This window comes from Caloenas nicobarica, chromosome 12, assembly GCF_036013445.1.
Source record: "Caloenas nicobarica isolate bCalNic1 chromosome 12, bCalNic1.hap1, whole genome shotgun sequence".
Lineage (NCBI taxonomy): Eukaryota > Metazoa > Chordata > Aves > Columbiformes > Columbidae > Caloenas > Caloenas nicobarica.
Window position 1 is genome coordinate 3,692,481 of NC_088256.1, and position 71,915 is coordinate 3,764,395.

At 46.7% G+C, this 71,915-nt stretch overlaps 1 protein-coding gene across 1 annotated transcript; it reads right to left on the reverse strand.

Annotated features, from left to right (window-relative positions):
• Positions 1-13,453: 13,453 nt before the first annotated feature.
• Positions 13,454-23,336, reverse strand: NEXMIF (neurite extension and migration factor). Its single transcript, XM_065643566.1, has 4 exons — positions 23,261-23,336; positions 14,354-18,647; positions 13,551-13,657; positions 13,454-13,518 (listed from the first exon to the last, which is right to left on the reverse strand). Exons 1-4 carry the CDS (start codon positions 23,334-23,336, stop codon positions 13,454-13,456), a joined length of 4,542 nt encoding a protein of 1,513 aa, XP_065499638.1.
• Positions 23,337-71,915: the final 48,579 nt, after the last annotated feature.

Here is a 71,915-nt window from a genome sequence, read left to right on the forward strand (position 1 = left end):
AGAACCATCTTCTCCTCTGCCCATAAGCAGCAGCTATGGGTAACATACATCATCTTTGCCTGTTCGTTGCCTGCTACCAGCAAAAAGACATCGCTGTTGTTCTGTGAGGATTCCATATGGCACAAAAAAACCCTCCATGTCCTTAAACACAGAGATGGATACAGAGCAGATTAGAGGCATTTAGGAGAGCAGCGTTACAGCTGCTTGTCCTCTCATAGAGCACCCGGTGGGACGCCTCTAGGGTAGGAGTGAAACGAGATAAAGCAGAAAAGACATTTTAAGGGACGCTGCAGAATACACGTCTTTCATGTGGCTTGGATTTGTCACCCCAAACAGGCAGGAGCCAAAGAGAAGATGCAAGAGGAGGCTGGAGGTGCGCGGGGACTGGGCAAGAGGAGGAGCCGAGGTGGCAGCCGACGTGGGGACGGTCGAGAAGCCGCAAGTGTGTGGATGGTGGGCAGGGATGGATGGGACCAAAGTCCCGGTCCTCCCACAGCTGGGAGCAGCGCTGTGGAAAACAAAAATTCACTAAGAAGGGCAAGTGGAAAAGGCGAGCTCGTATGGCAAGGGATGAGGCAAAGGTGGGAAGTGATGGCAACCTTGAGGTAGCGATAGGCAGGTGGGATGAAGATCAAAAGGGAGGAGGGCAAATGGCTGGCTCCAGTACTTTTCGGACATAACAACTATTACTGTTTTAGGAGATGTGGTAAATACCACCAAACACTGAAAAACAACCTTTCTCACATTGCTAGGAGTTAGGATCCTTCCTTTTTCTTAATTTCCTTCAACCCTTCTGAGTCTCAGCTCCTTCTCTCACATTTGCATGTGTTTATCTCTTCCAAACACTTGTAGACAGCTACCACGTCTTCCCTCGCATTGCCGACAACTAACTAGGGACAGTAAAATGACCAAAAAACTGCGCAAACAAAAAGGCAAAGAAACAACAAGGGTGTTTTGCTGCCTTTGGCGGTAAAGCACAGTGACCCCTGTACTTCTGAGCTGTGTCACTCTTGTGTGTTTAAATCAGACACACTTTCCAGGCATGCAGTAGAATAAACATCCTAACAAATAATTCAGATAAGGTTGCAGACCTGGATGTCTTCTGAGCTTCAGAGCATCGTAAGACATCAGGGGTGCAGGAAACACAGGAGCAAAGTGTCAGTCCCAGGGCAAAGTGGGCACCATCCACCTTCAAATGTCCTACCTCTGTCCCAGTACTGGGATGGAGAAAGCTCTGGAGAAACAGAAAACCAGTCACTTGTTTGCATTAAACTTGTTGGAGCTTGGTATCTTCCATTTTTTTTTTTTTTTTCCCAATTAGATTAAATTTATCAGGGAGTTCAAAAGTTATGGAAATGGCCCAAAAGACAGGCTGGCAATGCAATTGCAGAAGCTTGCTTTCCTTAGGAAATCAGCTTAGAACCCTAATGACTGGAGAAATGGCCTCACAGCCCATTATTTGGTGGCCATTTACATTTCAAGGTCCCTGTCTCCAATGAGAGAGAGGATGTCTGAATCTTTCCTTTCTCATAATTAAAGCTTATGAGCTGGAGACTCATTTTTAAGCTGTCCCTTTCTCTTGATCTTTAATGTCACTTTAGAGGTTATAACTAGTAATATTAGATTTTAATCAACTCAGATTTGGTTGTGGATGCTACTTTCAGCTAGAGGAATTGAGTTAACTGCTTCTTGCTTTTTCCCTACTAATATTTAAACTGCATTGTACAAGAATAATGTAGCATCTTCATTCAGCTATAGAATTACTCATTTACTTTATGCAGAAATCTTCGGCATGTAGTAATCTCACCCATATTCAGCCGAACAGGTAAGCATATACTGAAGTCTACAATTAAAATCCTTAATTATATCCTTAAATTAAGCACATACTTAAATGCTTTGCTAAAGAGGGATGTAATCTCTGACATGCTTAAGATAAAGTGTGTGTTTAAGTGCTTTATTGAACCAGTGCTTTCACTGCAACACAAACTGTAACACATTTGCGAAGCAAAAGCTGCTATAGGTGTAATCCCACAAAAAAACCCCAGCAATTTGATGTGGTAAGCCTGTGTGCATTGATCAACTTAAACCACGTGTCACCCATTCTGGCAGTTCATACCTGAAATTTTATGGTGCATAAAAAGCCGCTTGGCTGTGACGTTGCCGGGCAGGTGGAAGGCGATGGGCTGTGCCGGGATGGGGGCAGCGCCAGCAGCAGCGCTCACGGCTCAGCTACGGGTTGGGGAAGGGATGGTCCCAGTTTGGGCGACTGTCTGGGTTTCACGCGGCTCGGTGGGCTGGGGAGGCGGCACTGACATCTGAGCTGTGCTGCCATCCAGCGAGATCCGGACAGGCTGGAGAGTTGGGCGGGGAAAAATTTAATGAAATATAACAAGGGAAATGTAGAGTCTTGCATCTGGGCAGGAACAACCCCAGGTTCCAGTACAGGTTGGGGAATGACCTATTAGAGAGCAGTGTAGGGGAAAGGGACCTGGGGGTCCTGGGGACAGCAGGGTGACCGTGAGCCAGCACTGGGCCCTTGTGGCCAGGAAGGGCAATGGGACCTGGGGTGGATTAGAAGGGGGGTGGTCAGTAGGTCAGAGAGGTTCTCCTGCCCCTCTACTCTGCCCTGGTGAGACCTCATCTGGAATATTGTGTCCAGTTCTGGGCCCCTCAGTTCCAGCAGGACAGGGAACTGCTGGAGAGAGTCCAGTGCAGCCACGAAGATGCTGAAGGGAGTGGAGCATCTCCCATGTGAGGAAAGGCTGAGGAGCTGGGGCTCTTTAGCTTGGAGAAGAGGAGACTGAGGGGTGACCTCATCAATGTTTATAAATATATAAAGGGTGGGTGTCACGAGGATGGAGCCAGGCTCTTCTCGGTGACAACCAACAGTAAGACAAGGGGTAATGGGTTCAAGCTGGAACACAAGAGGTTCCACTTAAATTTGAGAAGAAACTTCTTCTCAGTGAGGGTGACGGAACACTGGAACAGGCTGCCCAGGGAGGTTGTGGATTCTCCTTCTGTAGAGACATTCAAAACCCGCCTGGACGCCTTCCTGTGTAACCTCACCTGGGTGTTCCTGCCCTGGCAGGGGGATTGCACTGGGTGAGCTTTCGAGGTCCCTTCCAATCCCTCGCATTCTGGGATTCGGTGATTCTGAGATTTGGGGCAGGTTTGGTCTCTGCATTGACTTTGGGCGAGGGCGGGAAACAGAAGGCAAACCTGCTCTACCGCACCCATCGTAGAACGATTGAATCATTTCGGTTGGAAGAGACCCTCAGGATCATCGAGTCCAACCAGAGCGCCACGTCAAGCACCAGCACACTGGTGCAAAAGGGGATTTACGGGGCCAGAGAAGAAATAAGCTTTGGAGACGGCTTCAGGGCTAGAGCTGGGTCTGAGAGGGAAGGCTGGGCCTTTCTGCCAGGGTTTCTGAATGAGATGAGCTGAAGAGTTTAACTGCTTTATCTGCTCACAGGGTGAAGGCGATGACTGATTTTGGTATGAAATGGCTCTTGTTTTCGGGCCAGGATCTGTCAGCTGGCTGCTATTAAAGCTAAGTGAAGTTGGGTTTAAAGCTGAGCTTTAATAAGCTCAGGATTGAGTGTCTTTGGTTCACAACTGGGGCCAGAGCGAGCCCTGATGCACCTGGATCTCCTCCACCCCACCTGAAAATCTGCCAATAGCCCCAGTGCCAGCTTGGATCTGCCCCAGGAGATGTGACATTTGGGGACTGTCAGAGCTATGGCAGGACATTAGCTGGGGAGACTGGGCTCTTCTGGCAGCAGCTGACAGCAGAAAGGGAAAGCAAAACGAGGAAAAGCAGGTTTTGTTTTTCAGAGAATAAGGAAAAAGGGGCTGGATCACCCAAATCTCCTCCCCCTGTCTTTTGTCCATAGGCGAGTCTGGCACTTACTCAGCTTCAGGTTGGCAGCAGCCGGGTAGGAGCAGCCTGGGCAAGCTCGGTCCTGGGCCAAAAAGGAGACAGACACGTCCTTAGGCCACAGTCAAGTCCTTTCCCTGCAGGCTGGGCTTCGCTAGACTTGGCCCGGGGTCAAACTCAGCAGCAAGACTCTGCGAATCTCTCTCGTTCCTGCCAGAAACGGTATTAAAAGAATATTACGAATTGCAATTACCGTGGCACGCACTATTCCTGCTTCAGATCCCAGCATTGCTTAGCGCCCAAAATGGATGCTGCCCAGCTGATGAGCAGCTATTTGGTATTTGGTTTAACCTCATGGCCAGTATGGGACTTTGGGCTTTATTTACTGCCTGCTGTCCAAACTGAGCTCCAAAGACGAGCCATACTTTCCTACCAGAGTTCATCACGCCAGTACCCAGGAGCGACACACGGATTAATGAATTTAGCATTGTGGAAGGGTGGGGGAAGGATTATTTCCATGTTCTAGATTTGAAGCTTAACTGCGCTCATTTGAAACAACCTCTCGTTTTGGATACATGATTTGCAAAGCCCAAGACTTGGGTTTTATTTCATTTGCAGTAAACCTGCGATACTATAGAATTGTAAATCATCATGAAATCAGAAAAGCCTGACTCTATAGCATATGAGTGTTAGCACTCCAAATCCTTCTGAGAAACAATTGCTCTAATGGGCAGAGCTTGGAAGTGTAACACATTTAACACAGAATGAATCTGTAATATTTATTAATCATACCCCCAGTTCCTGCTCCGGATGGGGTAATGCTGCCTGCGTATGGCACAAGGATTGCCTGCGGTTTGGCTCTGACTTTGCTGAGCTGAGATGGGAGGCTGGTGCTGCCTCCATTTGAGCATCGGTGCAGGGACAGCCGCATTTACACCACGTGCAGCTGGGCAGAGAGCACTGCAAAGCCCGCAGATGCTCTCACAGCACTGCAGCAGCCTAGAAACACTGTCATTTCTAGTTTGAAGTACATTTAAGAGATGCACTTACCGATAGCCAACACAAAGCAGTTCCCAGGGTTTTTTTTGTATCGACTTTGTTTGCATGGAGAAAAATACATCCGCAATTTAAACTCATTACCTGACACCCTCTAGAGGCCTCCAGCCTGCAAACGCTTCAGCACGAGCTGATTTTATGAGAATATTCCCACCTGTTCTAACTCGTTTTGGCTAATGAACCCAGGAGGGCCAGCGGCATGCAGGCCCCGGGCTGGTGGCACAGGTTTCATTAGCGATACAGACACCAGTCCCTAGGCATGGGATTGGAAAAAGAGTTCTGAGTCCTCGAGATGTGATGTTACCAACTCGGGGAAAGGCTCAGCAGAGAGAAAAAACGGTGCTGCAGCCCATCCAGCCTTTTTTCTGTTGGAAACGTGGGTAAGGAATCCAGCGAAGGTGGCAGCACAGCATGTGAACTGAAATGCTCAGAGCTCGGGCTGCACGCTCTCTCTGATGTCTGTGTGTCTGTCCCTCTGCACAAGACCCTTCAGACTGGATCTACACGGTCCCTAAACGCTATGGAAAGCGAGCCCTTGGGATGCAGCCCTGCGCCCGGCTGGCTGGCACTTCTGAGCCTTTTTGAGTGGTTTTTACTAAGCTCACTGGGCAGTTAAACAAAGTTTAGGTCGGGTTATTTTTCCCATCGCTGCTTCTCTCACACTCCAGCTTCTTAGGTTTTCAGCATATTGCAAATCTTCCTCCAGCATGCTCTGCAGCAAGAGATGGATTATATCAAAGGAAAAAACCAAGGAAGAAAACGTGGACTGAGAGCTCAGCTTCCACATGCAATTCAATCCATGCCACTCCCCAGTGCGTGAAAATCCACGCACGGCGATCCTGTGTGTTGCCTGTCGTGTGGGAGCCGACGTGGGCACCCCCAATGCACCCCTGGGATGGGCCTTTCCATCAAACTACTCCTGGCATCGCTGGCTCTGGTTGCCAAAGTGAAGCAGGGAAATGGCCTGGCACAATTTTGGGGAGGCAGAGATTGTCTGAAACCAGCCCATGACCATAGGCAGCGTGTAGAGGGGCCAGCTCTGCTTTTGGGGGTTCGTTTCCCACCGCCTCCCCAAGGGATCCGGGAGCCACTGCGGCTGCTGAACACGACACCGCTTTAATTCCCCTCCCGTTGCTCCTATAAACGTTAAGCGCTAATGAAAGGAATGGTAATTAAAAAAAAAAAAAAATCTCTATTTTTGAAGGCATTTTCCTCAAGAAAGTGAAGACAGCAGCACTCAGAAATACAGAGCATTTCACTGCACCCACCTGCTCTTTCCCAGGAAAAGGCTGCACTGGGGGCTGCCAGGCACTGCTGGGCACCGAGGGCTTGGGGACCCCGCCGTCCCCTCGGCCAGCCCGGCTGTGCCGCCTGCCCCATCCCTCCCCAGCAAGGCAAACCAGTAACTCCATCAATTTGACAAAATTTCCATTTTACAATTAAAAATAACCACGTACTTTTAAAGCAGAAGCAATCCGAGCACTTTCTCCCACTTCTTCCCATCCACAGCGGCACCTCCGCCTCTAATTGGCTTAAGGGTAACAAGCATCAGCCCAATTAAACCGTGATTGGGAGCATGTGTGGAGGGGGCAGCCAGATCCTCATCTATAGTAGTGATTTGTTTAAAGAAACAATTCCTAATATTCAGTAAATGGCAGTTTTAATTTCTTCATATATGATCTTAAAATGAGATTTTAAATTTTTTTATTTATTCCATAAACAATATAACAAAACTCAGCAAGTTAACAATATGACGTTTCACCATACAGAGTCAGTCACAAATATTTAAAACCTTTGCAACAAGAACAACAAAACCCAAAATATTACAAGAATAATTTACAAGAGGATCTATAAAACAGCAAAGCGCTCACAAATTTTCCAGTTTCCTTTACACAATATCACTACACTCTTTCACAACATTTCTTTTTATTACAAAATTCCCAACAAAAGTTTAATTTTTTTCTTTGTATTTTGGTTTTTAAAACCAGAAACTTTTAAGTATACATCCTTTTATTAACACCCGAAGGTGCAAAAAAAGGGAAACCTCACACATACAAACACTTCACAGCACTTTTCTAAGAAAAATATACACTTACAAAATATTTTACAAATTGGCACACTTAAAAATATACAAGATTTTGTAGGCGTCTTAGAGTGATCCTTAAGAATTATACTTCAATTGACTCTACAGAATATTTATAAAGCTTATTCTAAAAGAAAAAAGGCAAATCATTTCCAAACATGTTAAAATTGCAGTGTAAAATGTGGAACAGAAATGGATATGTTACATTCATAAAAAGGGCCATTTAATAGTTCTTAAATGCTTGAGGTGGGGGAGGGGGGAATAAAAGTTTTCTTTAGCACCATAAAACAGGAGCAACTTCCTAACGAGGTGCCTCTAGTTCTATGGAAGGGAACTCAAGGAGCGGTACATTCACATCTCTGGAGGCAGCAGTCGAAACGCCCCGACCGGGGCGGCAGAACAGAGCAGCTCCTTGGATTTCTACCCTGCTTCCCACTGGGAGTAAAGAGACAAAAGGAGTTTCACTGGTACCTTTCTTGTGTGGGTGTGTGGTTTAGGTTCTGTGTTAAGTCTTCCCTTTGTGCTTTTGAAATGGACGTTTGTCTATCTAGCGAAGGGTAGTGGCGAATACCAATTTTATTTCTCGTTTCCTTTTGCACCAAGTGTTCAAAGGCTCAGTAAACGTGTCTGGCAACCCAAGCGTCCTGCGAGATGGAGGGCATCCTCCTGCTTTAGATCCCAATTCCCTTAGATGGCTGTTACTCCACTGTCATTAGTGTCACTTGTTTACCTGAGAAACAGATTTGAAAAGCCTTGCTTCTACCACAGACATTGTACTTCGTTTATTTTATATATTTTTCTTTTTTTTTTCCTTTTTTCTCTTTTTTTTTCTTTTTTTTTTTTGCATTATTTCACACGCTGAAGAGATAAAGAGGCACATTCTCACACAGATGTCAGCGGCTTGAACCATGCAACTTCCACTGGACCCCCCGGGAGCTGCACAGGCAAAGTCCAACACACCAAGCTGAGAAAGTTAAGACCGAGGGCCTGATCCTGCACCAACTGAAGTCCACGCACCTGATCCCCTTCTCACCTACACTGACTTCAAAGGAGTTTTTCTTGTGACTTAACGCCAATGGCCGGCTGCCATCCGGGTGAGCAGGAGCCCTGGGACAAGCTCCCACGCAAGTGCTTTGCTAGATCGGGACCTTAGGGAAAGAGGAATACGGTCCAGCAGGTAAAGGATGAAAATGCTTAAAACATCTTTCTTTTGGTTAGTGGCTCATTCGAGCTTTAATGCTGAAAACAAAATAACAGCGATCCTGACTGTTTAAAAAAGCAAGCCTTGGCTTTTTGTCTCTGCGCAGACCTGGCCTTGGCAGGACAGTGCAGTGCCAGCGAGGGACAGCCCTGCGTCCTCCTCCTCCCACAACGCCTGCCTAAATCTGGTCCGTAAGTCATTGTTCTTGAGCCGTTTTTTTAAAAAAAAAAAAAACCCTCTTAGGCTTATAAAAAGAAAAGCAAGATGTAAACCTGGTAAGTTTTTGTTTTTTAAAAAAAACGATTACTTGAATCCCCATCATGGATATTTTTCTATTTACAAAACCTCTATATGCAAGTACCTCCAGCAAAACTATGGCCGTTGGGGCGGGCTGTAGGTGGCTGCAGGGTTTTTTTTCTGCAAGGCGTCCCCTGCACGATGCAGTCACCGCTGGGAAACGGCTGCTTTCCCCGGACCATGGCAGACGTGCGCCGCCGCTTCCCTGCCCGCAGGGATCTCCTGCCTCCAGCCCAGAGCGGGGTGAGAGCCAGGGCTTCACGCTGCACTGCTCCGCGTTGTTCTCCTCTCGGGTGGATTTTGTGACCCTCCTTTGCAAGTAGCTGCTTTCTGCTTTCTAATTTTGCTACCGGTTATAAATTGCCCAAACCGCAGTGTGTCAGCACAGAGCAGCTTAGGAGAGCGGCGTCACTGACACCGGTCCTCTCACAGGGCACCCGGTGGGACGCCTCTAGGGTAGGACTGCAACCAGATAAAGCAGAAAAGACATTTTAAGGGATGCTGTAGAACAAACGTCTTTCGCGTGGCTTGGATTAGTCACCCCAAACAGCCAGGAGCCCGAAGAGAAGATGCAAGAGGAGGCTGGAAGTGCGTGGGGACTGGGCAAGGGGATGAGCTGAGTGGCAGCCAACGTGGGGATGGGAAGGGAGCCCCAGGGCACGCGGATGGTGGGCAGGGATGGATGGGGCCAACGTCCTGGTCCTCCCACAGCTGGGAGCAGCGCTGTGAAAAACAAGAGTTCACCAATACTGACAAGAAGGGTAAGTGGAAAAGGCGAGCTCGTATGGCAAGGGATGAGGCAAAGGTGGGAAGTGATGACAACCTTGAGGTAGCGATAGGCAGGTGGGATGAATTTTAGGAAAGCCAAATTCCAGCTCTTCATGGAATCAGTCAACAGGACCGCTGGGAAACTGCCCTCAGGGACAAGGAGCAGAACAGAGCTGGCAGATCTTTAAGGATGCTTTCCATCGAGCACAAGGGCTCTCGATCCCCAGGTGTAAGAAATAGGGTGAGGAGGGCAAGAGGCTGGCATGGCTGAGTCAAGACCTGCTGGTCAAACTAAAGGCCAAGAAGAAAATGCAAAGAATAACAAGAAGGGTTCTGCAGGTATGTCAACCAGAAAAGGAAGGTCAAAGAAAGCATGTCCTTCCTGATGAGCAAGACTGGCAAACAGGTAACAACAGACGAGGAGAAGGCCGAGGTACTCATTGCCTCCATCTTCATGGGCAAGCTCTCTTCCCACACATCTTGAGTGGAAAATGAACTGCACAACAGGGACTGGGGGAACAAAGTCCCTCCCACTGTGAGGATCTGGTCCATGACCACCTACAGAACCTGAACACACACAAGTCCATGGGACCTGATGAGATGCATCCCAAAGTCCTGAGGGAACTCGCTGATGTAGTTGCCAAGCCACTCTCCATGATATCTGAGAAGTCATGTCAGTCCGGTGAAGTCCCTGGTGACTGGAAAAAGGGCAACATTGCACCTGTTTTTAAAAAGGAGAACCCTGGGAACTATCGAGCCATCAGTCTCACCTTGTGCCTGGGAAGATCATGGAACAGATCCTCCTAGAAGCTCTGCTAAGGCATATGGAGGACAGAGAAGTGATTCGGGACAGCCAGCACAGCTTCAGCAAGGGCAAGTCCTGCCTGACCAACCTAGTGGCCTCCTATGATGGAGAAACTACATCAGTGGACAAAGAAAGGGCTACGGATGTTGTTTATCCGGACTTCTGTAAAGCCTTTGACATGGTCCCCCACAACATCCTTCTCTCTAAACTGGTGAGATACGGATATGATGGATGGACTGTTCAGTGGATAAGGAATTGGTTGGATGGTCACATCCAGAGAGCAGCAATCAATGGCACAATGTCTGGATGGACACGGGTGACAAGTGGTGTCCCTCAGGGGTCCGTATTGGGACCAGTACTGTTTAATATCTTCATCAATTACATAGACAGTGGGATTGAGTGCACCCTCAGCAAGTTTGTGGATGACACCAAGCTGAGTGGTGCAGCTGACACATCTGAGGCATGGGATGCCATCCAGAGGGACCTGGACGAGCTCGAGAAGTGGGTCCATGAGAACATCATGAGGTTCAACAAGGCCAAGTGTAAGGTCCTACACCTGGGTGAGGGCAACCTCCACTATCAATACAGGCTGGCAGATGAAGAAATGGAGAGCAGCCCTGCAGAGAAGGACTTATGGAAGAAATTTTTTACACTGAGGGTGGTGAGAGCCTGGCACAGGTTGGCCAGAGAGGTGGTGGATGAACCATCCCTGGAGACATCCCAGGCCAGGCTGGACGGGGCTCTGAGCAACCTGAGCTGGTGCAGATGTCCCTGCTCATGGCAGGGGGGGAGCTGGGGGAGCTTTGAAGGTCCCTTCCAACCCAAACCATCGTGTGATTCTCCGAAGATCAAAAGGGAGGAGGGCAAATAGTTGGCTCAAGGCAATTTCCAAATTTTGGGGTCAGTCAGCAGAGCGATCGCTTTTTCAGACACAGAGATGGGCCAGTGCCAGACCGTGAGGGATCCGGGCTCTCTAACATCTCCCCAGTCAGAGATTTTTGGGGAGGATGTGGGATGACCACAGAAGATGGCAACAAAATCGGAGCGACAGAAGGACTGAAAGAGAGAGCAACAAGGCAGCTGGTATTTGTGATTAACACTGTCCTGAAACACCTAGCTGGGTATTCATGGATTTCCAACATGTAATAAAATAGTCAACAGGTTTTATGCCTTATCTTTACGCCCTATTGCACATTTCTCAAATGCAATAAATATTGCTATGGTTCCATACAAGGTATTTTGAGTCCTATATTCATAATATTAAGCATAACCAAGCACATCTGAAAGAAGGGAGCCAGCAGCCCCTCGTCCTGCAGCGCAGGGGGGGAATGCTGAAAAAACAGGCTACACCAACATCACGGCAGTGGCCGGAGCTTGTGGTATCTGATAACCCTATGAACAGAGAAGACAGCTCCTGGGGAAACAGGGGAGAGCACAGTGGCTGCAGGCAAGCCAGACGCCCAGGGATGGAGCCCTAGCGCAGCTCTCCTCTCCAAAATAAACCCTGAGCATCTTCTGGATCCCCCTCCCGCAGCCAGAGCCAGGGTGGGATGCTGCACCCCAATCCTGCCTGCTGCAACACGTTGGGCAACTCACTCCAGACAATGCCAGCATTCCATTTTTTCATGGAATAAACGAACTTATAGGATGGTTTTCCGAATTACTATTTTTCCAGAGTTCCTTCTTTCATCTGTTAAATAAAATGCAATGCAATTACCGTGCTGTTCTCTCCGGGACTGCAGAGCTGAGCCTAAGCTATACCTGAAGATCTGCAAATGCTGAGAACGTTTTGATCCTAAATCACCACTCTGCAACTCCAGTTCAAGTGTTCAGTCTGCTTTTTTACTAAATTAACTTAAAACAACTCTGCTGTTTTGCCTGACGTGTAAGTAAAAAGAAACCCGCTTGTAAGGAAACGCGAGTCTAGTCCTGTCTTCCGCAAAACGCCACCTCTGTGCTCACCACCGCGTCGAGAACGAGATCCGTCCCGCTGCTATTAAGGCTCCTCTTCCTCACTGTTTGCTATTGCATAACCGTGTCCAAGCCTCGTACCCCTCCGCTCCCAACAGCTCCCAGTCAGCAGGGCTCTTGCATATCAAGGTTTCATGAGAAATCAGCAGCAAAAAGCACAGGCTCTCAGTTGCACAAGGAAAATAGATATTTGTTGGGTTTGTTATTCTCTTGGAGGGCGAGGGTGTGGTGAGTAGGGTTACAAATAAGGCCTTTAGAAAATACATTTAGCATTCAATACTTAGCGCTGTCTTAATAAAGTCCAGGCATGTATGATCCGGCCCTGATCAGTGAGATCACAAATAGCTCCATTTATTTATTTTTTTCTTATCTTACAAACTGAATCAAAGAAAAGGTTCAGAGTTGTATTTAAAACTAAGGACTTCGCTTTTGAAAGTTCAAACTATATTGGCATCGCAAGGTTAGACATTTAGGAAACACCAAAGCTATGACAGGAGAGCAATTTGACAGGCTCAGCATTGAAAATGTTTAAGAAACTACTCAAAGGAAAAGTAAATAGCAATAAATGTATGAAATGTATTAGTCCTGTTTTTATAACTATTTTAGACTTTATCCCAGGTTCTTATAAAATATATAAAACTGAGATACAAAGAATTAGCAATGTAACTTTGCATTTCAAATGATCTTCAGCTACAGGTTTTGCTTTAAGAAAACAGACACTTGAAAAGCAGCTGTTCTGTAGTCTCTAGATGCAGACACTTGAGTTCCTGGCAAACTTACCGTCAGTGGTTTTCTGAACTCCTCCACCATTTCAGCTCTCTCCTATAATGAAACTCAACATTTCACCATTAAGTTTTTCTGCTCGTGGTTTCAAAGAGAGGACATTAGCATTTCCCAGCATCAGTTTCAAAGTTCCTTTTTTTAAAATCCTTTTAAATTTTTTTCCTTTTTTTTCTTTTTTTTTTTTTTTTTCTTTTTCCCTTTATGAGCTTTAAACCACAGGGTGAATCCATGAAATGAGGTAAGTAAATTTGGCACACTTTTAGTCATGTCCATAAAACTTTTGGTAAGTTGTATAAGTGAACAATATCATTTTCATCGTGAGTTACAGGTGCTTTCAAGGGGGGCGGTTAGTACTTAACAACTGGAATGTTTCTAGTAAAACCAAAAGGCATAGCTGAAGGAAACACTCACAACCCAATGTTGATAGAGAAGTAAAAATATATACAATACAGTCACTTGTTCATAGTTTGGCACAATTTTTTGTTGTTGTGGGTAATAGTGCATAAACTACTGTACAACAGTATGACTTTTAAAACAGTCTTTCACAGAGAATACCAGATTAGGTTTGCTTTCAAATAATAAAATTCCCACAATTTCAAACTCTTCATTTCAGCACTTACATTTCAACATACCACAAGGCAGATTTCGAAAAGGAACCGATGGGAAAAAAAAACCCCAATCAAAAAAGAAAAAGGAAAAAAAAAAAAAAAGAAACAAACATCAACCGTCTTTCTAGAAAAGGGAGTCTCTTCTTCAAATACAGGAAAACCCAAAAATGTTGTTTCTGCTTTAAGAAGAATGAAGTCTGATTCCCTGCAGGAAAAAAATCAAACATTTGATGCCATCTTAGTTAGCTCGTCTGGAGTCACCACGACGGAGCGACGCGCTAAAGGCAGGCGGGTACAGAAGATGCAGCTTTAGATGATGCAGGTTAGGAGATAAAACAGCAGAGGGGGCCAGAAAGCACTCAAAATTGCCACGTGAAGCTCAATTAGGAACGAGTTCTCATTTGCAAAGTAAGGAGCCTTTAAGTTTCGAGATCTTGGCTTTTGGATGCATAATCTCTCTTTTTTTTTTTTTTTTCTTTTGTGGTTTATTTTTTACAAAACGTTCCAAAAAAAAAAGTCTTTCCTTGTCAAAATCATTAAAAAGAGTGTGTAATCATGTTTTTTTTTTTTTTTTCCCCCAATAAATAATTAAAAACTGAAGAAGCCAAACAGCAGAAAAGAGTAGCCTTGTTAGTTTTTTAACCCCAGCCAAGCCAGAAAATCGGTCATTCTTTTAGGTAGCTTGCAAGTTATAAGTATTTTCATGCATTTAAAAAAAAAAAGAAAAAAAGAAAAACCCAAACCAAAAAAAAACCAACCCCCAAACCAACCAAAACTGTAAAAGGGGAATGTCTTTTACTCATGCAACTTTTGCTTTCAGGAAGGAAAAACTGAGGAACAGCGGGCTTAGCAGGTGGGAGGGAGGTTAAGGGGCATTCCAGCCAGTTTGGTGCAGCATTACCTCAGTTTCTCAAAAGCAGCTGTCACGGGGGGGTCCTTGTGGGGCTGTTCGCGGTCCGTTCGCTTTATTTTACAGTTCTCATCCCTCAGCGATTTTGAACTGGATTTGTGACGGTAGAGTTTTTTATGGGTAGGTCCGTTATTGCCTAAAGTGCTCAGGTTACTATAGTTTTTATCAAAAAAGGGAGCGTGAATGTCCGTGGCGTACCCGGTCGAGCAGTTGGGGCGACCAGGGTCGCAGGTTGCGGCTTTGCTGTTTTTGCTCGAGCCCTTGTTGTTCGACTTGTGGTTCTTCGCCGTCCCCGGCGAGCCGCCGTTCACCTTCTTCTTCGCCTCTTGGGACGTCCCTGCCAAAATTTTAAGAGTTTTCAGTTTCAGGCTGTTGGATTCTGGTGACCGGAATATGTCAGGGACGCTGTTGTGGCCAACGGGGCCCCACAAGGGCTCGATGGAGGCCATCATAAACCTCTGGACGTCCGCCATTCCCGACGCGATGTTGGACAGGATGTTGGAAGGTTCCTCGAACTCCCTCTGATCGTCGTCCAGGAGGCTGGTGGCATTGCCCAGGCTGGCTTCCGACCAGCCTGTGCCCCCCTCTTTGCCCAGCGCCCACTCTCCGGAGAGCCCGTTGTGCTTGCCCAGCTTCACCCCGGCCGCGCTGCAGTGCTGGGTGCTCTCCACGAGGCCCTTGGTGGCGGCGACCGCGTTGCTCAACTGGTTGACCACCCTGCCGCCAGCCACCGGAGCCTTCTCGCCGTTGACTCCCACCACGTTTTTCCCTTTCCTGGCAGATTTGGGCGCCTGCCTGGAGTTTTTCCCTTGCGGCTTATCGGTTCCTTTGTTGGTTTTGGGCGATTTTTTCCGTGTGGGTTTCTGGGAAGAGCTTTGGTTCGTACCCACATTCTTGCTGGATGAACTTTTCCTCTTTGATTTTGACACTTTGCTATTGGTGCTAATTTGACCAGATGGCTCATTAAATGTTGACAAGCATGGACTCTTTTCGAGAAGGCTGACAGAATCTTCATCGTTGAACATATGGAACTGGAACTGGTGATTATTTAAAGCAAACCCATTATCTGCCTGATCCTCGGTCTGCAGGACCCCGCAGTTCCACTTGACCTTCTCGGAGCTGTTGAGGGTGGCCTGAGGGTTCTCCTGAAAGCCCTTCAGGGTGCCCAGGGGCTTGGTGTCAGAGCCAGCTATCTGCGGGGACAGGTTGGGAGTGTCCGGAGGGGACATCTCCGAAAGCGATGACTGGCGGAACTTATCAGGCGTGAAGTTGGAAATGTCTAAAAGGTCCGTGGACTCCTTCAAAGGGGTGATTTCATCTATGCTCTGCTGGATCACTAGCTTGGGACTGCAGTGGGCCAAGAAGTCATCATTAATATCATCCTCGCCGTCCTTTTCACAAGACTTTAAACTTAAAGAACTGTAATTGCTAGAACTAACTGACAATGAACCCACTGAATCAAAACTAATGAGCCTGCCATCATCTGTACTTAGTGTACCTCGCTGGAAATGAAAGCGCCCCTCTCCATTATTAAAATGACATGACTGATAAGAATCATCAGACTGCACTTGTTGGCTATCTGGCATGTAATTTTTTTGGTATAGCAATTTGCTGCTATTCAGATTGACTTGAGTGTATCCAGAGGCGGGGAGACTGTCTGCACCCGTGGCACCGCCAAACTCGCTCGGCAGCCCAGCCGCCTCCCGCATGTCACCGGGGAAGTCCTGGCGGCTGCCACCGGCAGCCTTGCTGGCCGGCCACATGCTACCGAAGCTGCTCTGCTCCATCTCCAGGTGGCCAGGCGACTGCTGCAGCTCCGACTCAGAGGGCGGGGAGAGGACGCAGCTCTGCGCCGGCTGCAGAGCCGGGAAGGGCTTTTCCGCCGGGACAAGGCTGGGGAGCGGGTGCTGCTGCTGCTCGGAGGGATGCTGGGCGAAGTATGAGATACCGGTGTTGCTCGACAAATCAGAAGCATCTAACAACGTCTGCAGATACCCTCCAGGGATCAGGGGTACACTGGTGGTGATATTAGCAGATGGCAGAGGCTTGTCTGAAGAGGAGGTGGATGGTAGGAAAGGAGAATTTTTAGCAACCTTATCCTCGTGGCACTCCGGGAGATGGGAGCTGTCTGAAGCACAAGGAACGTTTTCGTCCTTCAGACGCGCTGCAGAGTCCTGGTTTTCCAGCACCGGGGAGCCCTCCGCCGTACTGGTAGCAGCTTTGATCTTCTTGCACTTCAACCTGGCTTCACTTTTGAATTTGATTCTGCGGAGCACTTTCCTCTCCGTCCCCTTGTGCTCCCGTTCCTGCGATTTGCATTTCACGGTGGCGATGCCTGTGATGTCATTTACGTGTAATCCGTTGGCACAGCTGGGAGTGGCGATGGCTAGCGCCGGCAGCCCTTTCAGGCCCGCGTCCTCTTTACTGCTGCAAGGCTGCTTGTGATCAGACGAGCAAGAGCCCAGCTTGTTCACTGATTGCTCGATGGCTTTAATTCTTTGAATCCGGTGCCTGTTTGCTAGCTTGCATTTTCGCTTCCGTGGGTGAGGGAGGAATGAAGCATCTGAGCCGTTAAGATAAAAATTCTGCTTGTGGTAGAGAGACGATCTGAGCAAATCCAGCCGGCTCTGCTGCCTCTCTTGCCAGAAGCCCTTCAGTGGGGCCAGCTTCTCGTATTTGCTGAGCAGCTCCTCGTTTAGGGTAACAGTTGTCTCGTTGGCATCCACTTTGCTCAGCTTCACCAGCATATGCTTCTCCCCTTTAAACCTGTTAATGATGATGTACTTGATGATAACGGGGGGCTCCTTGCGAGAGACTTTTCGCCGTTTCTTCGGGCACCACTCGTCGTCATCCTCTTCCTTGGGCCCGTCCGGGAGCCACTCCTTCTTGTCCAGGATCTTCTCGTTCTCGATGGAGTCCACATCATATAGGTAGTCGTCGCTGTATCGCACTTTCCTCTTTGCCCGCAACCCGTAGTTCTGCTGAATGAAGGAGCCAGAGTGGTCCCGGGACAGGTACCGGCTGCAGTCCTTGATATCCCGCAGCACGTCGTAGGAGGACTCTGTGCAAGTGCTGTCGTCGCTGAACTCCCCGGAGTCCTCCGTGGAATTTACCGAGTCCAAGAAGTGGCTCCTCTTGGAGCCCACGTACTGCACCATCTCCGTGCTGTTGCAAGATTTATTTAAGGCAGCTTTCTCCTCCTCCTCGCCGTCCTCTTCCTCGCCATCCTCCTCCTCCTCCCCCCAGATGATGCCTTCCTCAGATTTGAATTGAGAAGGGTCAGCAGCACCGCTGGGCCCCCTTTTCAGGGTGCTCCTGCTGTCTCTTTTGGTGCAGTTGCCGAACACGCTGGGGAAGAAGTTGAACTGGGCGTCCTCTTGTAGTGTGGTGGTCTTCTCCCGCACGTTGTCCTGGAAAGATTCGTATCTAATCTTCAGGGAGCAGACATCACTTCCCAAGGTGGAATCGTCATCATCGAACATGTAATTATCCACGTCTTCCTCAGAAAACAGATTTACAGAAAGCTCATTTTTGGAGCAGAGGTCAAGCAGCTCAATTTTACTTTCACTAATGAAAGATTCAAAATAGCCCCATTCCTGGTTGGGATTTGTTAGTAAAGGTTCCTCACCATTGCATTTGTCTAATAGTAATCCCTCATAATAATTTTTCTGAGTGGGGTCCTCTGAATCACTGTCAGATTTTTCTGCATCTCTTTTGTCCGCTGCCCTCGATTTATGCATAGGGAAGCTTAAAAGCTGGTCTGAAAGCAGTTGATCCCCATATCTCATGGTTTCTCCTGTGCTCATGCAGTGAATCCCTATATCAGAGACTGAACAGGTGTCATAATCCCTATTTATATCCCCCACTTTCAAGCTTATTCCCGGCTCTGCATCAATGCCGTCCTTTGATTCAATAAAGCAGCCCAGACAGGTCCGGCTCGGCTGCATCAAGCAGTCGCCCGTCAGCGCCGACATGCCCCCGGGCTCCATCATGGTGAAGGGAGCCTTCTCGCAGTCACCCGGCAGCGACCAGGAGCTCATGCCCTTTGTCACGCAGGACGTGAGGGAGATGGCGTGGGCGGAGGAGTCATCCGAGGCGTGCTCGGGTACATCCGTGAGCCTCAGCGGCGACGGGGGGCTCAGCAAGCAGGGCTTCTTTGAAGTCAGGGGAGGCAGCGCCCGGTGGCACCCGTGGTTTTCCTTCGGAGCTGTCGTCAAGGCTGAGAACGTGACCGCGGCCTCGGCGGCGGTGCAAGGCCTCTCATCGCCGTCCAGGGAGTGTGACTCTGGTGGGGATTAAGGAAAAGGGAGGGAGAAGAGAAAGAAAAACAGAGAGGGTTTACAACCCTTGCGGTTCTGCTCAGGCTCGCTACCCCGCTCCTCTTCTTCCCAGGGTTTGGTGGGGACTTTTCCCAACCGCTCCTTTGGGAAGTGGCAGACGCCCTTCCTGTGAGAGCGGGATCGCAGAATCATAGAAGCGTTTTAGTTGGAAAAGACCCTCAAGATCATTGAGTCCAACCACTAACCTCACACCGGCACTAACCCATGTCCCTAAGAACATCATCTCTGCGTCTGTTCCACCCCTCCAGGGATGGCGACTCCATCACGTCTCTGGGCAGCCTGTTCCAATGCCCGACAGCCCTTTCCGAGAAGAAATTGTTCCCCAAGATCCAACCTCAACCTCCCCTGGCGCAACTTGAGGCCGTTTCCTCTGGTCCTGGCGCTTGTTCCTGGGGAGCAGAGCCCGACCCCCCCTGGCTCCAAGCTCCTTTCAGGCAGGTCAGAGATCAGAAGGTCTCCCCTCAGCTCCTGTTCTCCAGCTGAACCCCCAGCTCCCTCAGCCGCTCCCATCACACTTGTGCTCCAGCCCCTCACCAGCTCCGTTCCCTTCTCTCAACTCGCTCCAGCACCTCAAGGGCTTTCTTGTCACAAGGGGCCCAAAACTGACCCCAGGATTCGAGGTTTGGCCTCCCCAGTGCCCAGCACAGGGGGAATCTGGATCTAATTAACATGGGGATGTGCAAGGAAGGGAGATGGAAACACTCTCCCCCATGCAGCCAGCTGAAAGAGGTACGAGAGTGCGTTTAAAAAAATAAAACCATCCGTTCTCTCCTCCTCATATTCATAGCGTTACCTGGATACTGCCTTTCAAATCTGACAAGGTTATTAAAAAACAAAACAAGCCTAATAAAAATGTTCCCATTAACACAGAAAAAATTAACGGAAAAATATGATTCTTAAAGAAACAAAGCATCCCCCACCCTGTGGTGTCTGCAGCTTAAACATACCTGAACTGCATTACTGCTCAAGAGTCAGAAAGTTACGGCTATTTTTAAAAACCCAGTAGTTTTTTTGGTCACTGTCCATGTCAAGGGAAAGTAGAAGGTAGCATAGAGTTTAAAGCAATTATTCTTAGAATTATTGTGAGGTTTGCTCTTTTTCTCTAATACCTAAAAATGCCTTTTTAACAATGTAAAGATTTTTTTCTTTTTTCAACCTAAGGATTTTTTATTTTTACCTCATCAGACTTTTATGGCAGAATAACATTACGAATATACTTTCATCTGACTTCTGGCTCAACGGACGATATGACCCTTGAAATTTAAATACGATGTCTTTTCATCCACGAATACTCTCTGATATCTCTGTATTAAAATAAAAATATAGCAATGTGTGCATTCACACCAGCCAGAGATGCTAGAGCTGAGCCCAGTGCTTTTGTGGTGCCTCACATCTTACCTTTCTGGTGGCCCCACTGAAGGCTGGGGAGATGAGAGCAGAAGCTGCGCAGGCTTTTCGAGGAGGGACAAGTCCTTTAAAACGCAGCTGGAGCCCCAAGCTGTTGCAAGAAATGGGGCATCTGAAGGGATTTGGCACCTGCATGGTTGTTGCGACCCTCCGTGACAAGTGTTTTTATTCAAAACCAGCGGCACCATGAAACACCCGCCGTGCCATCGCACTGCCACTGCTGAGCAGGTAGGAAAAGGAGTGCGGTGGGGTGGGATAGGATGGATTGGGGTGGGATAGGATGGGCTGGGATGGGAGAGGATGGGCTGGGATGGGAGAGGATGGGTTGGGATGGGAGAGGATGGGTTGGGATGGGGTGGGGTGGGACAGGATAGGATGGGTTGGGATGGGATAGGGTGGGTTGGAGTGGGATAGGGTGGGTTGGAGTAGGATAGGGTGGGTTGGAGTAGGATAGGATGGATTGGGATGGGATAGGATGGGTTGGGATGGGATAGGATGGGTTGGGATGGGATAGGATGGGTTGGGATAGGGTGGGTTGGGATGGGATAGGATGGGTTGGGATGGTTTGGGGTGGGATAGGACGGGTTGGGGTGGGATAGGACGGGTTGGGATGGGATAGGAGGAATTGGGATGGGGTGGGTTGGGATAGGTTGGGGTGGGATAGGATGGTTTGGGATGGCGTGGGGTGGGATAGGATGGTTTGGGATGGCGTGGGGTGGGATAGGATTGGTTGGGATGGGATAGGATGAGTTGGCATGGGTTGAGGTGGGATGGCATGGGATGGGGTGGGACGGGGTTGCCTGCCCGTGCCAAGTGTAAAACAAAGAAGAGGTTGAAATCCCCCGAATCTCATCCCAAAAGCTCCCAGTGCTTTTGTGCTACTGGGGGCCTTCGGTGGCAGAACCCTTGGTGAAGCCATGCAGTGCTCTAAGGACTTTAAACAACGTTTTGAACACTATATAAATCAAACCAGCAGTGCAATGCAATGCCTGTAAACCTCTTCAACATGTGTGGCTTGGAAAAGACCAGACTGACTTGCTTGAAATCTCAAAACGGGTTAAAAATAAATAGATAAATAAATAAGTTGATTTTTGAGTCCCTCCCACCAGTTTTTAGATCAGAAATGCAGAGGTGGTCTCTTTTTCCTTAAGCACCAAAACAAATTAACCAGTGCAGTTCCATTTCAGAAGGAAAATGAAATAAAAATCAGCTTGGAGCTGACAGGAAGCATGGAAAATTTGAGGATAAAAGAAGCATGTCTGTGAATACTGTAAAACTCAAAAAAAGGGGGAAGTAGAAAGCTGAAATTCAATCTCAAATGCTGCATTCAATACAAAGAGATGCTATTATATAAAATAAACTGTCTCTAGGAGTTTTTTGAGGTTTATACTTGTATAAGTGCACTTTAATCCTGTGAAATACAAATGCCCAAACTTGATTTTCTAAGGGTGTTTATCATCCTAAAATCAGGCGCACCTTCAATTGATGTTCTAAAGTAAACAATACTACAAAAGACTCCAGCTGAAAAAGAAAATGCTGGAGAAGCAAAACCCTCTTTCCCGGTTTAACTCAAGAGGCATCCAGAAGCACATGGGGAAAAATACTGACCCATCCTGCTGTTCATCAGCTCTGAAGGGAGATCAGTCCCCAACTGGGCACCACAGGAGCCCAAAGACCAGCACCCATGTAGAGTCGGGGTGAAAAGATGCAAAAAGCATCAGCCCGACCTCCAGTGCCATCAACGGGGAGGTGGTGGCATCAGAGCTACTTGCCGGCTCACCGCTTTGGATTCGGCAGCAACTCCTACACAACAACGTTTAATTAAAGCACTTTTTAAGCCCTGTTTAATTTCGCAGAAGTAGTATCAGGTTCTAGAAATTGCCCATCTCTCCTGAGCTGGTAAGCGCTGATCTTACCACCTATTACGTTAGACGAGGGGACCATGGCTAGATAACATCTTTGCAGCTCCAGCAGCTGGCATCAGCTGTGGCTTTACCACGTGTAGTCACGAAGGAGATGGGCTGACAAAGACAGATACCTCCAAAATTACACCGTAGGGGCGAGCGCAAGCGTAAGCTTCACCTACCACCACCACATATTGCGGGGTCCTCATGGGCCTGGAGTTGCTCCAGGTTTTTGGTCATGAAGAAGAACAACATTTGCCTCTACGGACTTTTGCTGGAGTAAACCTTGTTTTGAGGAGATGGAAGGATTTGAACGCACAAGACTTCAGAGGACCAAGTCCTTGACATCTAGCAGGGTCAAATTCATATCAATATATACATATATCAAGATTTATAGGCCCATACAAAATGTAAAAAGCCATGAAGTTAAACATAAAACCGTGGTGAAGAATGAAAACGTCAAGCCCTGGCTCAAGGCCGGACTGCCGCTGCATTTACTGTGGCTCACAACTGAAGTCCAACCGACTTGAGAAAATGCTGAGAGGAATATTTATTTCAATCAGGTTTTCAGGCAGAAGAGCGCTGTCACTCCTAATTAGTTATTGCTTTTGAAAACAAGTAGGGAACCGATTAAACAGATAGAGCCCAAGTTAGGTATTTTGGCTGATCCTTCCCTGCTAATGTCGCTGGATGAGCTGGTGGCTCCCAGGAGCAGGACTGTGGCCAGCAGTGTGTGCACACGAGCGGCGCCACAGGTCAGGGGATCCCCGTGCTGGCAGAAAAGGCAATAACGAGCTAAAACATCCGACCTTCCCATGTGTGCTAATCTGGGTTTCTTTCTTCCACCTAATCCCTAATTTTTTCCCCAGTTTGTAGGGACTAAGTATCCTTCAGTCGAATTTTGCTGAGATTGGATGAGCAATTGAAAAGAGAGGGAAAGATGGAGGGGCTACACAGTCTTCTATGACTTTTTTCCCTAAGAAAGCAAACTAAAATCTGTAATTCAAACTGCCTGTGCACATAAACATCTCCAACCATGCATGGGGAAAAGCAGTACTTGTTAAGACCTAAAAAGGTGTAGATTCATAGCTGGAGTGTCACCTGTGCAGAAAATATACATTTAGCCTACTGCTCCACATTGCAGATACCTGCAAACTGCTAAAATTCAATACACGAAAGGAATTAGGAAAATAAGTTGGCTTGCAAGTTGTCACTGCTCCCTCATGTACTGTAATTAAGTTCCTTACCATTTTCCTTCACCCCATTAATCAGGATAGTTTCTTGGTCTTCTGAGGCACAATCCTGATCTTGTTGGTCATCCATCAATTTAACCTCTTTCTGTTCACTCCATGCCCCACTGCATCTGGCCAACCTGCACATTTCCAGAAACACAACCACAGTCAGTACCATTCCCAGAATCAGCTCAAGAAACTGTGAATAAAAAAATCACAATAATAAAAAAACCCTGCACAGCCTCACATGCTGCCCTTACCCTGCTTAAGAGAACAAATACGATTTATTTAGGCTATCATATTTTCACTTTTCCACTCCGACAGCCAAGTCCAAGGTATTTCAGCAAGGTTAAAATACTATATATCACCATCTCCTTCCCCAAAGTCCTTCTTTAGAAAGTGGAGCAGTGCTCTGCACCTCTGCAGCACCCTTTGCATCGCCCAAAACTGCTTTGCAAAAGCAGCTCGGCCTTATTTTCTCCAGATGGGTGAGCGGAGACACAAGAGAGGACTTGTCCCAGGTCACACAACAGCAATCTTGTGTTGGAGTTGGAAGAGAAACGCAGATTTCCTGAGTGAGAACGCCTTGCCCAAGCTACCAGCTACTGCTCTCATCTTCCGTGTGCTGGCAGGTACGAAAAGCTCCCCAAAAAAGCAGGTTTTGGGGAAAAATATCTTTAGTCTCATTCTTTACCCAAAACACTTCTTCATCATGAGAGCTCCTCTCTTGGAAGCCTCGTGCCTCAGCCACCACCGCCACCCTCACAGTCCCCGTTCATTTGGGTCGTATGACCCCCAGTCAAGGCTGACTGGACTTGATGGTGCTTCTCCAGAGCAACCAAACCGAGATCAGAATCAGGCCCAGATTTTCTCCTTTCTTCCGTTAAAGAGGCCCCCACGTTAAAATGATCACCTACCTAAAAAGAAGGAGACCGTGCCACGGAGAGAAGCGGCTGAGTCCCCAGCCATGGTGGCACAGGACAACCCTCATCGGTGCTCCCAAAGGACAGAATTTCACCTCTTTGACTATAAACTCAAGTCAGAATCTAATTTTTTCCCTCTGGCAACTTCAACTCAACTTTTTCTCTCTCATAGAACAGGTACTAGATCGGAGCATTGTTTTAGGTGGGTTTTTTTGGTTGTTGTTGGTGGTTGGTTGGTTGGTTATTTTTTTTTTAAATCAACGTTTGCCAATGTCTGATCTTCCCAGAGTATTCACTGCCCTGGGTTCAGCAGCCAAACTTCATTCATATTCAGATTTTCAGTGGAGTCCTCTTAATTAACGTGAAATCTTTAATACCGTCTTAGTAAGCGAAACCTTCACTGAACTTAAAGATGTTGTGACACCGAGAGTCAGATAACAAGCATCAGTGACTCTATCCCTTTGCATATTTAGAGGAATACTTGACTAACCCTGAGCGTTTTACTTTGATGCAAATCCATATTTCAAAGCTCTCGGGCCGCGAGTCGCTTTGCTGCAGTAAGACCCCTCTCTCCCATCAGCGCCCGCACCCTCCCCACCACCACGGGCTCCACGAGAAAAGCTCCGGCCAAAGCATCGCTGGCGGGTTGTAAAACAACTCAAAACGCCAAAGCACAGATCAGGCATCGTTGGGAGTTATTTCCATGCAACTTGAAGAAGATTAACTTCCAAGTGTGAAAGCTGCTCTGCGTTTTCCAGTAACGGTCTACAGCTTCATGCCTCCTTGATAACATCTCCTGCCTATTAAATGTATCTTAATTAATAGAAATATTAATAAATTAAGTTTAAAAATCTATTAATGAAAATATTAATAAAATATCTTAAGCCTCAGGAAAACCAGAGGCTTCTCAGGAGACCAGAAAAGCACCTCTGGCCCCACACATGGGCCAGCGTGACTTGTGGGGAAGGGGCTGTTTGCTGCCTGAGGAAGCTCTGGGAGAAGGAAAAGCTGAGTTGAGTACGGAGCTTCAATAGACTGTGACCTGGTTTGTGCTTTGCACACCCTCCTGGTTTGCCAAACAGGAGAGAAATGTGCAAAGATCTTCCATTTTAATCAGCCGCGGGCAGGTAGGTCTGGAGGACGGCGCATTGGGCTGCACACGTTCACAGATCCGAACCTGCTGCTCACTTCACTGCACTCAGTGTGGATGTTGGGACCCTCATCTTCAACGTACAGACGCTTCTCATCAACGCTCCCGCATACTCTGATCTCCACCATCTTTCTGAAGTGCAGAGGTGATGCTCTGATAGAGGCCGATTCATGCAGGATTGGGCAGGGGCATCTCCTCCTTTCCTCAGAGGAGCGGGACGTAAATCCCAGCAGAAATCAGCTCTGCACCACAGCCCAGGCCCTCCCGGCCTCCTGCAAGTTAGCCAAATCAAGGTACTAACGAAGTTGCCCTCGCTGTTCACTGCTTAACCTACAGGAACCAGCTTGAGGAGTAAGAGCCGATCCATTGTTGCTGTAGAAAGCTTCATCCTGCACGTCAAGTCTTTGCTTTATCAGAACAATAAGCTGAGACCCACAGCTGTAAGCTCAGAAGCACAAGCATCATCTCTGCACAGCTTTGCTGACCTGATTTTTGCCTGGGTCTACTGGTTTATAGCAATTTGGTGTTAAATGCCACAGGTGGCCTGTTTTCGACCGGTAACATAATCACGGCCATATTAAAGTAATGGCTTACAATGAATAAAACATAGGACAAAAGCAGAAACAATAATTCTCCAGTAATGTAAATTTGTCACTTCCAGCGCACAGAACATCTCCAGAGAGAAAATAACGGCGCGGACATAAAACACTAGTGAGCTCACCAAAAAAGATCTCAAGCATTTTAAAGAAGGCATCATCCTATTACCGCTGGGATTTCCACCGGAGGAGGAGGGAGCACGGTGTTGGGTGAGGGCTGCACGCCTCTGCCTGCTGCTTCGTGCTCTGTCAGCTTGCAGAATCGGTGCTTTGATGCGGTTTGCAAGCAGGTACGTGAGGGAGGCTTCTGCCTTTCTGTACTTCTGACCGATGCTCAACAGCCGACCTTCAAGGAGAGAGCAGGGCTCGTTTGGGCAACAGGCTGAGACAGCAAACAGCAGCAAGCAGGTGGCCAAGCAAAAGGAAGCAGAAAAAGAGAGGTTTGGGTGGGATTTTTAATCTTATTTTGTTATTTTTTGGGATGTGTGTGCCTGAGGAGAAGTGCAGAAGGGACGCTGCCGGTGGATGGGAGCCAAGGGCTGGAGAAGACAATGAAGGTGACGAAATGCAAGAATGAAGCGGATGTACCTGCGGACGACCATTTGCCTTGACCGCAGTAACTCGCAGAGCAAAGCTGAGCTCTAGCAGCGAGACGGAAAGAGCTGAGAAGAGTTCAGATGGGGGATCTCCGCATATGGTGAGAGAGAGAGAAGTGTGAATGAGACAGACAACCTGAAGTTTGCACAGACCTGCTGAACAAGAGGACCTTTTGGGAGCGGAGTGGCCATGAAATGTCAGATCCCAAGAGGGGACAGGGGGAAACACTGGCGGCTGTGAAAGAAGAGCTGACAAAGGGGCTTGACGTGATGCAGAACAAGAAAAAAAACCAAAGACTGGGAATAACAAAGAGGAAGAGAACAGCTGGGTCCCTGGGAAGAAAAGCTAACCTGAGAGAGGTCTGGGATATAAAGGTGATGGGCAGAGAATACACCGGGTAGCACAGAACACAGAGCCATCTGTGGACAGAAGAATAAAAGGGAGAGAATATGGATTTCAGACGGCGTCAGGCCATTGAACAGATACGCGGCTGGGGTCACACTATTATGAAGAACCGACAGGAGGAAAATCAAGTCACCAGCTTGAAGTTTATGAACCTGACTGGAGCTGGAGTGGATGGAGGAAGAGGACGGCGGGCGGAAGACAACGGTCAAAGGCGCGGAGTCGGATGAACTCCAGGTCTCCGGGGGAGGAGGGCAGGAGCACGGCTTGGCAGGCTCTGCTTCAAGGACGGTCACAGGTGGTTCAGTTCTAGGGAAGAATTCCAAAGGATTTTTCTTGATTGCACCACACACTTTAGGGCATTGGTCTGCTAAGATCACAGCTGGCATGACAGAGAAAGATAAAGGCTAGGGAAATCAAAGGGAAGAAGTCGTAGAAAGCAAGCAGCGGAGCTAAAAAATAATCCAACTACTTTTAAGCACAAGATGGACAAATTAATGGACAGAAGGACAGGACGCAGCTGCCTATGACAGCAGTAAACAGCACTCGGTGACCTGGAGAAATCCCTTTCAGCCCTACGACTCATGTCATGTGAAAGGCTGCAAGTGCCTCAAGAAAGCCCTCAGCATCCCAGCTGAGAAAATGCTCCGTTGTTCATGGTTCCTGTCAGTTTTCCCACTGCTTGTGCTAATGGGCTTGTCCAAAAGCTGTTAGTGACTAGACTGCATGCAGGAGTCTGGAAGAATCCAAACGCAGCACCCAAACTGGATCCTCTGATGCAAACCTCCCTGTGATATTTAGAGGCAATATCCTGGTAGAACATCCCTTTGTGGGTTCTTTGGATTAAAACCAGATTATTTCTTTTCCTATAAATTCAACAGGGTATGCAAAGCAACAGCAACACGATCAATGCTCCCTATAGGAAATGAAAACCAGGGGTGCCAGTTTTTTAACTAGAACAGAAGAGGAAATGCCCAAATTACAAAGCTAAAACATCTGGACACGTTCTCACATCCATCTCCAGTCACGAAAATGATGGGCCTTATGTTCACTTAAAATTGGCACTGTTTTGTGCAGCTTGGATTTACTCATGTTCCTATGAACATTAATTGGCTCGCAGAATTTTCCAGCGCAAGTGGTGATGGTCGCAGCGGTGCCCTGGAGGCACTCACAGGGGGTAAAGCCAGCCAGTTAGCCAGGACTGCTGCGCAATCTAGTGCTTGGCTGCAAATATCTGTATATCTATATATCTATATATCTATATATAGATATCTATCTCCACAGCTAGTCGAACATCTGTCTCCTTGTTTATATTTCCTGAGCACCAGCATGATACTGTTGAAGTTTAATACACCCCTCCCAAGCAGAAGAGAAAAAGAAAAAATCTACCAGGTAAAAATAAGCAGCCTACAAGACTGATTGAAAGTCCACCGACACATACGGGAATTCTATTAGATGGACTAGATTATGGGTTAGCAATAGCTGTTCCATAATTAAAGCTGAATAAACGAAAGGTCACTAGCACCCAGACAAAATCCAACATGCCAGTTCCTATTTACACACAGCTTTTACATATCGAGTGCTTCTATTTGTTGTAGATCATGAGGGCAGAGGGAGAAGATCCGAAGTGAAGGAAAATCTTTTTATGGAGAAGTGGGGGAAGAAAGTGAAGAAGAAGATGCGGCTTTTTTTTCCTGCAGAGCTGTGAATAAGCGCAGGTGTTCTACATATGCAGTTGTGTCTTTCAAAAAAAAAAAAGAGCTTTAGAGAAATTAATTACATGTCAGAGCCTCTGACAGGTCTTTTAAGAATTACGATACTTTTGAATGAAAACATTATATACTTAAAAAGAAATACCATGTAAATGTCTCCGAGATATTTACATTCAATGGAGTAATAGTAGAAAAGAATTCAGCTCTACCCGTGGTACGAATGGATGCTGAACATGCCATGCTCTTCCTAACAACTTCTCCTGCCCTTACAGGACTTCATTAACTCTCCTGTAGAAGCACAAACAAGAGTTCAAGGGCATCTGCCCAGAATCAGCTGTAAGCACAAATCACACTCTCTGGTGGTTTTGGTCCGGTTTGGTTTTTTTCTTTTTAGCCCTGACACAACCCGGGCAGGGCACAGGACAGAGCTCCCCATGGAGAAAGTTATACCAGGCTCATCGTTCACCGACCTGAAGGATTTTTCTACCAGATTCTGAAATTCCCAAATCACTTTTATTCCATGGATTCCACTTGAACCTTGGTTTGTCACTGTAATTTGATAACTGGTGGGTGAAGTGATAAAAATTTTCACTTGCCAGCAGCTAGGGATGTATTTTACTCTCTACAAAGAGGTCCACTAGAAGGACCCCTCTGAATAAACCTGCATTTTTTTTCAAGAATTTCCATTTTTCTTTAGGCCAAGGGTCTCTGAATTTCACCCAGCACCATGGCAAGAAAAAAGTACAAAGAGTACATGAGGTTTCCAGAGTGGATGGGGTTGGAAAGGTGAGGTTTGTAAGGAACGGTACAGTACAAACCCATCCTCCCACACTGCTCATCATGAAGTGCTTCTCAAGTCCACAAAAGGGATGTTGGACGTTAGGGTTCTGCTTTCAAAACGATTTTTCCAGGAAAATCTCATGGAGAAATCGTATCTCCCAGCAGTTCCCCAGGTTTTTCCTATCAAAGATGGTGAGTATGTGGGAGAAAAGGCCAAACGAGGAGAAACAGAAAACAAAGGTGGCCTTTCTGGGTCAATCCCAGCAGTGAGACACCTAAAACCCTTCAAGAAGTTCCGGTTTGATAGAGTCAACATTAGCTGAGAATACGTTTGGCAACCTAGGTATAAATACAGATAAAAGCCTTCAATTACGACTAAATGGGGGGAAAATAATGAAGTCAATTAAAAAAAAAAAAAAAGCTTGCGGAGAAAATGCAGAACAGAAAAACCATGAAAAGAAGAAACAATTTACCAACTAGTGTGTTCCCAGAAGGTGTAAAGGATGGATGGATTGTTAATATTCATAGCCAGCCTCCGCTCTGTCCTCAGCTGAAAGCAGACGCGACGATTATCGCAGAGCCCGTGCCCCGACTCCAGAAGAGCCCGAGATACGATACTAAAAGCAGACTATTTTAGAGCTGACTCTGAAATAAATGACAGTTTCTGACCTTTCCCTGGGAGGACATAAGGTGCAAGTGTTTCAAGACCTGTCACAAACAACTTCAATGAAAAAAGAAGGAAGTGAACAAAATTATAGCCTTCCTGACAAAGCGCAGGTAAAGTACAGAAGGAGCTTTCTCTGTAAATATATTCTTACACATCAAGAACAGCAGTATATCATAAAGGGAAAAAGGCGGCAATTAAAATCCTTGAGAAGCTGAAACGCATGAGGGAGTGTCTGAAATATGATATATTTCAGCATAATACTGTACTCTATTAGCGAAAGGATAGCTGCTAAACCCAAAAGACGAGAGTACTAAGATGCAAAAAAAGAACGTGAAGAACCATTGCACGACGGGTGTGCAAAGGATGGGTGTGAGATGGGGCAGTAACTGGGGAAAGGAGGAACCTCATGGGGGGAAAAAAGTCCAAGTAGTAATGCAGAGAACAGAGGGACGGAGAAAATGGGAGGAAAAGGACAGTCTAAGTCCAAAAGCAAAGGACAGCGGCTGTGGATGAGCACAGCTCAATGCCACGTCCCCAGAGACGGCAGTCGAGAACCCGTTAAGAAAGCTCATGACTCTGTAAGGAAGAAACAAATGTCCCTTTTCACCAGGCATGGGATGAGTTTACACTGTGGGGACAGGGAACTATTCCCCTGGGAACGGCGAGGGTGAGGAAACGCAGGAGCGCAGGCAGACTCAGGAGGGTTGAGGGAGTGCGCCCCATTTTAGGGTCAAGACGCAGGAAGAGGATTCCTGGCTACCAAGAACAAGAGAAGACTATGAAGGAGAGTCTCTGGGTTTCTTTTCGGTCACCATCTCTCATAAGATGGGAAGGAAATTAAGCAATAATTAGTGTCCCCAGCTGCATAGTTTTGAAAAGCACTGGCAAACTGAGGGCTGGATTCACCTGAAAATCACAAAGAATATCAACTTCGTTTTAGGTGCGATGGCCTAAAGTAAAAACTTTTCTATCATTATTAAAAGAGATGAATAGCCTTATCCGAAGAAAGACGGTTTTACAGTTGATGACAGACAGACCCAGTATTAAGCCATATTAACAAATCAGGGATGAAAACTGTCACAGGTAGAGCTGCCACCTTGCTCCCCAGGACAGGCTCGTAATTTTATGAGCTAAATACATCCTTTCTGTCTCAGCGGACAGGCTGCTGGATGAGGACTTCAGGTCCCCCCTGACCAAAGGTCCCCTCAGAAGAAAATTAACAGTGGCAGCTATCCAGGCAGGGTTAGAGCCTTCTTTTCACAGCTTATTAGGATTACTAATATATTTAGAGAAGCAGAAGATACCTTTGTTTGGGATGGGACGAGGGGAAGGCAAGAGAGGATTTTAGGGAGTTCCTAAACTTAGCTCTTGATACATCAAGACTGCAAAGAACGGAGGAAAAGGGAGCATTTGTTGGAAAAGCAAGACCTGAATGTATCTGGAAGTGGAAGAACCATGATCTCGCTTCTCCACAGCACAGGCACATATTTTAGGGCTTGATATGCTCTGTATAGCTCCATAAGGATCATAAATCAGCTGGTCTCATCATTTTCTAGCAGACCTGACTTCTGTAGATGGGAACTCAAAATATACCCAATACTCAGGAACGGCACACATCTACCCTTTGCTGCCTCTCAGCACAAGATGCGTACAGAGATTTGCAGGAGTATCTAAAAGCAAATCAATACATTGTTATGGGAAGCTGGTATAGCCACGAAGGCAGTGAGTAGCTCACTACCAAGGCTTATTAACAAATCATAAGAACACAAACCACCACCACCAGCAACATACCAAAAAGCACAAGAGTCAAAGCAGAGCAGCCCAGGACTGAGGTCCTTCCAACCCTGGGGTTCAAAACTGGCAGAGTGGTCCCAAAACCTCACCCAGCACGGGAAATTAGAGGTAAACTGACTGTTGTGCAAATTAGTAAAGCAAATAAACTTATTCTCTGAAACAAATACTAGGCCAGCCAAAAAGAAGCTAAAATGGGTTGTCAATCCTGTTCATAAGAGATACTATGGAAAAGAGACGCTTCACTTGGGAGAGAAAACAGATGCTTTGTAAAACTGTCCGTTTTAGCTTGTGTGAGAGGCAAAACCCAGCCGCAGCAGAACCAGGAGAGAACGTCCTTAAATGATGCCCCAGGGGAGGGGGAAGCGGATCCTGCCGCTTACCCAAAGACTGAAAAGCAAGGAGGTCCGTGCTGGTTTACAGCTGAATTGTAAGGGCTCTGAAATGTTTTAATGGCTCTGATTAATTAGGTCGTGCACGGAGGAGATGCTCCCTCCCACTGGAAGGGACTGAAGAGAGCTGTAGTAAGCACACAGGTGACAGATCGTGCCAGCTTTCTGTCCTATAGACTCGCTTCACCCCTGGGTGTCAATGCCGAGCGCTGGCGGCCACGCAGTGACCGAGCTGGGTGCGCGGCTCCGCGTCACTCAGGATGCATTGTAGGCAGATGAACTGCTGATCAAATTAGGAGGGCACTTAACGCACTACATGACAAAAATACTGTCCATCCATCCATCACAAAAATAATGTCCAAGATACCATAGCAAACCTCAGGCCAAACTGAACAGGAAAGGAGCAATAGAAGCATTTTTCTTTAGAGGGGAGTTGAGAATTTACATTTTAGCTTTGTCAGGAAGAGCTGGCATTGCTGTTCTGGCATGTGGGGGTGCCTCGATGTGGTTAATATTAGCAAAGGGGGTCCCCACTGCTGCCACTGCCCCATGTTCCGCCTGCTGATGGGCCAGCCGCTACGGGGGGAAGAAGAAAAGATGCCCAAAGACAGCCTGTAACGCTGCTTTTTGCCGTTCCTCCTTAAAAGCAACTGTATTCCAAACATGTAGCTTTCACTTAATCTCTGGATGTAAAGTTGAGATAAATCAGAAATGTTAAGGGCCTGCATTTCTGAGAAAATCAGGCTGGAATGATTAAAAACTCCGACTCTCGTAAATCTGCAAATGTTGAAAATTCAGTGGGATAGTGGGGTATTAACCTTACAAAAACACAAGGACCTCTCCAAAGCTAATTATGTATCAGTCTAGTCTAAAATAACAAAAGCCATTAAAAAAGAGTTCGTGATGGAGATCTCCTGATGGGCAGAATTGCTTCATTGAAATGAACTTATTACCAAAATTCTCTTTCTGCTGTAGTATTTACAGATAGGTCTACAAGACGGTACCTCGAAAGCTTAGCGAACCCTTCCTATGAACCTAATCAGGAAATATGAGACACCAAGGTCAAGCACATTAATATTACAGGAGCTTACTAAGGAAGGGGATATTTCACAGTCCCTTGCACACTGGATATTATCAAATAACTCAGCTGAAGAACGGCGTGTAAAACTTTGTTTAAAGATACAGATTAATATGGAGCCAGAACAGCACAAGGGAATGGATTCAACAGAGCTATACAGAAGAAAAGACTCAGTGCTAAACTCTACTATTATATCTTTTTTTGACTTCTTAAGGTTCCCTATCAGAAATATTCTCTTCTCATCCCTGTTAACCACCAGGTTTAAAAAAAAGAAGAAAGAAAAGAGGAAAAATTTTCTGCACAAATTTGTAATATATTAAAGTTTGGACTAAAGAGGGCAATTAAGCTGGCTGGTGCTAGAGGAGGATATGAAAGCTCATCAGGATATTTGCAGTAACCCTAGTGGGGTAAACATTTCTCTTTTCTAATATCTTCAAATTAGAAATTTTATAGGAAGAAAAGAAATCTTAGCAAAGCTCGTTTGTCTCTTATTAGCAATTAGCCGACACGGACTCAGGATAAAAAGTGTGAATTTCTAAAGTATATGTAATTTTCATAAAAGCACAGACAGTAAGACCAAACATCTGAGTGCTTGGCTTAGGCACAGGAAGAAATTAGGCTGGAGCAACGGGAGGAAGGGCTCGTTCCTCCCGTCTTTTCACCGCATCGACAATAAAATGCTGAAACGTGGGCCATCGTCGGCCTTGTGAAACTAAGAAAAGCAGATTGCTAGAAAAGAGGCAAGGGTGAGAGACCCCGGAAAAAAAAGGTGACGTTCCTCAGGAATGTGCAAGACAAATCCCTTAGCCATTACATCCAAGTTTCTAGCCAGATCCTTTGAGTATTCATGAACAACTTGAAGTTTTATAAGGATTTTTCCTTTTTATTTAGATATAAATGACTATATTGGTAGTAAATGAGCTCTTCCATGTGATTTCCTCTTTAAACTTCCAACTTCATGCAATTCCTGCATATTCGTTGTGCTGGGAAAGGAAAGCCTGTGCTTTTAGCTCCAGAGTACGACGCTGGGGTTACTTCTGCTCATTTGCTTTTGCCTTTAAAACCTCTAATTACACAACCAGGTAGCAGCTCTTAGAAACATCATCACCACGTTTTTTTCCCAGAGACCACCTGCGTGTATTGGGTCTGCCAGGCGAGGCGAATCAAAAAGTGACTTATGCTTATAGAAACTATACGGTATCTACCGACTTCTGCATATTTTCGTAATAGAGTGAGTAGTTTCCCGCAGCTGACACAGTTGGACTACCAAATTTTACAGGTAAAATAGCTTCACAGTCTCATCCCATGATGTGCAACTGAAGGAGCGAATGCTTCTGACTAAAAAGGGAATAAGGGTAGGTAGCAAAAGCAAATGATCAAAACACTTATCACACCGAGAAAAGAATTTATTAGGCCCGATAAGGAGCCTGAATTTATGACAATTATAAGATACCATCCATTTTTAGCTAATAATTCAGAAGAAGAATGAATTATTTGAGCAATAATGTGTGATCATTTATTTAGAGACTTATTATAATGTATACGCTGGAGGAAGCAGAGTTAAGGTTGCATGAACATTTTAACGCTTACATTTCTGGACCGTTATACCTCACCATTCAAATGCAGAGATTTAATAGCACTGTATTTAGTTTTAAAATACAGTGGCTGTTTTAGTTTATGGGGCTCCTGCATGTATAAAACAGCAAGCCATTTTACAAGGTCGTTTTATTTGCATTCTACTTTTCCTCCACTTTCCTATTCACATTTAATAAATCTGCCAACATTTGCCTTTGAGAATTGGTTCATTTATTTAAAATTCCCCAACAACTCCATCCACAACTCCGCATGCCTTAGCAGTTCACCCGATTAGACAAAAGCGCTAGTTAAATATAAAGCTACATCTCTTAATTTTCGCTCGGAAAGATTTTGGGTTCTGCCAAACGTTGAAGGCGATTTCTGAAGGCAAAATCCTGCATTAAGAGAGATTGCAGTTCCTAAGATATCAGTCCAAATCTCCATCCGTATCCAGGTAACAATCCGGAATGCTGATATTTAAGAGGAAAAATATCTGGACAGCTGCCCTAGCTCCCTGGGAAGCGATGTTTAGTTAAAATCTTGGATATCACTGAAAGAAGATGTGGAGATGTCACACTGGGGCTGAAGCATTTTTTCAAGTGCTGAATTATTCACCCGTAAATCTCAGATGTGAAATCCAAATGCTCCGGTACTGCCCTGGCTTTAGACAATGTCTAATTCCTTTCTGTGCCACTGCAGGGTCTCTTCATCAGCTTGCTTTCATCTATAATCACAGTCAGGTCATGGATTATTAGTCATATTCACAGCAGAATTCAAACCCTGCTACACCAATCAGCCAGCCTGGGACTCCCGAAATGTTCCCCTTGCATCAATAACCGCACAACTCACCGTCACGCCGGAGGACCCCAGCGCTCCCGGCGCTGCTTTACAGGGGGCACAAAGAGAAATAAGAGATAAGGAAAGAAAAGAAGATAATGAGAAAACAGAGCTGAAGCGCTGAGCTGAGGACAGGCCACCAGAACAACCAGCTGCTGCTGCGGCTCTACCCGCCATCCCACCGCTCGGCACCGCCACGCACATCGGAAACTTGAGTTATTTTTTCCGTGAACCGTGCCCCTTTCCTGGGATGTAAATTCCTTCAATTTAGAAAAAGCCATTTGTTGCTTGGGGCTCCTCTGTCACAAACCCCAGGTACCGCAAGTGCTGCTCCCCATCCAACACGATGAGCTGCCTGGTGTGCAGCCCCACCAGTACAGCATCCTTACTGGGAGCTGCTGGGAACCAGGGACCCGTCAGCAGCGGGTACCAGCCTCAGCACTGACACCTTGCAACTCCAGCTGTCACGCACAAGCCACCGGTCCCAGCGATACTCCACAGATCCCGCAACCGCCTCCCCTCCCCAGCATCCATTAGTTTCCTTTCTGTTAAACTTTTTTGTTAAACTAAGCGGAATTCAATATGTTTCCCCGTTCTTTCTCCATGCAAACATAATAGGAAGGAAAAAAATATCATAAACAAAGGCATTTGTCAGTTTTTGCTGGAGGTGTTACTCTGCATATTGAGCTGCGCGGCTGCAATTGTTTCATTAGGAGAACCTCGGTTATGTTTGCAACGTTAACGAGTCTTGGAGAAGAGAGAAAAAAAAATACTACGGGCAACACCACAGCAAAGATAAATAGGTAAACATCCTATGCCTGACGTTAGCTAACACATCACAGCTTCATTCACTTAAGGCAGCCATGAAATCAGTTCTTCAGTAAAAACAAAAAAATTGTTTCCAAGTCTGCGCTCACAATATGAGTGAAGCAAGGAACGACGTAACGGGGAGGGAAATCTCATCTTTGTTTTACGTTTTAATTCTTCTGATGTCTTCGCCTAACGCAAAGCCCTGCTAAGTACCTTGTTTTTCACAAAACACAGCTTTTGTCATTTTTCCTCAAAACTAAACAATCTGTCTTTTTTTAAACTTTTGCAGAAGTCGGCAGGGATGTGTTCCCAGCCTCTGAAGGACACTTTTTCTTGTCATTTCCAAAGTACCCCAGCTAAATCTGTAGCAATGACAGAAACCACAAGAACTGCTAAAAATAAAAAAAAAACAACTCTCTTTGGTAAGGCTAAAAAACATTTTAAACTGGTCAAAATCCCATCTTATTTCTGGATAAACTTCTGAGTCTCCCATGGCAAAGAATGAGACCGTGACACAGTCAAAACCAAATCGAACGCAGCCTATTAAATGCAAACCAAAGGAAGAATTCATGGTTTCTTACCAATTGCCCTGGAAAACCAAGACCAGATCACAGATAACTCGTCATCTGTGATAAAAATGGATCTGTTGGAATATCCTGCAGATCCTGACGTGGCTGGAAACAAGGCTTGCTCTTCAAAGACAAGCAGTCATGACGTGCAACCCAATAAGGCAAATTTGCTCGTGTTCCTGCCGTCACCCACCTCTCCATCACCTGCCCGTGCCGTCCCGGCCCTCAAACACATGCAAAGATTTAAGGGAGGACCAAGCGGCAGGAAATCTTAATTTTAAAGAGAAGGACACAAGCAATAGACGGACATCCAGTGCTACTCGAACCAAATTCTCCATTCACCTAACGAAACGTTAGTTGTCATTCATTACAGACCCCAATAAACAGCGACAAAGAGTGAAATACGAAGGAAAATGGAGCTCGGGGATCCTGCGCCTCGTACAGGCCCCGTACAAACACCTTGAATCTCATTTTGGACCTTCCAAACTCCTTAGTGCTTCTTTGGGCAGCAGCCACCAATTACGCGGGGGCTTTTGTCTATTTGGAGCTCAAATTGATTGGCGATTTTGAAGAACGCACTGCAAATTGCTCTGCTAATCACAGCAACTCCAGCCATGGAACTATATTAAAATTTTAACACCAGTGCCGAGACAGAAAACCGGGAACAGCCAAGAAACGCTGAGTTGAGGTTTCGTGCGCTGGATCCTTCATCTTGCCTGTTTGCGTTGGGACGCTGCAGCCTCCTTGTTTTTCTCCCGTCCGCAGCGATCTGGTTCCAGATTCCAGATGGCTGCTCGCAGCCATCAACAATAATAACACTTAGTATTTTAACGACGCTTTATGTTTCCTGAGCACTGGGGCACGTTTTCAGAAAGCGAGTGCTTTTGCGGCGGCCGCGGCGAGCGGTGGGTATTAACTTTCCCAGGCGTACATCACTCACCGGTGCAGGGCTGCAGCCCTGCATTTCTAAAACGCAAGTGTCAACCGTACCTGGAAAAGACCACTCATACAGCTCAAAAATAACGTATTCCTCCAAGGAAACATTGACAGACACAGAGTGAGGAGAAGATTTAAAATTCCTCTTATGCCAAATCCTTTTACTGCAGATAGGGAGAGACGGGGCTTATCGACAAGACAGGGAAGGCGGCAATCTGCTCCGAGCACGGGGATGCCTGCGTCTGCCCTCAAGCCCTGTGCAGCTCTGCCCTCCCCAGGTACCCAGCTCTAAACCAAAAAAGCCTTAGGGAGCATCATCTTCTCCTGTTTCCCAACAGCCTGCAAGGAAAAAGCGGATTTCCAGCCCCAGCTCCCTGCCTCCCGCACGGGCAGGCTGAGATCCCAGCATCTCCTGCCAGGGTCTGGAGAACTTGGGGCACCAACTCCTGCCCCACGGTAAGAGCTCTTCTGTCACGGAGACACGACAACACTGTGAAGCGTGCTTTGGAAAGCGCATTCTGTCTGTGTTATTTTCCACCTCATCAGTTCAGGTTTTGAAAAAAAAAAAAAAAAAAAGTTGGGTAAACCAAACATCGTCCTCCAGACTCCAAGCAGGGACACACACCATGCTGGTCCCCGTCACCGCCACGGGTCGATGAAGCCGTGGTCATTGGGGTTCGGCACTCCAAGCTCGAGCAAAGGGGCAGGACCCCGGCTGGGAAGGGGATGTGCTGCATCCAGGCTGTGTCCGTGTGGGACAGGCACCAGCAAGCGTGAGGGAAACGGCTCTTCAGTAGATGTGGATTAAACATCTTCAGGCAGAGGAATCTGCCTCCCAGATGCTGATGGGTGTCCCAGTTACTGACTGTCCTAAACAACAGATAGAAAGGGAAGGGGAGTGATACCCTCGCCACCGGCTGACGAACACAAAGGTCGATCCGGAAGGATAAATCACCCAGTTCTCCCCTTCCATGCATTTCACTGACACCGGTGAAATATCTTCTACAATGGATTAAATCAAAGTCCATCGTCGAGTTCAAGAACACATTTAATGCAGCTCTATTCTTTCAAGGAGGGTCTCTACAACGGATAGCTTTCCCCTTCAAAAATTATTCAAAACTGCATGCTTCCTTTTTATTCTTATGCATCTTAACATTTAAAAAGGAAATACAGCATATTTGTAACAGGAGAAACATGTACAAATCATAGCCTGCTGTAAAAACTACATTTCACAAAGACTTTCCACGGTACAGGGCCAAGGACCACTTGTTGATAAATTACTTTCACTAGGAGAGTGGAAAGACATATTTGTGAACGCCATAAGTGGTGCTATTGTTGAGCAACTTGATGGAAGTTCAGTAAAATGTGTTGTGCAGGTTTTATTTAACCTCCTTTAAATCAAATTAACAGACAGGGATGGTGTCTAGGGACAAAGCAGAATCCCACACATATCTGCACCAAAGCGTATCTTTTGAGTTAAGGAATATCTAGAACAAATCACTCACCTGGGCTGCCCTTATCCCTTTAGGACTCATCTATAATAACAAGGACCTGAGCAGCTCCATGGTCCAGCTTCAGTTTTTATGTCACATGAGGAACGGGCAGCAAGCGACACAACACAAAGCACCATCGTTTCAGAGCTCCGCAACGCCACTAAGATCCCCCACAAAACCAGAAACCTGCAACGAGAGCAGACTCCATTCGAAGCTCAAGATCACACACGTATTTGCTGATGGAAAAAGGTTTGGTACCACTGTAAGAGCTGCAGGTAGACACGGGTGCATAAAAGAAGAAAGAACAACCAAAAAAATCCCCAGTACCCTAAAGCCAAGATGGAGAAGGAGCCAAAAGCCAGGATGCATTCAAACCACACAGCAAGCTTTTAAAACCAAAGATACAGGCAAAAAACCGTTTTGGGTAAAAGCTGGCTGGGAAGTCTGAGACAAGAGCCTGTTTTTTGTGCCTGGAGCCTCCCCGGAGTGCAGGGGAAATGAGCCCCCAGGATCTGTGCCAGGGAAACGCCACGTCCACCCCAAAACGAGCAAGGTCTTTTAGAAGATTTAGACTCCCGGAAATCAGTACGGAGCTCCAGATCACAGAGATAACAGGCCACCTAAAAATGACCTGGGACTTCATTAGGGCTAATAACAGTAGAAAAAAAATGCTCCCAAAGGTGCATTACAAATTCAGTCCGTGGAAATTCTTTCAAAGGTATCTCGGTTAAAGGGAACGATGTGCGGGTGATTCTGCCTCTGCCAGCAGCAGCTGGAGCAGGAGCTGGTGGGGACGGAGGCTGCAAGGAAAGCAGGGAGCGGGATGAGGCTCTGCCGGGGGCGGGATGGGGAGCGACCGAAACCTTTGCCGTGTCCCAGGACCTCCGCTGAACTCTACCTGCCCAAGTGCCTACAGCGCCAAAGCACAAATTGATCGAATCTCCTCTTTGCTGAACAAAATGCAGCTGCAACACGGGAGCTTGGTCAACTCTAGCATGGAGAAAAACCGCGGTGGGGACGACAAGTGAAGGCGAGCGGGCAGAGGTGCCGGGTGCCCCATGCTGTGATGCCACAGCACCCTGTGGTCAAATACAACAAGTTATTGTCCTGCGTGCTTTCTGCTGATGAACTGGAGATGTTTTCCTGGTTGAAGAATGGGAGTGGGATGTCCCTGGTGGTCTAGCAGGTACCAGCACAAGCCAGCACCATGAAAAAGCCAGTCCCTGTCTTGGCAGGAAGGACGAGAGCGACGGCCCGCTAGAAGAAACTTTAGAGCAATTCATAAATTAAATCTTAAACTAGTTCTCAAGCTGTGTCCACAGCTCTTGTTTAAGGAATAGCGCAAGGTCCTGAAGTCACTTAGAGGACTCCTGTCCATTACCATGGAGAGGTGACGCCTTGAATGATGCAGCAGGCAGAGCCTGGTTTTTCACCCTGGCTCTTCGAAATGGGGATTGGCATGTCGAAGTATATCTAAAGCGCAGGGGACAGGCTGCTTTCACAGCAGGACAAGGCCCGCAGCAATTTAAAGTGATGGCTTTTGGCTTGCCACGTTGGAGAGGTTAATGGAGAAGGTATTGGACAGCATGTCTCTCAGCCTGTTTGTTAAACTGACATGATATCCCAGTGCATGCTAAAAACCTCTGAGCAGGAACTGATAAATGGGCTGTAGTAAGCTTAGGGCTGCAAAGCTGAGACTAGACCCAAAGAAATGTGAGTTGCTTCAAAACCAGCCAATTTACCCTGGGCACGGCGAGGTGGAAGCTGTCACCGCCTAAATGAGAACAGAAGCTGTCAGGACCAGCCGGCCCCTCGCTCGCTCCTGGATGCAGAGTTTCGAAGGGCTTGGGTTGGGTTAAAAAAGGCTTGTTTTCAAGTTTGTCGATATTTCAAAACACTGTACAGGAAAACAGAGCTCTTGAGGTGACAAGCAGAGTGGGATGTAGCACCCCAAGAGCTACAGCCTGGCTCACCCCGGTTTAAAATGCTTTTATGGGATGGGTGACAGTTTTAGGGCTTCGGGTTCACCCCTACCTGAAAAACACAGAAGTCTTGACAGAGGAGTGGCATATCGCAGCAAAAACTAAGCACTGTAGAAAACAAGCAATTAAACCACTCACAGTGATTAAGTCCATAAAACATTTTCACTGTTATTTGTCTGGGAATAACTTGCTAGAAATGGCAGACCCCACTTATGTGTAATACGTTTAGGGAGCTGTAGAAACCCCACGGGACGAGATGCCAGGCATCCAGGCATCCTGCAGCACTCTGGTTTTGCACTGAAACGCAGCCCAGGGCCCAGCAAAGGTTGCACTGACATGCTGGCTGCAAAGCTGAACCGGGAGGCAAACCCCACCCGATGGGAAAGAGCGTACATAGCACTTCTACGCCCAGAAAAAATATGCCTGAAACTATTAAAACCTGTGCTAGAAGATACATACGGCTCAGCTCACCACACGTGTAGTTACAGGGCTTTTGCCGAGTATTGCAGCCAAAAAAAAAAAAATCCAAAGAAGTGAGGAAGTGACTGAAAACTACAGGAACCACAGCTCAAGGTGAAGATCTCCAAGGTTCACGTTAGAATCACAGAATCATTTTACTTGGAAGAGACCCTCAAGATCACCAAGTCCAACCATTAACCCAACACTAGCACTGCCCCATGTCCCTAAGAGCCTCATCTCCATCTGTCCAACCCCTCCAGGGATGGTGACTCCAGCACTGCCCTGGGCAGCCTGTTCCAATGCCCGACAGCCCTTTGCGGGAAGAAATTGTTCCTAATATCCAATCTGAACCTTCCCTGGTGCAACGTGAGGCCGTTTCCTCTCATCCTGTTGCTTGTTACTTGGGAGAAGGGACCAACACGCTCCAAGCTCCTTTCAGGCAGTTGCAGAGAGCGAGAAGGTCTCCCCTCAGCTCCTGTTCTCCAGGCTGAACCCCACAGTTTCCAGTTGACCAAAGAGATCTTTAAAATCTGAGAACAGAAAACATTTCCTGGTCTTATTTTTTTAATCGAGAGGCTCCCAATCAAGAAAAAAACCTATGATAACTTACAAAAGTGACCCACAGACCCGGGTGCAGTGACTGTGGGGTAAGGAAGGAGCTGCAGAGGATGCTCGCGAGCCCCAGGGCTCAACCTACATCTCCACGTAGGGAACAACAACACGCTGCTGCATGGACAACTGCAGTGAAAAGCAGGGCTGGGAAGAATACAGATTTTTTCAGCATCCCCTCGGGCAAAAGAGGCTCGTAGTCATGATTTTGGCAATATATCCACCTTTCACCTCAGCGTGGATGCTCCAGGTCCAGCCAGTTTCCCACAGGGACCCACCATGCTCCATTAGCCACGGGCAAGTGGGAAATTTCCATGCGCAAACCTGAGCCCTGGTAAGATTTATTTACGCAGGGGCCAGTAGTCCGGTTATGTGTCTCAGTCTGCCAGGTGACAAATGCCCTCGTCTCCCATTTACTTCAAGATGTGCCGAGAGCCTTTCAGAAATTAAACCTCTTTATTCCAAGGTAAATGACGCATGTTTTGCTGTACAATCTCTTTGCCTATTATCCACCGTGCCCATTACTGAATGCAGGTGTCACAGATGGTGCAACTCCATCGTACTGAAGGGCTTTCGTCCTCCTTTCTTTGAGCGAGTAATATTTTCTTTCAATAGCAACCAGATCTCTGGTTGAATTGGCTCAGTCGTGTCAGGTCACTGCTGTAACTCCCCTGCCTACCAGCACAGATTTCTTTTCTAGCTTACTGTTGCTTTTCCTGGCATTGATTTGCTAATATTTCATTAATATATCCCTGATATGTGTTCTTCGTATAGCTTGGGGAAAAAAAAAAAAATGACATCGTTACTCTTTCTCTTTAGATCCGATTGTGGGAGGGAGGTGAAGTGCCACTGAATTTATGCTAAGATTTAAAAGGATGCTATCAATTTGAAACTCACAAAGTACTTCAATTTTTTTTTCACCTCAGTTAACAATCTAGCAGCACTGTAGAAGTGAAGGATTTTAAATGATCTAAATTTAGTGCTTCCAGCTCACCCAGTGTGATCAGCTCTGACTGTTTGGTGTTTTTCCCAATGCTTGAGCTCCTGGAATCAAGCGGTGACACGACAGTCTCACGTAAAACAAAAGTGTGTGTCTAGCCCACCAGACGGCAAAGACAGACTTGAAAATAACAACCAAGCACAATCTAGAAGCTCAAAAAACAACATGCACATAAAAGATTTTTTAAAAAATCACATCATTTAAGCCAGTCTTATAATTTCTCAGCATGTAAGGATTAGCCACGTTCCTTATCTTTTACCATTTATCCAGTCTGATAATATTTTAACCCGAGCTCATCCTTACGCATTCACAGTTGCTCCGGCTCCTGTTCTGGTTTACCTGCATGATGTCACCATTGCATTAAATGACGTTGATCTGCTTGGAAACCCTTTTTACAGAGGTTCAAACTAAACAATAAAAAAAAGGTTTTGGATGGCAAATGAAATTGGACTCAAAATAGTATGCAAATAATAGTTGTGTTCGGTACCAATTCCCTATGCAAAGGTCCTTTAAGATGCATGAGCATTTTCTCACACTACAGGCTAAAGAAAACTATTTTGGAAGTCGCGTACTCTTGAAAACCTTATAATGAGTAGACACATATCATCCATAAAAATAGTCCACAGCAAGTTAAAATCTATCTTTTAAAAACACAGCTCTAAAATGGCTCAATGGACAAAACCGATTTTTGGTTTGTTTTTTTTTTTTTGTTTGTTTGTTTTGTAAAATTGCATCTGGGCTGACAGCTTGAACACTGAGTTGCAGCCTGTGAGACAGAAATACCAACTCAAGCTGAACAGTAGTGCTGCTACCAGTTGCTATAATGATCTTAATCAAAGAGTATTGTGATAAAAAAAAGGACTCTGGTTTGACTGCCGTTGGCGTATCCCAGATTCCAGTGTCCAGATTTCACACGATGCAGTCAGAGAAGCGAACTTCCCTCTGTGGTGAACGGCTCCCGAATCCCTTCCCTAGAAAAGGGGTACGTGTGCGGCAGTCGCAATATTCTCCAAACTCCAGGTTACCCCTGTGCACCCCAAAGTGCTGGGGAAGCGAGGGGAGAAGCGCTGCCTCTTGTTCCTTCCCCTCCTGCAGCAGAGCCTGCTCTTCGGAGAGACTGCGCCAGGCGAAATGAGATGTTAAACGTCTATTAACACACACTGACCTCGTGTTTTTCAAAGCCAGATTGCTGCTGCCGGGTGACAGAGTGGGATTTCCACGCCGCGTTACACCAAACTCAAGCGTGTTTTTCGACCAGACGTACACGCGCAACCAAGCAACGGAGGTTTTGCACCCAAACAAAAAGCCAGCACGAAGGCTAAAGGCAGGGAACCTGGCTAAAAGGTCTTTGAGGAACCGAAGCAACAGCTTTTCGAAGTTGCTGGTGTTTCGCAACGTTGTCTGGGCCGAAAAGACTCTCTCCCCTCGCTGGATCCCTCCCCGCTGCCGCGCGTGGTACCCACAGACCTCGGGCGGGATGCAGCCCCGCAACGCTCGGAGCTGCACAGGCGCTAATTATCCTCGCTGTGAAAATTTTACGGTCTAATTTGTGGCAAAATGCAACAGGTGCTACAACACAGGCGGGGGAATGTGAGGAGGAGGAGAGCAACACCAACGGGAACAAGTGCCTAGATAGACAAGACATGCACAGGGAGATGCTCTATTTAAATACTACGCCAGCTAAAATCTAGGCAAACAAGTCGATGAAACAAACAATGCACGCCTACCTCCCACCAGCTGAGAGATACCATGGCAGAAATAGGTCACGTAAGTTCAGATAATGAAAGCATACCATGAGATACTATTTGTGCCGCGTACAAGCCCACGTGGCTGCGTATCTGCGAGATGCAGGCAGCTGGAGCTGGAACCGCGCTACGAGGCTTTCCCTCCCTTCGGCAGAGGTCTGTCTGCAACCAGAAAGCCGTGTCTCAGCAGGTCACACACGCGCCAGCGCTACAACACAAAACCTTTGAAAAGCATCGTTTGCTTGGGACACATCTGCCTGTATCAAACCGTACGACCTCCAGGGAGGCTGCACCACTGGGCAAAAGGGGAACGGTTTTGAAGGCAGCAAAAAAGCCGGCAGTCCAGCGTCCCAGGTTGAGCCAGAGCGAGAAGCTGAGGTCTACACTCCCTGCTGGGCAGAGGGCACTTTGTCCTGAAAAGACTCAAACGATGATGCTAATAATAACAACCTCTAAAAGCCTGAATGTATTTATACCAGGGAAAACTGAAAAACAAAGAGTTAGCATCTGTCACCAGCCCTCGCTTGCCAAGATGCAGCATCCAAAGCACTTCTTGGAGTCCACACTGGCAGTTCTGGGCAAGCTCGGTCAGAACGGCACGGGGACGTGCTCAGCACATGTGTCACCAGCCAGGTCCGGCCTGTGTCCCAAACACACCAGCATCTCCTCCGCCAAAGGACAGCCCACAGCTCCCCTCGGGGTGCCAGGGGAAGGTCTCCAAACCCCCTGGGAAGACGCAGCAGCAACGAGTACGATGGAGGTCACGGCTGGAAGGTTGGACTCTGCCTGCTGGCATCGCACATCCCAGCTCCAGCTGTTTGCATAAATTTATTTTTCACTGGCGAGAGCCAATGCATTGTGAAGGTGTTTCAGCTCCGCGAGGGCATTTCTAGTGTCCTGCTGGGGAATCCACAGTGAAAAGCCGGAGAAACTACAGAAATTCAGCTCACTTCATGGCATCCCTAAGCACGGATTAATTACTGTGGTTCAGATAATAACAACAGTTCTGTAGCTCCTGTGCAGAGAGGGGAAGAGAGGTATTTGACGGGCAGCTAACAGAGATGGCTGAGGGATTGCACTTACGTCTGTAGCTTTTCTCCCTAACATCACCAAGCCACACACTCTCCAGCATTTCCTAATTTGCAAAGAGGACTATTCCTGTCTTTAAAGCTGACACTTATTTCACTGTATTTACCGAGGATGTCAATATATAAGGTGACTTTTCCTTCTGTGTGTTGTTACTAAAATAACGAAAGATCACTGGCTGCAGTATTACTGGGAACAATACAATAAAATTGTCATTTCACTCCAGGAAAGCGTCTTTGCTAGACAGAAACATCCTCACCCTTGCACCATGCCTATTTATTGGGGAAGGAACGCACAAATAGGAATAAGAATAAACGTCCACAGGGAAACACAAGTAGGTTTAGGTGCAACTTTAGGCTTAAGAAAAGTATTGTTTTACACAGCTATGATTAAAGTCATATTTCCACTTTATCAACTTCAATTAAAATAGCTATTTTGTTTGAACTTTCCTCCTCTGCATTTAAGTTGCACCAAATCCGCAGCATTGTATGAAGTTGCAAGAGCGGGAAAGACATCGCTGGAAAAGTAAAAAAACTCGGCAGCAGAACTGGTGGATATTCGTCGTCCATGTCCAGCAAAGTGCCAGCAGCAATCAATTCCCATCAGCAGTGAAACGAGAATCGCGTTTTAAAATTCCTTCTATTTAAACAGCGTGATGCCATTATAGCTCTGCTGAGCTCACAAAATTCCCCCTTTCCCCAAACAAGTGTCACCTGCCAAACCAGGTGGCAGCACACATGGATTGCTACCCATCACCCAAGGGAGCAGTCAACAAAGAAAACAACAGGAACAACAACAACAACAATAACAATAACAATAATAACAACAACAATGATAACAATAATAATAATAATAATGATAATAATAATAAATGCTGCCTCAAAGACTTTTTGACCAGGATCCAAACCCATCACTCACTCGTACTGATGCAGCCTCCAATAACTCTGCTGATAGCGGAATAACTGAGCTCTCACTGCTAAAAAGGCCTTTTTGACAGTATTTGAGCGTCTTACATAAGATTGCTATAAACCAGTACCAAAAAAGAAAGTAAGTAATTACGCTACTGCCTTGTAAGCTTTGATTCTGTGCTGTTTTGGGAACAATCTTAGCCTTTTTTGTTAGGCTTATGAAGGTAATGCAGAGAACAGCGAAGGTTTGGAGGTGGGGTGGTCTAGCTTTCAAGCTCCCGTGTAAAAAGCAGGTTTCCTTAGAATTTCACGGCCTCACAGGCATGACTAGAGAGAAGGAGACATTTCTGCCCTTTCCTAGCAGCTTATGTATTATTCCTTAAAAAATAAAAAATAAAAAAGGAAAAAGGAAAGAAAAGCTTTCAGAGAAATGTAGTGCCTTTATTCCCTTGTGTTGTTTAAACCTTTTTTCATGGCACCACACAATGAGCTTTCTTCAGCAAGTAGAACAGTAGCTTTTCCTTAGACCACAGTGAAGCAGTTAGACCTTCAGTGCCTTGAGAAGGTGGTGGATAAAATTAAAAAAAAAAAAAAAAAAGGAGAAGAAGAAACCAAAAGAGAGAAAGAATGAATGAGGGTGCAATAGGGAACCTGAATGACTGAGAGAAAGGGAGGGGAAAAAAAAAAAAAAAAAAAAAGAAGAAAAAAGCATCAAGTGTAGGTATAATTGCAAAGCACCAGCACACTTCTGGCACCGGGGCAAAAAAGGAATTGTAGATGATTCAGGAGTATGACAAAGAATCCCTTCAACAACTTGTCTTTTATCACAACTTTGCTGCTATACAGCTACACTGCAGCAGGGAGAAATTGCATCATGTCAACAGCAAGTTTATAAAGATAAACTGACTCTGAAGACAGTGGAAATATGCTGGCAGTTACTTTTTGTTTCGCTTATCACGCTGCAATAAATTCACTGAGAACAGCATAAACAGGATATTAGAAACAAAACCACACTTGCACCTAAAAGGGTCGGCTCTGTAATATTCTGGGGCGCTCCCGCAGCTCCCAAACCGCCATCCCCGACATGCAAAGCTCAGGGGACTCAAATTTCAGGCTCTTGTTTAAAACAGAGCAGCTCCTTACGCCAGCTGCTACAAAACACAAAGACATCTTTCTTTGCGACAAAGACTGAAGTCTCCCAGCACAAAGCGCAATAACGCCGTTGGCTTACGGCTAAAATATTGACTGCGTACGGGTGACCGAGTGCCGCGTCACGGTTTTTGGCCCAAGGACAGCGGCAGAAAACCAAGAACTGCCGACAGCTAAAGGGACCTTGAAGGCACAGGGTTTAAGACCGTGTCTGTGGGGACCACAGAAACCTTCACAAAGCACCTGCCCCGGCAAAACAGCAGCTTTGCCCTAGTAAAGCCTAAAAGATGAATGATTTTGGAGCTCGGGAATGAAATACTCTTCACTGCGTCTTTCTGAGGATTCTTCGGCCAGGATGGTTGTGCTATTGTAACGAAGGGCTTCTCGCGCTTCCCTTGGTAGGCTCCTTCATCCTCCTCCTGGCCTCAGCCCTCCGCTCCAGCCCAGAGAGCGGCTGCTGCAAATGCAAATGCAAATAGTGCACATGCAGGCGCAGGATCTTTTTTTAAATTCTGAAAGCTGAGACTTCTAAGTTTATCTCAGAAGGACACTGGAAAGATGAATAGAGAGAAATTATGCAGAGAAAGAGAAAATATTCAAAGAGTAGAATTATGTATGCATAATTGCCTGACTCCCTGGGGTGCATGGGCGAGTACACCAAGTCACTTTGTGAAATCATTCCCCACAACTCCTGTATCCTAATTATAGTGCTGTAAGTGGGGAGAAGCTAATTTTTAAACAGTCCTGATGGGGTAACTGGAAGAACTATGAGGATGCTGTTAACCCCTTGACTGCTGAGAGTCCTCAAGCAAAGCAGCAAACACAGAAGGAATAAATGAAATGCCGGCGAACCCAACACGTTGTCCGCTGGTTGATTTAAAGGCGTCCAGTACGACAACCAAGCAAGCACAAGCCTTCAGGCTAGAGGAGAAAAAGGGCAGACCTGAAGAAACAGGCCAGAATGAAAAAAACACCAGTAAACGTGACCTCTGCCCAAACTTCTTGGAGTCTGGAGTCAGCATTATGGTGCTTCTGTGTCCCTTTGCTCCGCAGAACACGTTCTCGGCCAAAAGCTTCAATAAGCCCTAAATATGCCCGTAGAAGAACCACTTTATCCATCCAGAAAATGCAGCCCCAGCTGCGTGGTACCTCAGCACGGCCCCCAGTGCAACGTGACTATTTGCAGCAGAAGGAGCTCAGCTTGGCGTCCCTGAAAGCAGCCGGCTGGTTCGCATGGGAAAGACCTGGTTCCAGCGAGGATTTGTTAATACACCGCCTTACCATGCCCAAGCAAGTCACAGACGTTAACGCGACAGCGAGCGAGAAAGGTCAAAACTATGTATTTTTGATCCATTACCTGTGCGATGCTCAAACCTTTTCAGAGGAAAAATCAGAGGCCGTAACAGGACAGCCCTGCCTTCAACACCTGTTCTCGCGCTGCCCTGCAACCTCAGCTAACGCAGAAATCAGCCGCCAACCACCCTTGCGTCTCGCCATGCTCAACAAGTTTAAACCCACTAAACTGGAAGCCACTAAACTCAGATATTTTGACTCAACCTGTCACTAGCATTTTAACCAAATTCCCTTTAAATTTCTCAGCCTGGCAATGTTTATTCTCATTTACTCCTTAAAATGTTTCAATTAGCATTGTTTTTCCTTACTGGAATAGACGCAGGCACACAATAATAAAAAGGAAAAAAGATAAAATACTTCATTTACACATCTTAGGAAGGCAAAGAATTCTTTTCGCCTTGCTGGGCTTGGCAGGGTAGCAGCACGTGCAGCGGGGCTGCGGCTGTTTCAGCCCACTCCATGCAATACCTGAACTCCAACATCTGTCGCCAGGAGACAAAGAAAAGCGAAGGCTTTCACTCCAAATTGCCTTATTTTGGGTATTTGGGTCTTGGTATTTCTACCACGCTTGTTTGGGGAGGGCTTCCCACGGCCAGCTCCGCCAGCAGAAGCCACCCATGAAGCCCGATGTTCTCCAGCACCTGCAAAGGTATTAGTTTGGGTAACGGAAGGCAGACACTTGCATTTCTCCTCTTTGATAAAAGCCACCTCCAAAATTTTATAGATATCCACAGGCCTTAAGACCAGAAGACCATTTAAGAGGACCTCCTACAATAATAAGCAATTAAATCTTACCCAGTCGCCTCTTTTTTTGATGCCAATTATTTGTTCAGAAGAGAGTTTCTAGAAAGACGCGCTTGACTTCAAGCATTGATCTCAGCACGTGAAGAACCCTCAGCACAGTCTTACAAGTGATGAACTCTCTGCCAAGCCCATATTAAAATCTAACCCTTACGTTCCGAAAATCAAATATTCAGCTCAAATTGAATAGTTATTTTTCGGCCAAAGTAATAGACACAATTTTACTACTTAATCCTCTCACATTGTCTAAAGCTCACTCAAATTACAGCCATTTGAACGGTGATCTAAGCTCCCCTGTGCTTAACGAACTAATTAGACCAAGGACAGCCAAACTTCCCAATTTTCTGAATACTAAAATCTTTGGCCAAGAGCCGCAGGACGAGCACCACGCGGCATGCAACGGGGAAGGAGAGGACTGAAGAGCAGAAGCAGGTCCCAGGTGGGTGATTCGGTCCTAAGAGCATCCCAATGCCCTCCCGTCAGCTGTGAGGTGGGGGGAACAACCATGATGAGTTGAAAAAACCCCAAATCAGTACAGATCGGAAGAGACAGTTATTCTCCTATGTATTTTCTACATGTCCTTGGAAAGAAATGTTCTGTTCAGTCTGAAGAAAACGCATCATTTGCAGACCCTCGTTGGACACGTGAAGGACCAGACCTGTGATGCCATTCTTGGGGGAGTCAGAGGTGACAGCAATGCTCAGGGTCCTTCATGGGAACCAAGGGACCCAGACCCACCGTTCACTCTTTCAGAAGAGGACCACAGGCACCAGAAGAACAGGATACTCTGAAGCTGTTGCACTTGGCAAAAAGCAAACACGGACTGCAACACCGTCTTTTCTCTCTGGACTGAAGATCATGTCAGCATTCAGAGAAAAATGTGTAAGTTCTATCAGGAAATCCTGATGGAGAGCCTCAAAACCTTGTTTTCTGGGGCACTTCCCCCAAAAGAGGAGATTCTGGTTTATAACCTTATTTTGGGTGATGGAGAGATTCCAGCTCTCTGCTGTTGATGCTGCCTTCAAAAACCTCAACAAGGAGAGCTCAATTTGCCCAAGTTCAGATGGTTCCTCAGACGAGTGGGTTTCAGCTTGCCCTCATATCATTCCCTGTCATGTCCTCTCCAACAAGGGGAGCATGACATGACCATGAAAACTTCAGGAAATTTGGGGTGGTACCTAGCTGTGGCACACAAGCTCAGCACCGTAAAATACAGATACACAATAGTGTCTGTGTAAATTTACTCCTCTTGTTCTTGGGAGAAGAGAGGAAATAAAACTCCTGGGGTAATAACATCTAAAACCAGATGCAAAGAGTGTGAGGATGAGAAGGAGGGCTGGGACCACAACATGACGACAGGAGCACCTCTCCCCTAGCTCAGATCTGGACCCAGATCAGCAGTGAATGAAGGATTTCCTGAGAGATGGTTTATTGCTGAGTTGTTTTTTCAGCCTGCTATAGACATCAGCAGCACGACAGCCTCCTGCTTGGCATGACAGTACAACAGAAATGACAACACCTAAGCAGAGACTGAAATTGCTGTCTGCACTTAAAGGTGGTCCTATCCGAACAAAAATTTGTAAATAAATTTGCAGCACCTGGCTTAATTTCTCTGGGTGAGCTTCAAGTTTATCAACATAAGGCCCACCAACCACACTAACTTCATATTATCACTATTATATGTCAAATGCCCAAAGGTATTCCCAAAGAAGAAACACGTACAGGCATCACCATGACATAATCCTAAATTCAGTTTGATGTATCATCATTGCATTTGCCAGCAGCAGACAATGGAGGAGGTCAGAGTGGGCAGAAAGATTACAAGGGTGAGGTTACAGGCTTACTCAATAAGACTTCATAATGCCAGATATGTCTACTGCCCTTTCATACTGTCATTTCTTGCAGACAAGACATTAGATAAGAGTTGAAGGAGCATCTCTGTAGACACAGAAGACATTCCTGCAGGAGCCTTTTGAAACCACTTTCAGCGTAACACAAGAGTAGGCTTGCAAGTGTTGGAAGGACAGAGCCAGGGTCTAACGGGGTGGCAGAGGCAGAGACTGCAAGACCAAGAACCATTGGGCAAGGGCAGGAAGGAGGAAGCTTAGAAGAAGACTGAATTCAGGCAGATTTCCACAAGGATTTGCAAACTGGCTAAGAGGGTGTCAGGGAACTCAAGACAAACTTGCTCTAGTTGCTTAGCTGGGTCCCTGGAATCTCCTGGAGACAGATCATCACGTTGAACGGGGCCACTCGATGGTGAGGAAGTTCTGAGACGGGTCATCTTGCAAAGTATGATCTGACCACGTCCTACCCCCGAGTAGGTCTCTCAGCAACACCAAAGCACAGGCCTGCAGGTTCAGAGTGCACGTGTCACTCTTCCACCCCTACAGCTTCAATTCGGTGTGGATGATCTTATGAGAAGATAGATAAATCCTGATATAGCAGCACTCGAGATCAATGTTGCTTCAGAAGGGCTCTTGTGTGTGTATTTGGAGTGAAGAGGAGTTTGGGAAGGACTGACGACAAACGAGAAACAAAGGAACATCACCAGCTATTGGAAACACTGTACCACCTTTTGTACAAACACACCTTTTCTCAGAGTGATACTTAAAACTACCCGCAAAATTATCTCCCATTTCCAGACGTTCTTCCTGTAGCACTTGCAAAAGCTTTTTTTGCAACCACACAGAAAACAGCTATGGACGTGTATGATACCAAGAGAGGCCCTATGTAACTTGCTCCGATGGGCTCCGGCTGCCGGGCAGCACCAGGAGACATCCACAGCAGCTTTGACATCCGTGTCTGCACAGACGAGCACATCTTCCTCAGCTCCGTGTCGGGGCTGCGCTCGCCTCCTTCCTGCAAGCCCCAGGATTTTCGGAGGGATGCAATCCAAAACCCCGGGCATCACGAACCTCACGCTGCTGCGGACCTGCCGCCGCTCCCGGGACATTACAATGGTTAAAATGCCTCCAAGAAGACCGATGGGCTACAGAAATGCCTCTGGCTAGACCACAACCACGACGACAGAAAAACAATCATCCTGATGCCTCTCGAGACAAAGCTGTGCAGCACGGAATGAACCCCAGTCCCCCAAAGCCAAGAGCTCCCTAGGAGCTGAAGCCCACTCGAGCGGGATACACAATCTAGGACACAGATCCACAGACAACAGCTTCTCCATGGATCTGATTCCCATAATCATGTAGTTTTTAATTTTGGCATTGACTTTAAAAAAAACCACAACGAAACCAAGCAAACAAAACACCACACGCACACAAAATTAAGAATCGTCCCCCATCCTTTGGCGAGGTAAAAATCACGTAAAAGCTCCCAGCTCTGGCTGGCGCAATGGACAGTACCACGAAGGGGAGGGAATGTTTAGAAAACGTTTTTAAACAATTCAATTTTAAAGCAATTTGTGTGCAGCGGCAGTAGGCAGCCCTGAGTGCAGCGAACAGACAGCAGGCTGGATCAATCGCGGGGCGGAGGTGGGTGCAGGAAAGCAGGAGCAGCAGACTGTGGCATCGAGGCTAATAGCTTCGTAGCAATTTATTCAGTGAGAAATGCTGCACAGAGCGACACGGGGGGCTGTGCAGAAAGTAGGCAGAGAGTACGGCAATGCCTGGGAGGGAGACGGTCCCCAACTCCAGGCGGGCAAAGAGGATCAATACCAAACACGCCAGGAAAAGCAGGAAACTCTTCTTCCCTTACAAAAAATAAATAAATGACAATTAATGGATCCAATCGGGCCATCTCCAAAAAACCCCATGTTGTTCAAGAAATACCACACAAAAACCCAGCAAGATAAAGGCTTCAGCGCTCTCACAGCATCTCTCCTGGTATGGTCCCTGCTTGCAGTCTGCACCCGTAGGGGTTCACAGCTCTGCCACCTCACCCCAAACCAAAATCCTCTTGCCAGCAATGGGGATGGTACATTTTCTGTACCAATGACCAGGGAAACACCATGGAACAATTTCCAGCCCCTTCCCCAGCTTGGTCGCACATTGCTGCTTCAGCAGCAAAGCTTTACCTGGAGACGGCTACAATGTCCCCTCTCTCCCCGGTGGCCTTCGTCCGTGCTTTGGATGAATTATTAAGGAAGGGACAGGGAGAACTGATTTGGGGATAGAACAAAGGGAAATGGCTTTCTGGAACCTGTTTTTGACAAACGAGCAAAAAAAAAAAAAAAAAAAAAAAAAAAAAAAAAATCGCATTTGGTTGTTTATGCGTGTCCTGTGATGCAAACTCAAGAGCTCTGGATCTCCTTGCAGACAAAATTTGCTCTGAATTGCTCCTGCTGGTGTTTGCAGCCCAAGGATAATGCGATGCTCTTTCCACATCACACTAGCTCCATGCCCAAGCACATATGGTCTGGCTAAATCAGAAGCCTTGGAAAGGCTGTCAACAAGACTAGGGGAAGGTGCGCATCTGTGCAGAAACATATGCATGCCCCAGCACTGCACAGCGAGCCACGGAAAGGATGCTCATGCCCAGAATCCCACCCAAACCTGCCCAGGTCCAGCAGAACTGCGGTGCAGGACCAGTCCCACTGCTGCTGCCGCTTCTACAAACCCTGCCCCTCGCTCCCTTTGTGCTGCTCGACTGAAAACCCATCAGTTCGCTTCCAAGGACCCTCTTGCCAGGGTATCTCAAGATGATGCTGCCTCTAAATTCGAGCTGCGCAGGCTTTCATAGCATCGCTGCTGCCCTGATTTGTATACCTGCTTACATGTTTGCTTGAAAGTACGTGCTTTATGTTCATCTATGAAAATCTCCCCCATGGTACTAAAAGCAATGGAATAATCTACTATTTCAACCCGCATCCCTCAGAGAATTCTGCAGTTAAAAAAAAAAAGAGAGAGAAAAAAAAAACAAAAAAGAAAAAAACCTGGTTGAATTTGATTAAACCTTTGGAATCTCTCCAATATTTCCAGTTATTCCATCTGTAGAAACACTCTACTGGCACTTGGCACATTTATAGCATTAACTGCCTTCTAAATCAGCAGCAGTTCTGCCTAACAATTTGGCATTTGCACATTGCCTTGTAAATTATCCACCTTACATCTCTGGGTACAAGGACTGTCCCCTCCAAAAAGCCTATTAATGCCTTGTAGAAATTCTTCAGGAAAAAACCATCTTCTTATGGGCTTGTGTCTTGACAAAAAGAGGGGGGGAAATGGCATTCGGTGGGCACAGTGTTAACACTGTGGCTCATGGTGTTACTATGGCAGTAAAATGAAACCCAAAGCAACCAGCTGGTTGCTATACTGCTATTAGAGCCTCTTTTCTGTTTTTGACCTTTCTAGAACTCTCCAAAAGGCATTAATCTATTCAAAATCCATCCAGGATCTAAAGCTCAATGCAAGGTGAAGGTGTTGGTGAAGCGGTTCTCCCGGCGGGCACCGCGGAGAGAACAAATACAATTCTGCTGGTGAGGATTTCTTGCTTTTTTTCTGTGCTGCAGCACCGTCAAGTCAGGAACCAGGCGAGGAACGGCTGCAGCTCCAAATCCAGCCGCAAAGCAGCAGGAAACCACTCAGCAATATCAGCAGCGATTTGTGCATTTCTTGGTTGAAAACAAAGAGCGGAGAAGGTCGGCGTGATTACCTCCCCGCTTCCAAGTCGCCTCTCGTCTTTTGTCTAGCCAAATCATTGCAGGCAAAAAACCTCTCCTTCCCAAACAGCTCCCTCTCCAAGTGCTTTTAAAAACCCTTTCAAAAACCCTTTCTGCTTAACTTTATCCACACCTGACCCATTCTTCCTACGTCTCCCCATGGACAAAGTGTAGGAAAATGATCAAATTAAGTGGCCAGCTCGTGCCCTCCTGCAGAACAGCCTTGTGCCTTGCCAGCACCTCAGACCTTGTTTTCTGCTGCTGAGCTGGGCTCTGGTGAACTGGACCTTCCTCGCATGGATTTGGTCTCCAGACTTTGTAGGGGGGCAGGGAGTGGGGGGGGGAAAAAAAAAAAGAAGAAAAGGACAAGACACAAAAGCAAAGCATCACATTGAGTTAACGCTCCTTCTCCTGCCTTTGGCTTCTAAAATATGCCTTAGTGATTTTTAGAACTATTATGACCCTGTAGCGTTAGAAATCCAGGGTCACCTGAGGACTTTGAGACGGTCACTGTGCCGTGCGTCGTGACCGCTTGGAATTTGACAACAAGACAGAGTTCAGAGCTTTGTGCTTAAAAAGATCTGGCCACAATTGTCGGGGCTGGAAAGGGACTTCTGCTTGTTTTGCAGGTGGATATCCAAAATGTGGAGCTGAACTGCTCCAATCCTGTCCCGCAACAACAAGTAGTGACTCAAACTGGCTTACTCATTACCATTCTTTTGGAATTAGTGACTTAGTTAATACTCCCCATGCTAACATTTAAAAAATTGCATTTTTCCTGTTCTTTTGTATTCTATAGCCTTCCCTCACTTCGTGCTTTTCTTCTTTTAACTCCAAGGAGGGATGATTTCCCTCGGCTGCAGTTAATTAATTGCAAAGAGCAACCTGCAGCAGTATGAACGCACAATTTTCTTCACCTGTTTTTCATCAGTTCATCAAGTGGGGCAGAGTCCCATCCTACAACCCACATCGAGAAGATCCCATGCCATGTCCATAAACCCAGGGCTGTGGGTGCTGAGGCACCTATAGCTCCCCGTAAATTGCAGGAAAAAGCACCGTCGCTGTGAGGCTTGGAGAAGGAGAGATGAGCCCACGAACGGGGCTGTGAGAGCTCTGGCCTCTGAGACCACTGAGAAAACAGACAAGTCTGGGCTCCAGGGCCACTCTGCACTTGATGAAAATGTCTGCTCCCTCACATACACAAAAAAATTGAAAAAAAAATAAATACAGCTCTCCCTGCAGCCAGCGATGCATACTAGATGACTGCCTTCTCAACATGAGAGCAAAAGGGCAAATGAATCACATTACACTCCATGAATAAAAACAGAGTCTTAATGCAACAGCGACTTAATGATTTCATTTTCAATGCACTAGACAGCTTGGCCTCATTTGCAGAGGTGCTGAGCACCCCTGAGTCCCACTTTGGCTAATGGGGACAACGGGCACTTTGCACCCCGGGACTCTCCCCCGCGCCCCGTGTGCGACCGGGAAACTCTGCCGGGGGGGCTTTCCCGGGGGTTTGTGACATTAAAGGCTGAGAGCAGGGATGAGCCTGGGCCAAAGACCTCGGTCTCAGCTCCTGCACCCAGATCCATGCTTGGGAAGGTGGGATTAAGGTTTGCAGCTCTGGTTGAACTGGTTTGATTTCTGCACAGCGAAAAGAAACCAAGTGCTGCCCGCAATGGCGCCGAGGCAGCAGAGGGGACCCTGCGCTCGCGGGGACATTTGCTGCTGGGACCAGGAGGGAACCAAGGTGTTTGCCTGGCCCGGATCTGCACACCCCCTGCACATGAGCCACCTGAAATGGAGAAAACGACATTTCCGAACTACCACGATGTAGCCTTAGCAAGGTGCTCACGGAGCAGTTACGCAAAAGCAGGTAGTGGAGGGACGGCGGAACAAAACCAAATCCCGCTGTCATCGCAGCAGTGGAAATGAGCTTCTGCAGCAGCCCAGCGCAACACCAGCACACATGCAGGTCGTGGAGAACCTCTGCTCGGACCCTGTCAGCTGCCAAACGTGCCACCTCCCCTTCCTGAGCTTTCTGGGCTCCCGATAGCATTTAAAACAAGCCCTGTTCCCACTTGGGTTGGTAAACCCTGCAGTTTGCTTTTACACATCCTCCTGCGCTGGCAGCATTTCTCAAAGCCAGCCCTGGTGTCCACGTCCCCGTCACAGCCAACACGCCGGCGGAGCAGACAGGGTGAGCTGCACCCTGGCCTTGGCACCATCTTCCTCAGGAAGAATTTAAAAAGAAAAAAAAAAAAAAAAGACCTTCACTATTTTCCTATGTCTGTTTGCAAAATACATCCCAGGACAACCTCTCCAAAACAACATTGGTCCTCTGGCAAACAAAAAGAAGTCAAACACAAAGTATTTATTGCCAAAACCTCTTCCTTCGTTGTAAAGTACTGTTTAATTTTATCCCTTAGGCATCTATTATCTCATAGCCCATATTATTTTTCCAGCTATTACTGCTTAATTTTCCCCATCCAAAAAGTACGTACAGACACAAGCCAATTTCCATCTTGGCATAATTGTTTATGAGAAACAAACAGCTGTTTCACTGGGGTCCTAACAAATAGACGGTGAATCGATGCTTCTCGGCTCTTCATTAGCTTCCCGCAAGAAACCGGCTGCCATCACGTGTCCTCTGCCGCCGAGCATCGTCACCCTCCCAGCCGCAGCCGCTAACGAGCGGCAACCCTCGTTAATCAGAGGGGACCTTGCAGAGAAGCTGGGGGGGATCCACCAGAGCCCCTCGTTTACAAACTCACGCTGCGGTGGAAATAAGGGCCTACGCTGCGCATAAACATTTTTTTTTTTCCCCTCTAAATAAAAGCTGCTGAATTTTAATTAGAGCTTAAAATAAAAAGCAAAAACCATGGCTAATGGAATATGCTTATCAAAATGCTTGGACTGCTTCTCTTTTCCCATTTCTGGAAGAATTTGTTTGTTTTACCACTTGTTGGTTTTGTTGTGTTTTTTTTTTTTTTTTTTACCAGCAGAGCTTCTGCGGGGTCTGAAAGATTTTTGCAAAATGCTACCACTGGCCGTGTGAGCAAGCATAGGACCTTCTCAAGGTGCAAAGTCCATTTTGGGAGACCATGGCAATGTGGTTGCCTGTGCAGCGGCCAGCGTTAGCTGGCATGGGAGGGAGCAGCGCACACCCCACAGAGGTGCGGGTTTGCAGAACAGACCCCGGGAAACAATCACAGAATCATTTTGGTTGGAAGAGACCCTCGAGACCACCGAGTCCAATCGTAATCTAATTCTAGCACTACATCATGTCCCTGAGAGTCCCATCTACACGTCTATTCGACCCCTCCAGGGATGGTGACTCCATCACGTCCCTGGGCAGCCTGTTCCAATGCCCAACAACCCTTTCCAGGAAGAAATTTTTCCTAATATCCAATCTAAACTTCCCCTGATGCAATTTGAGGCCATTTCCTCTCATCCTGACACTTGCTACTCGGGAGAAGAGACCAACAAGTTCTGCGTCCCAGACTATAGCACGGAGTGGACAAAAAAAGGCCAAACAAGCTTAGAAACTCAGATTAAAAACAAAAAAAAGTGATTGAAGAAATTAGGGAGTATGCAAAATTGCAAAATCCTGTAAATGCATACAAGAAACTAGCCAGAGTTACTCGCAAAAGCTGCAAGAGACAAGGTGTGTCTGTGTGTCTGCATGTGCGAGATGGACAGAAAGCCGGGTGCTGATTCTGGTCTGCACTCCTCTGAGTACTGGCTGTGTAGAAATACGTATTTCAGCCCCATCGCAGTTTGGGTTAAACATTTGCTGAACCACTGCTGACACAATCTTCCCTTAGCACGCAGCTATTTACAGTAGCATTGGGGTACTCGGTGTTTGTGGAATTTACTTTTCACGTCATGAAGCGCCCACGCGTCCAAGGGTCCCCCAATGAGTGGGCAGAAGGGGATTTGTGATAACAGAGGAGAAAGGGAAAACATTTCTTAGGGACAACGCAGGAGCCTAAATGGGCTCATCACCGGGGTACGGGGCAGAGCATCTCCCACTGTCACCCCTGTTTTGGCAGCCAGTCTGAGCAGGGAGGCCTTTGGGGCCAGAGCCCACGTTGGAGAATGGGAAGGCAGCAGCTCCTTTCAGCCCAGCCTGCCACACACAACGCCATAGACATTTCTTCTGCTCCTCCTTTATTTTCACACTTTATTCATGCTTGTGACAAAAGGCATGCCTAACGTTTTCCTTTCTGTCACCTGTCCTGGCTCTAGATGCTCAATTAAAAAAAAAAAAGCTCCAAAAGCAGTCGCAAGCATCAGTGCTTTGCAATGCTCTCGCCTTGTCCAGTGGGTGTTACTGCAGCAAATAGAAATTGCAAGCCGAGGCCGAGCGGCAATGAGTCAGGAAGGCAGAAAGGCGTGAAAACAAAATGAATGGAAAGGCAATAAACCCGCAATATTTCACCATTGGTACTGAGTTCCTGGATAACCTCCATCTATCAGCGTTACCAGCGCCGGGGAGCTCACCGGAGCTGTACTTACAGGACATTAGTGATGCTGGCAGAGAAGAGGCTGTGACCACATGGGTGCATCACTGTGCCAAGGGACGGAGCCACCACGAGCTGTGGCAACAGCCATCCAACATCTCTAGTACCTCCCGATCCTCCTCCAGGACAAAGAGAAACGCACTCAAGCTTTTACCGATGTCCCATGTGAAGCAGAGGAAAAAATTGATGGGGCAATCCCAGGCAGCAAGATGCCCCAGTCCAGGAAAGGGACTGATCCAGGAAAGGGATCGATGAGGGATGCACGTGCTGAAAGGCTGTTCTGCTCACGGACCCGGTCTGTGAAGGAGGAAAAAGGCTCACACGCATCTCAGGTCTGACTCCAGCAACAAAGCAGCTGTACTGCTTAAGGAATAAAAACCTGAGAAAGAGGTTTTAAAAAGGAAAGTTGTTCCCCGTAAAAAGCTGGAAAACAATTCAAGGAATCTAATTAGAAAGAGGAGACCCTTCTCCAGCCACCTACAAAACACACCCGTGTCCCTTCATTCCCCGTTTCTCATGAAGGCACAAAGTGTAGCAATTCCTCTTTGGGGCAAACACCCGCCTCTGTATTACAAAGAGATTATGAAAACATTACTAGGAAACGGAAGATGGGGACTACCTCAATCCTTTATTTTCCAGAGCACCAAATATAAAATACCCTACCAGCCCACTTTTAGAAACAACCACTTATTTTTCAGTCCTGTCCAGAACCACCTAGACAGCTGTCTGCAACTCCTGCCCATCCGTCGCACCATCCCCACCGCGGCAGCGGGAGACCCAGCCGTGCTTCCAGTGCAGAAAGCAGCCGCGTACGGGCTTTGCCTGCAAGTCAGGCTCAAGGCATTACACAGAGAGCTGGCATCCTCCCCAAAAAACGGGGCTCTGCATCCCCCCGGCAACTGGCTTGGACACAGGTCGGGGCTCCCTGCCCAGGCTGCGAAGAAAAATCATCACTCTCTCCCCAAAAAGAAGCTAATTCCCCATTAATGTTGCAGAAAACTCAGGCAGCCAGCAAGAAGAAAGCTTTTTAAAGACATATAAAAACAGGATTTTTGTATAGAAACACATGCCACAGATGGTGTAGCAGACGAGGATTAATTCATGAATCATATTTCTTAAATTATACAATCTCTCTTTTCACTTCCACACTTTCCCTTTTTGACTCAGAAGCAGGGATTTAAGATGCCCTTCCCAGATATGAATTTTGCATGAACAAACATTGCAGGGGAAAAAAAAAAAAAAAAAGCAGTAGCAATAAACCAGAAACCCCAGATGTTTAAAGCTAAGTTCTCAAGTGTAAGTGAATGCATATCCTGTCTGTCTATGAGAGAACATGTGTGGAACTGCAGTACATGCAGGCACGGATCTGGGAACAGGGTGGGAAAACGCGTTCCTTAACATTTGGAGATTGCTAATGCTTCAGCCAGGGCTCTGAATTTCACAAGAACTGATCTCGTATCTCCTCCTATCTCATTCGCCACCCTCGCAGGAAAAGAAAAGCCGTAAGGCAAACATTTCCAGGGAGGGGCCCTGAACGCTCTGCCGCTGGGGTCTGTCCCTCCTCCCGCCCCACACACGCTTTCCTCCAGAAAATCCCGGCGCAGGCGCTGCCAGGTTGCTCTCCAGGAAAAGCTCGCAGAGCCCACAAAACCAAGGGGATTGCAGAGCGCGCCGGCAAGCCAAAACATCTTGCGCCATGCAAACGGATCAGGCGTCGCTCGCTACCATAGCTGAGTAACGATCCAAGTGGAGGAAAAAAATAAAAAAGAGAAGAAAATGACAAAAGAGCGCTTAACACAGCAGGAGATGCCGAAACCCCAGCTCCATCTCAACCGGAAAGCTGTTCCAGAGCAGGCAGGTCCCTGCAAAGCCCACGGGCTGTGCAGAGCCACCGCATCCACCAGACACCAGCACTGATGGAGCCCGGGTGAGAATAGTACCGACACTCACAACTCCCCGCACGCTGCCCTTCTGGGCGCTTCCTCACCCGCAAAAGGTGCTGCTATACCTTTTTTTCATCACCAAATCAGCATTTCAGTCATTTTTTCCACATAAAGCATCTGTGTGTATGCTTCCTTATACAGCCTTGCACTTAATATCGTAGCTTTACACACAAGGCTTCAAGTTAGAGTAAGGGCAAAAAAAATTACTTACCCTTAAATTATTTCAACCTTTCCCTGCTTTGTGTGTGACGTGGGCTTCTCTTTTGGTTACTATTTCCAGGTTTGGTCTTTGGGTAGGTGAATGGAAGAGGAGAATGAAAGGAGTTGTATTTGATGACGATGCAGACTGTAAAATAAAGAGAAGCACTTTAGTGCAGAACAGTCCTCTCTATACATACATATCAGATTAAATTAAATTAAATTAGTGACACCTACATAAATGCTTCCTACTGTTTTTATGCACACATACAAATATCACAACTGTCAAGAAGAATGCAGCTGTCAGTGATACAGCAGGGGGGAAAAAAAGAGCAATTTCTAAAATGGAAGGAAAAAAACCCCTCTAGCACAAGAACCAGCATTCGCACAGCAGCAAAGGGGCTTCCACTGGTTGCAGCTGCACAAACCAGTCTGCCCAGGAGACTGAACTGGGTTCAGACGACGTGGGAGCCCCCGGGAAGGGCTCGAGCAGGGGAGAGCGCGGGAGGGGCAGGGGCAGCAAAACCGCAGCAGCAAACCTGGCAAACGCGCTTTTGCTCCCCAAAATACTACATCAGCTCAACCGCTTTTGAGAAAGCGAGGGAGAACCGAGAGTTTCGGGAAACACAAGGACTCCTAACACATGAAGGAATTAATAATTTGGTCACCATACCAGCAAGTAGCACCACTTCCCCCCCCCCAAAAAAACCCAGATTAATCTTCCACCATCTGCTTTAATAGCAGAATTTCTGCTAAGTGGTTTTTCCCCTCCACAGCCCCACATATCCATGTAAACACACAAACAAACCATTTGGCTTCCCGCAGTCGCGGGGTACGCAGCTGCTCGGGGAAGGGCTCGGCGCCTCTGACACGATGCCAAGGTTGAATTCCTGAATTCCTGCCATCCCATTTACTCCTGCACCTCTCCCCCTGCCTCCCAAAAGCTGCCGAGCCCTCAGGTGAAGCGCCTTGGGCTACCTCATCCCTGTCCATTTAACGCAGCAGGTGGTGATCCGGAAAAGATAATGTCATTGTAAGTAATGGAAAAAAAGAATGAAGTTGAGAAGAATGGATCTCCACACCATTATTTTTCTCATGACAACTCCCCCATCTTCTGTATGCAACCGGCATCTCCACTGCCATGAGCACCAGCACCTCCAAAAAAGCATATTTACAAAATTACTTAGAAGTTGCCATGCCCACTAGCAGAAAAAAAAAAAATTAAAAATCCCTGAGTCAAGGAGACTGTCCTCATTTGGTTGGAAAAGCACAAAGGTCACCGCAAGTAGTATATAAAAATACACGCTAACATTGAAGACATATAAACAACACTAAGTAACATTTTTTATAACCAGCTCAGTATCCAACACTTGCCCAGTGGCCTTTGATAAATCCTAGGCGCTTTCACAAAGCAAGAAAGCTTTTCATTGCTATTTAGAAGAATGGGGAAAGTAAAGTACAAGAGAACAAAACTGCTCAAGACATCAAGGACCAAGTCAGAAATAAAAAGCCAGGTCTCCTCCTCCAGCTCTTCCACCTCTGAACACCCTGCCAGGTTGCTGTATTTAAATAGAAATACTATTGTTAGCTGTAAGCAATGCAGACTCATTAACATTTATTTTAGTGTTATAAAATATATTTTTAAATACTTGAAAAAAATAATCTGGAGGAAGTGCTAAAGCTCTGAGCATATTTTCAACATGTCCCAGCTTTTCCAGGGAGCTTTCAGACCTCCTGGAAAGACACAGAGCATCTCCGAGGCTGCAGATGCCTCCAGCCACCCCAGAAAAGCAGCACGTGCAAATTCCCTGCCCTTGCTGCTGCTCCCAGATTGTTCAGCAAGACGCAAATCCAAAAATGCCGTCGATCTGAACTACTCGCGGACAGCAGAAACCCGAAACTACCATTTCCCACATGTTTTTAATGTGTGTAGGTGTTTATATGTGAATAACACTTGGAAACAGAGGCACCCGCTGCCTGCAGACGCCTCCTCGGGGAACGCGCCAGCGCCCGCGGCTCCTGCTGGAATCGTTTCCAGGGAGCCCCAGGTCAGCGGGCAGGTATCCGTAAGTACAGCCCGAGAAAACCGCCGTGCGGGAGGATGCCGAGCCACAGAGGCAGACCACAGGTTCAATACAGGGAACAGAAAGCAGAGGTACGCACTGACATATGCAGCGCAGTGCCCTATTTTTACCAAACCCAAGGAACATGCGAGATGCATTTTATCTTCTATATACATTTTACAAGACAATTCCAGTTTTCCACACGATCCAGCCAGCTTCGGGCTGCCTTGGAGGAAATAAAATGTGAAGGGGAAAGGAGGGAGAAGAAATAGTTTTCTTATTTTCCATTATCGGAAAAGTTATTGCACAGTTAGCGTTTTACAGGCTCCCCGTAACTTCAGAGCGGTCTTTAACCAGCGCTTCGATTGGGGAAAGGAAGAACCAAGACAATTTCTGCAGTTTCAGAGGGGGTTAAACACACGATCGCTGCAATTTGCCATCCTGAGCTCGGGGAGGGCACCTTCCTTGGGACCCACCGTCGCTTTGCCCCAGGCAGGGGGCGGCCAGTTGCGGCACATCCTGACGGAGCCGATGCTCCAATATTTAAAGCCTCTTCCCCCGGCGCAGAGGCGGAGGGACGTGCTCTGGAGCGCAGCCACGGTGGTCCCTGGCACCGTGCAGATGGCAGCGGTTCGGTTACCCGGTGCTAAACGCAATCTGCACGAGCTACAGCATGCACCAAGTTCAAAGTCAAAATGAACATTTGTTCTACAACAAAACACATTGCAAATGATCCTTAACAAATTTTAACTGTTGGTACAGTCAGATAAGAGCACAGTAGCATATATCATACCCTGTTGTTATTGCAAGCTCTGTGCTGCTGAACGTATGAGTGGCAATGCAGAGAGAGCTATATTTTGTATTTCGGTATAAATTATAGAGCAGCATAATAGACCTGAAGAGGCAGCTCCACTCTTTCCTGCGTCGCTTCCTTCACGTTTTTAAGCCCATTAAATTTCTTCCCATTTAGTTGCTTTATTTTAGTTCCTTGCTGCATAAAATTGTTCCGCATTCACCAAGCGGTGAAGCCGAATAAATAATCACAAAACTTCCCTGCAAAAACTCGGAGAGCTGTTATGTAAAGCAGAGAGGGCATCAGCAGATAGAGACAACTCGGAGGCAACCTGAGGTTTGGTATTCTGTGTCAGCTTGACACACAGGGGAAATAACCCTTTAATCCAGTGCAGTGTATTTCATTTACTGTAGTGTTATCCAGTTCGAAGATGTTATGAAAGGAATCCCCGGAGAGACTTAAGACTTCAAAACCAGCCCGAGTTTGAACTTAATTCCACCGTTGCAAAAGGCTGTAGCCATGGAAGATGACCTTTTCCGTACCTTGCATGCCAGGAGCCATTCTGCCTCATAATGTCACGCCAAATTAGAATATTCTCTTTCTGTTTTACTCAGGATTTTGTTTTGTCTTTTCTTTTTAATTAAAAGCATCTGTCACTATTAATGAAACAGGAAAAGAAAAAGAAAAAAAAAATCCGTAACAGACAAAAAATGGTGACATCAAGAGAGATGAGGAGAGCCAAAAGCCGGGTAATTAACAGAGGGATTTTCACCTTGTCGCCAGAGCCCAGGTCAGGACCGAACGAGCGTCGGTGCCACCTCCTTGCTGCTCATCGCCCACCCGAAGCAAAGGGATGCCCTTGCCCGCCGCCACGCTGGCCGCCTCCCAAACACATCCCCGAAATCCCACCGGTGGGGTGGTCTCACTCCTCGGCTAGGAAAGGGGAAAAAATACCTTCAAAGTTGATCAGATCTCAGCAAGGTTATCCTGAACAAAAGTTCAGATATATTAAAAAAAAGACAGACCATAAATCCATGTTAGTGAAACAGAAGCTGGTGGAACTCCCTGTGGCGGCAGGGATGAAGGTCTGACCTTCAACCAACTGCAGGAGCTTCACTGACCAACAAGTATTTTTGAGCAAACCTGCAGGAAGCTTATTAAACACGTCATGGAAATCCCAGTTAAAAGTTGTTCGCTTGTGTTAATCGCGTCCACGGACTCTGCTATTTTGGGGTGAACCGTAAAAGGCCAGTTTTCACCTACTGCATCTTACAATTCGTATTGCGAATGCAATTAAATGTAAATCTATATTTAAAAAAAATACGGTTCCCCCCAAATATTACAAAACATCTTCATTGTGTGAAATTATTTAGCCTGTTAAAGTAGTACAAAAAGCTTTACTGTATCATTATTAGTTAGAAATGTTCAGTCAGCACAGTTGAAAAAAATGTAAACGAAATATGTCAAGGATACATTGCTTTCTATTCTCACTATTTTTTTAATGTCTTATTTCATGGTAGATAAGTGAAAAATCTTTTTACTTGACTTAGTGAGAGGCTCATTTACTCATGCAAATTTAAAACCAAGTGTCATAATACAATGAAATTATAAAAACATATCAAAAAGAAGTTAGCGAGTCACTAAATTTAGCTCCTAATGGAGTTCAACCTGTCTTATATGGTTGTATGTTAATGGGAATAGCTACAGCGCTCTGTAAACACCAGAGCGCAGCTGAGAAACCATCACACCTGCACAGGGTTTCTGGAAGAAGCTCTTCAGGTTTACAGCCTTCCACACCTTGACCTAAGGGAAACTCGCATTTTGATCCCAGCCTAGCATAAAATAAATTAAAATGCATCGCAATGATCTCTGTGCAAGTGCTGGGTTCTGTGGAGCCGCTTTGCAAATTCTGGTACCGGTGCAGACCTGGGACGATTTGCAGGGTAGATATTTAGCACATGTAGGGATTTTCTAAATCCATACAAAAATATTACGGCTGACATGGTGAAGCACTGACTTTGTGGGCTGGAAGATACTCAGCAACGTAAGGGCTTGGTTCTGAATCGGAGCAGATCCAGGCACCAAGGACAAACTGGTGCATCTGAAATACTGGCAGCAAACCGCACGCCGAGGCAGGAGCAGGATCGCACATTACAACTTGCTCTTTTCTTAACTTGCTGATAGTCCAAGGACAGCACTGACACGGGGTCTTTATTCTCAGAAACAGTCTCTTATTCCAGGAGTAAGCCAAGAAGATGGAAGGGTTAGAAGAGAAGGAAAAGGGAGAGCCAAGGTTAAGATGTGACCAGTCCATCTGCTAGACCTCCTGTCAAGCTGGGGCCCAGCGCCCTGCGAAAGGAAGAAACAAAGGTTCCTCGTGCTTCCTGACCAAGCAGAAAAGCGTGAAAATAAGACCCTGTAAGGAGAAGAGGTAAGGGAAGTACTGGAAAAACATCAAATTGCATTAAGGGCTGTGTTAAAGGTTTACAGCTTAGTCTCCAGACAAGTCCCCTGATATACCTGAACCCTTTATCGATCCAGAGGTCAAACCGGAAAGAAAAAATATCAATTTTAGAAAACATCGCTTGTTGTGATACCAAAAAACCTACCCTGTCCCTACGCACTGGTAAATATAGAGACCTTTCCACATATCTGCCACAGAGCTATACGGTAACCACAAAATCACTAACCTGTCCCTGTCCTGTGAAACACAAAGGCTCACACAAGGAATGAGGGAGATGTCCTACATAAATGCTTTAATTAATTTGTGAAATTTTGCACCCTTCTTGGAGGCATGCGACATGGCACTTTTTGCTCCCTTAGATTGCCACAGTTCTCAATTTTATTTTTATCCTGAGTTAGATATGAATCAGGATTTGCAAAAGACAAAAACAACCCACTGTAATCATCCAGCATGCCAATTAAACTAAAAGATACCCTGGAAATTAAAATTAAATGCCATATCTATGAAAAGAAGCAGACAGCTTCCTCAGAAACAACAAAAAAGCCCATATTATAGGAACATGACTGTGGCAGTCCAAAATCGTAGCCGAAGCAGTTATATAACTTACTATCATCCTTCACATCTGCATGCTGTAGATCGTCATCCAATTGTGTATGTTTTTGCACATTTATCATCAAGATTTATTGAAGTTGATTCCATAAATTTCATTTAGTTGTTCACTGCTGCTATTTGTTTCCAAGGCAACAAATGCACTTTGCCCAAGCCGCACAGTAAATCACGATTGTTCGGAATTTGGGGGTCCCTGCCCCTCGTGCTGCACAACGGCTGCACCTCCCAACGCAAACAACAGCACCGGCTTGGCGGTGGTAGTAATTAACAACAGATTTGCCGAGCATTTACAGAAAAGAAAAAAAAAAAAAAAAAAATCCACGCTACGGAAGAAAAATGCAGAACTAAGCAGGCAGACGGGGCTGCCGGCAGGAAGATCGGATTCACGCAAAGCCCCTGCTCCGATCTCATTTACACCTCCGATGGCTGGAGGTTGAGAAATCCATTCGCAGGTTCAGGAGGAGTCGGAAGGCTCTTTCTGCAGAAAATAATGATAAGAAAGTCGTCTTCTCATCGTAGTCATTGCGAAAGGGACAACTACAATAGGAAGGGAAACAGAAAAGCAGAGGATTTACAGTCACGGCACACGTGCCCGAGTCTCCCCCACGGGCAGCATCCGACGGCGCTGCCTCTGCGGGTGTAGGGAGCAAGAGCCTGAGGCACAGAGAACTTGCAGAAAACTTTGGAAGAGTTCAGCTGCGCGAGGTGGACAACTCCAAGCATTAACTCGGAGCTAAAGTTGTTGCCCAATTTCATGCTATTCAAGAAGCGGTATCGATGCTGTCCCACCCGCGCCACCACGTCAGCGCTGGAAACGCTCAGGAGCCACCCAGGAGCACCCCTGCCGCAGCAATAACTCACCACGTGCCACATAGGATTGCTAAAACACCTTTTAAATAAAGGGTAGTGAAAGAGGAGACCTCAACTGCAGTAAGATGAAAATCAAATGCAAGAGACTGAGCTAAAACACGCTCTGTGCTCCCGGAGGCTCCTCCGGGGAAAAGCCTCGCGCAAAAAGCCATTACTTCAGCATTTCTAAAAACAAAACCAATCTCATATGTGGTGTCAGTATTTTAATGGGACACGATGTTTTTCAAAAGACAACGCAGTTATTTTTGTTTGTCTGTCATAAACAAATATCTATGACTGCAAAACCAACAAACAAGAGGTAGGTGACAAACTCAGCACACTGATGCTGGCCAGTATAGACCAAACTGGAAACTTTACAGTGTGAATCAAGGAAACCCTCGTTCAGCTTCCAAACCCAGTCACAGTGACCACAGAGGAGCCAGCCCTGACCGTCCAGCGCACAGGAAGCTGCAATCCCTTCCCTTTCCCCCCTTTTTGGAAAAAACTAACAAACAAACAAACAAAAAATGCCCTCAAACCCTCTTTGTTGGACAGCACATTCCCTTGGATTCTCACATTATTCCCAGAGTGATCACTAAAGACAGCACCCCTGATGACAAAAGCCACTAGTTTTGCTGCCTTCAGCCTCAGAAATGTTAAGAGATTGTTTGCTTTTCTAAGTGCAAGTCCACATTTAAGAGGAATAAAGAATTTGCTGTAGCAGGCTGGGTCAGTGATGCCGCAAGCCAAGCGTGCAACCTTCGGCAGGCTGGCCGGGTCCAGCGCTCCTGGAAACAATAAAACCACCTTAACACTGCTCCTGGTCAACTGCACAATGCAGCAAATGAGGAAAAACTCCTGACCGTTGATGCAACAAGCTACCTTCTTCAGCTACATGAACCGATCGCTCTCATTAACACCATTATTAACATGCATATTCATCCCCTGCTCCCCTTCGTTGCAACGACCGGCATCTGAGGTGCAAACCCGGCTTTCGTAGCCATGACATGGGTACAAAGGAGGCAGGACAGATAGAAATGAAACAGCATCACCTCCAGTTCCGTCGCAGGGAAGAAGAGCCCTCTCGCTGTCACATCACGAAGATGGAGCACGGTGGCAGCGGCGTCCCAGACAGTGCCCGGGCGCCATCACCATCACGGGCAGGGACGATACCTGAGGTTAACGATGGCCGCTAAACACAACCTGATCTCTGATAGCAGCAAATGAAACCCACCCCGCAAACGCCATCATCTCTTCCAACACGAGACAAAGGTACCATCGCGCTGCTCGTCAGGCACCAGTGGGACAAACTGCGTTAACTATCCCAATTAGAGGAGCGCTGCGGTGCTCAGCCTCACCCCTTCGCTCCTGGCTGCCATCACCACTTCTTACGTGAGCGTGAAAAACAACACGTTCCAACGGCAGCTTCTCATTTTACACTATAATAAATGGAAAACAACACGGAGGTCACAGTCCATGAATCACCCTCTTTTTTCAGGGATGGCATCAGAAAGGTACAGTCCTGCACTTGGACAACGGCTGGAGAACATTCCTGCACTGCTGTAAACAACAAATACAAGAATATTCTCCAGCCAGCAGCACAAAAGCAGGGAGAAGGCATAAATAGCCTTTGAGGAGGATGTATAAATAGCTATAGGTAACATTTGTATGCTATAAAAATCCCCTATTTTTGGCCCAGCTTTGCTTTCCCACTGTTTTGCTTGTGCTTTGGAGACTCCGTTTCCAGCCGGCACACTGGGGGTAGGGCAGGGACTCCTCTGAATCCCCTATTACACCCGCAGAAGAAGGGCAGGTGAGTCAATCTCCCTTACCAGCTGTTTTATAAGAGATCCTATCACGGCTGATAAGATCAAAAACTGGATATGTTGGGCTAGATCCTTTTGGGGGATACAGACGTGGGGTGGCTAGGGGCTGGAGGGGGGCTGTGATTTAATATGTCTTCCTCAGACACCAAAACAAGCAACTACACGCATGCACATGGGTGCACGCACATCTCGCGTTCGCTTTCTTTCTCCAAAATAAATACTATCTGCCCTCTGAAGTAAGAATCGCGAGCTGCCAGCTTCCGAGCTGGGTGAAAACACATGGAGGAACGCAGCCGGTGCGTGTGCATGTGACACAGGCATCTGCATATCACGCCACCCCTCTGCCCCCCTCCTTCCCGCTCGCCGGGTCCATTCTTAC

Excerpts from the sequence above, each read along its gene's own strand:
- NEXMIF (XM_065643566.1), bottom strand. The coding sequence starts at position 23,336 with ATGGATGACCAACAAGATCAGGATTGTGCCTCAGAAGACCAAGAAACT. Across the intron at positions 13,658-14,353 it reads GCTGCTTTTGAGAAACTGAG|GGAATCAGACTTCATTCTTC; the intron begins GTAATGCTGCAC and ends TTTTTCCTGCAG. Across the intron at positions 13,519-13,550 it reads GGTTGATGTTTGTTTCTTTT|GTTTTTTTTTCCCATCGGTT; the intron begins TTTTTTTTTTTC and ends TTTTTGATTGGG.